The sequence below is a fragment of the Poecilia reticulata genome, chromosome 3, assembly GCF_904066995.2.
Source record: "Poecilia reticulata chromosome 3, P_reticulata-male-v2, whole genome shotgun sequence".
NCBI classification, from domain to species: Eukaryota; Metazoa; Chordata; class Actinopteri; order Cyprinodontiformes; family Poeciliidae; genus Poecilia; species Poecilia reticulata.
In genome coordinates, this window is record NC_088832.1 from 3,943,965 (window position 1) to 4,009,308 (window position 65,344).

At 43.2% G+C, this 65,344-nt stretch overlaps 2 long non-coding RNA genes across 5 annotated transcripts; one reads left to right on the plus strand and one right to left on the minus strand.

Moving 5' to 3' along the window:
- The first annotated feature begins 15,904 nt into the window (after positions 1 to 15,904).
- On the plus strand, positions 15,905 to 21,717 carry LOC103462335 (uncharacterized). 2 transcript variants are annotated; one of them, XR_014086821.1, is made up of 5 exons: positions 15,905 to 20,326; positions 20,424 to 20,507; positions 20,644 to 20,715; positions 20,821 to 20,873; positions 21,289 to 21,717. It is a non-coding gene; the product is annotated as an uncharacterized LOC103462335 (long non-coding RNA). The 2 variants fall into 2 exon arrangements; XR_014086820.1 differs by having other exon boundaries at positions 15,905 to 20,507.
- A 14,504-nt stretch (positions 21,718 to 36,221) lies between these two features.
- On the minus strand, positions 36,222 to 39,275 carry LOC145550990 (uncharacterized). Of its 3 annotated transcripts, XR_014086752.1 has the most exons (5): positions 38,972 to 39,275; positions 38,530 to 38,669; positions 36,822 to 36,959; positions 36,611 to 36,713; positions 36,222 to 36,520 (listed from the first exon to the last, which is right to left on the minus strand). It is a non-coding gene; the product is annotated as an uncharacterized LOC145550990 (long non-coding RNA). The 3 variants fall into 3 exon arrangements; XR_014086751.1 differs by having other exon boundaries at positions 38,530 to 39,265; XR_014086750.1 differs by lacking the exons at positions 38,530 to 38,669; positions 38,972 to 39,275 and having other exon boundaries at positions 36,822 to 37,969.
- Between the last annotated feature and the right edge of the window lie 26,069 nt (positions 39,276 to 65,344).

Sequence of the window (65,344 nt, forward strand, 5' to 3'; positions counted from 1 at the left end):
GGACAGGCAGGTGAAACTACTGCTTCCCTGGTCGGGTCCGAAGCCACTCTCCCGTTCCAAATTCCGGGGTTCCACGTACACGTAGTGAGAAGGTTTGTTCCACGCCCTTGGCAACAATTCCTCTGTTTCTTTCACCTCCTTCACACTTTGGAAGTCAGTTGGGCGGAGGTATGTTAAATGCTTGAAGTAATAGGCTTCTGACAAAGGGAATGACACCGTAAAATCTTCTCAAGGTTTATCTAATAAAATAGAGCCGTGTGGGAGTTTGAGAAACGGGCCCTTTGTAGAGGATCCAGACCAAACTTCTGGACCTACTTTAAACAACTTTTTTACAAAACACTTCTTTACTTTTTGTGCTTGGTTTCTCTGCTGTCTTCTGGATTTAACGACTTGGCTTGCTCTCTGCTGTGTATCCGTCAGTTATGCTTTTCTTTCTCCATCCTAATGTTGTAGCGAACAACTGCCATGGCTTTGTCTTGATCTTCTCTTCAGCCGGCTCTGTATGCGTTGCAGTAGCGAAGACACGGTCATCGGGAACCTGAGTGATCGATGCTCCGACCAAGTAGATTGCTTTATATGGGATGGCGACCATCCGCACCGATATCTGTACTCACCGGGTGGAGCTTGGGTCAGAGGGCATCTCCACTCTCTGAGCCATCCCTCCCGGCGCTTGCAACACTCCATCACGGAAATCTGATTCCGCCGTCACCAAATATATGGCCGACTTCTGCTTGGGTCTTGCTGCATGGCTCCCCCATCCATCCAACTCGGTGGTGCAAAAGTACAGATCCGTCGAGCGTATCCCATACTCTCGGGGAACGTCCGGTAGATCATTCGCTGGTATGGTGGAGTCATGTATAATTTCAAGAATCAAGTGCGCCCATGTGGTTAATTCCCACGAGCCTTTCCAGCCTCCCGTCTCGGCTCTCTCCCTTTCTGCATCCGAAAGCTCTTGTAGGGCTGCAGCCAGAGGGAAGCAACCTGCATCTCTATGCACTCGGAAGATCGGAGGGTGTTGTGCTGCATTCACTAGGGATGCCGGTGCATGAAGGTGTGCGGGGTTGTATGGCCATGCCGCGTGAACTGCCTTCCACAGGCTATCTTTTGGGCCTTCCTTGGTTATCCATGCCAGGGTACTGGTCTCCGAAGGATCCTCTTGTGGATCAGGTGGTGCTGATGGCATTGTAGACCAGTGCGTGGGAATGGGGCTGTCGTAGTTGGTCAGGTAGGCTCCAGACATCCTGAAAGAACGTAAGGGGCTGTAGAATCTCCGTATCTGCCAACCTTTCGCTTGACACACCGGACTGAGCTCTCGTCCCTTCATCCATCTCAAGCAGGGGACACAGTAGTCAATATCGTATCCATCCCAGATGCAACAACAGCCCGTCGATTCCACCTCTGAGAATTCCCACTGTGTCTCAAAGAAAAGCCTGGGTAGGACTTCTAGGCTGGTAGGACCTCAGCATGCGTTGGACCTGTCTTACTGGGATCCAAAGGTTTTGTTCCACCAGTTCCTCACGTGTAGGTCGTACGCCTGCATGACCTAAGGTCTCATGCACGCCTCACACGACCTCGTCCACGTGTTCCTCTGGGACCTCCCGTCCTCTGAGAGTACTGTCCCACTTCTCAATTCCGACAAAGACAACCTTCCTTTGCTGGACATAACTGTTCACCTCATCGTTCCCATGCCAATGAGCTCCCTCAAGCGTGTGAGCTCTCTGATATTCTACTTTGAGCTCCTGATGCATCCTCAATTCAGCAATCTTTTTTCACAAGTCCATGTGTGCAACTGGCTTGCCCTTAGCGGTGTCGAGGAATCTGGTATGGGTATGTGAGATCTGTCCAGGTATACGCAGAAAAATGGAATAAAGGCCTGAGAAATAACAGTATATCGAATAATGATTAAATGATGATTATAAGTGATAAGTGATTATAAAGTGAATACACAGGCCAATGAAGAGATGTCTGTAATGAATGATCAAAACATGTATTCTGTACTTCTGATTAAGTAAATGTTATATAATGTATACTCTGTACTCCTAATCAGTTGATGTTCTGTACTTATAATCAAGTGAATGAATGGATATGGTTGTACTTTTGAGTTAACCAACAAATAACATGATTATATAAAGTCACATGTATTATTAAAAATCATAAGAATACTTCTCACTGAGCAAAAGGCGAGGGGTGAGTCATCAAATGGGGAAGGAAAGCAAGGGTGCGGCAGAATTGGAAACAGATGGTCAATGGAAAAGGGAACTGCCCCGATGAAGCGAGGAGGTAGGGATGAGTCATTGGAAACTTGAGAAAGAGCCCGGTGCTTTCCACCGGCAGCCCTGCCTTGCATGATCTCAGGCAATGACATAATGCGATGGGCGGGTTCCATGGAAACACAGTGCATAAATACCGATGTACGGGACAGAACGGGTTCTTCGTCGCAGCGCAGAAGCGGATCATCAGGGAGCTGACTAAAGACAGCGGAGGATTACACCGAGGGACCAAGGGAAACTTATTCCACGACTTCACGCTGCCTAGAAGGGACGAGTTCCACCAGCCAACACACCTGGTTCCAGATCCGACCGAATCCTCTGCCTCTACTCAACGCTCTCAACCCCGGTGCAGCTGACTTGGAGAAGAGACAGAGGTCTTTCAAAGACAAAGAGTCTGCACGTTTAATGGAAAGCGTGAGCCTTCTCTCCGCTTCTCTTCAGTAAAGAGGACTTTGCTCCGGCTGGACAAAGACTCTGACCAAGGACACCTAAAGATTACAGCTGCCGAGATCAATCATCGGGTATGAGTTGACCAGCTTCCCCAAAGCCTCGCTCAGTGAATTTAGTGAAACAGGTTAGGAATGAGAACAAGGAAAGGAGGTGATTAATCCTAGTTGATTTCATTATATTTTTGCTTCTTTTATAACTCTTGGAAATTAATTTGTTGTTATATGCCCCTGCTAAAGCTTGCTTAATAAATTTAATTCTAAAATTCTAATGAGGATTGTGAACAGTGAGTTTAATTGTGTCAGTCTTAATTATTGTTGGTTCTCCTAAATATAGTAAAACATACATGATGCTAGAGACAGGGTGGCTTTGTGTTTTCCTTTGGTGAGTGTTAAAATAATGACCTTGGGACTTAACTCTAAGTCACTAAATTTAATCTAGCCGTTAACAAGTGCCGTTATTTTAGGAAAGGAGCTACCGTTAACAGGAGTGGTTGTAGGGGTTATGTCGCTGTGAGGGCTACTCAGCGGATTGCCCCTCAACTGTAAAAGGTCATAACTTCTGGATCGAAGGTAGTCAGAGCTAGACGAGTCCTTTCCGACCCCAGTTTAAACAGATAATTCTCCACAAACTATCGCTAGGGTAAGACCCGAGTTTCTGGGGGTTTTCCGGACCTGTTAGACAGAGAACTGGGCAGTAGTGAGTCCAAAGAGTTGTGAGGAGTGGGCGGGACTTACTATTGGGTAGTAACAGACATGGCGTCCCTGGGTGGGCCCCACCCTAATGAGTAGGAGGGCCCTACTTTGACCAAGTCAGTAAAAACAGACGAGAGGGTCTGAATAGCTCACTTGGGAGACCAGCTCTTAGGAAATAGAGTTGGGAGCGACTGATGAGGCTTATCAGTCGCGACCCTTGCAGTAACTGTACAGCGTGCAGGCGAGGGAAGCTTCCACTGAGGCTGAACTGCATCCAGGAGGGAAGCCAGTAGCCAACCTAGCCTAGACCCATCCCTGCTCTGAGGTACCCTGAGAGGCTTTGGGGGATAGGCGACTCGGAGACAAAGACAACCATGGATGCTGCAACTGAAGCAGCAGGGCTCCACCAACATCGGACATGGAGCTGGATACCAGCCCCGACAGAACCGAGAGGGAAGAACGACTTCGCCTCTCCCAAAGTGGGTTACGGCAACTTCCAGTGAGGCTGATACTGCTGGGCGACGGGTACAACACCTGGACGACAAACAGCAGATGCTCTGCGAGGCCCATCTTGCTGGAAACCCAAATGGATCACGAATCCTGATGGAAGTGACATTGGAGAATCAACAGATCTACTTATGCCCCAAGCTCCAGGACAACCACCGGCTGATGATCGCCCGGTGCCCGGTGAAAATCGTCAAAGGACGGAAGTTAAAGAATGGCTGGAGTGGTTCGCCGACCTCCTGGAAGAGTGGCCTGACGGCCAACTACGGATGGTGGATAGCCCGTCTGAGAAGTACGACGGCATAGTAAAGCTGGTGGCATTGGCTGCCGGTGTGGATGGGATCCTGGTGGACCATTTGGCCCGACAAACGTCCCGCTACACCGAGTGCAGAAGTCTTGGAGAAAATTGGATTATACAAAAAAGAGAAAGAGTACCAACCGGGACCTTGTGGACTCGGAGGTGGCGAACCTCCGTCTCGGCAGGATAGCCGAAACCCGTCCCCAGCCGGAACCCCCTGATAGATCTGACGGACGACGACGAGAACTTCAGGACACAACCCTGGGCCGTCAGACCAGGGAGTCCCTAGTGGATCACGGTCTGGCTCCGGCCAAGGAGCAGTGGGATAAAGTGATAAAGGAATGGTCCCTCTGGAGTGAACCGGAACAAGCCCCTGCCGCAAGCTCACAGCACGGAGAGAAAGGCACCAGCTTCTCCGCCGCCGCCATCGGGACAGCTCGGACGACGAGGAAGCGACAAGGCAAAAGAGGGACTTATAGCCCCAAGAAAAAGACTCAGAAATCAAACACCCGGAGGCCCGAGAACTGCCCCCGCTGCCAAAAAAGCATACAATCAACATCAGAGAGCTGGGCTCAAGGTGTATCAACTCATCGGAGACCTTGGGAATCGAAGGCGACGGGTTGATCGTATTCACGGATAAAAATACAAAGTCCACAACCGAAAGTTCAGGTCGGAACTTAAACTCCAGGCTGGGGACGATTACCAGAAGGATCTACACCGCTGAGAACTGCGGACAGTAATGACGGATAGGGAGTAGTCACATTGAATGGCTACAACCTGACCTATGGGGAGATTATCCTGGTCCCTATGACGCTTACAAGAAGGAGATAACCTCGAAGATTACCGGAAAAGATGTGGCACGGCTGGAGCGGGACTTATAACCGCCCACAACCGACGATGAAAGGGTTGTAGTGAGCGTGCAAGGACTAAGGTCACCGGATCTGCGGGGAGACACCGCTCAGTCGGTCGCGGAGAGAGGGGTGGTGTCCATAGTCACTAATGGCCACTTCTTCACTATCGTGAGGTGGTGGTAGTAGTTGACCCCTACCTACACCAACTTCAGACCGAGGGTGTGCGGAAGCTGCAGAGACGGAGAGGCAGTACCGCGCCGAACGCCAACCTCCAGAAACCAACGACCACCCCAGGGGATCCCGAGGAGCGACCCCCCGGATGATACTCAGGTCGGACCAGCTAAAGTCATCAAGACGGCGAAAGTAAGATTGAGAGCATATCCAGTCGAACCGGCAGACAGGGCGGCGGAATACATCCGGAAGCTCTCGATCGAACCGGAAGATGAAGGACAACAAAACCATGATGTGGACCGGCTAAAGAAGGGACCCCAGACGAACGCGGAAGACAGAGTTACAAGACCAGCAAAGATTCAGCCGTTGAATGCCCCCTGGATACCCCTTCGACAGGCCATAGCGACATCAGCGACCCAGAAGAGCAAGGGCGCAGGAGGGCGAGGACCGTGCGGAGGAGGGGGAGAAAGCGAGCATGAGAGCGCTTTTTCCGACCCAAGACTCCCCTGGCTAACTACAAACCACTCCGAACGGGCCAACATCGAGGAACAAAGAATGAAGTGGAGGTGTATGACATCGAGAACCTCCGAAAGACTGGCGAGAGACGTAACCTGGGGCCCGGTTCAAGCCAAAGATGGGAGACGGGCGTATGTACCGGAGGTCGGCCAAACCGACTATCAGGTACCACCAGAATGGTCCAGCCGCCTGGAAGACCGAGTTACCCTCGGGTCGAGGCGACCGTGGGAGAGTGGGCCAATATTCTGATGGCGCCCTCCCGTTCCACGCTGGGGGTACAATTCCCTGACTTCCAACTTCAGGATGAACTACATTGGAATCATGCACGACGTAATGCTGAGGCGTCTAAAGAAGCCGCCTTTAAGCATTCCCGAGAGACTCAGCAAAGGCTGGATGAGGTGTCCGCCGACGAGGAAGACCACCAGAAGCCTCAGCAAGGCCATCGCCACGGAGCCCTGTGGCTCCGGGAGGGAGCCGACTCCACCGGTTGCCACTGGTGCCGGCCAGGACGCCTATGCTGAGCTCAAGAACCTCAGACTGGTGATCAGAAGAAAGAATGGGAACGAAAGCAATGAGGAATATTTGAAGGACGTCTGGCCAACAGTATTGTCACCACCACCCATGAGGGGCTAAGAAGCTATGGCTGACTAGTGTGACTGCGGACCCGATGGTTGGATCAGAATCCGCCCAGAGTAACTACGAGCGGTTGGTGCTGGAAGACGCGGATGACGAAGAATCTCAAGTGAAAAGAGCCAGGGGCGGCTCGACAAAGGGAGTCGGTTGGAACCCCTCTGGCACACACTCAAGCACACCATCCCCCGGCAAAGTATGTGAAAGTGCTGCGTGATGTGACGAGAGGCCGAAGGGGAGAGATTGCGTTTGTAAAGATGCCGATTAGCGGTACCACAATCGCCCAGATGGATGGGGGCGTGAAAGGATTCAACCGCGAGCAGCAGTACTATGAGCAATAGAGGAAAAAGAGGGCGACTCAACCAGTGAAACCAACCAACAAAACCAACCAAAGCCCCCTCCAACTTCCAAGGAAGACCATCACCCAACTTCCAAGGAGGACCATCACCCAGTTACCAGGGCAGGCCACCGCCCAACTTCCAGAACAGGACGTTTCAGCCAAGACCACAAGGACCGCAAGGGAGACCAAGCGGCCAGCCAGCACCCCCACGCCAGCCGAGAGGAGGCCCCTACCTCTCGGATGAGGAATACAGAAAATTAAGCCCTGAGCAGAAAACGGCTCTCCGCGTTGCCCGTGAGAATGGGACCGGAGGGCCGCCACAGTAATGACGTCCAGGTCGCGGGTCACGCTAGAGAATGCCTACTGGGAGGGAGACGAGATCTACGCGAGAGTGGAAGGAGTACCCTACCTAGTGGACACCGGAGCAGAGGTGTCGATGACCCGCAAAGACCTAAAAACAACAGGACACCTAAAAGTTCAATTTGCCAACGGAAAAATAGAGAAAATGCCGTATGGAACCTGGAAAGGAGTGGTATGGATCAAAGGTCCATACAACCTCCTCACCGTCAGAGACTTGGAAGAAATAAGTAAGAAAAAGTGTAATTATCGTGCTCTCGAACGACGGTTGACAAGTCTAAAAGCCAGACTGGTGAAAGTCGGCCCGACACAGACAGGACCAGAAGCGCAAGGCTGGTACAAACCAGTGGATATACCAGCAGTGACGGAGCAGAAAATCGAAGAGAGTGACTTCTCCCCGGCTGGGAGAGAGAAGTTGCTTAAAATCATCGCCTCGGCGGAGGTGGCCAGATTCAAGAACGACTGCGGAGATTTGGGCCAAGGTTCGTGCACCAGATTGAAGGTGGGGTGCACCCCCCTGTTCGCAATACCCCTGAATCCAGGAGCAGTCGAAGAAATGGACAAAATAGTGAAGGAGCTGAGTTCCCTGGGAATCATCAGAGAGGAACTCAACCCTATCACAAACAGCCCCATTCAGGCGGTAAGAAACCCGAATCGGCAGGAGGGGGTTGGAGGCCAGTAATCAACTTTAAGGCTCTGAATCGGAGAACGGTGGCGAATAGAGCCAGCCTAATCAACCCACAAGGCACCCTAAGACCTACGGGTCAAGAAATTCAAGTCCTGCATCGATCTGGCTAATGGATTTTTCTCTCTCCGCCTCGCGAGACAGTCCCAGGGTAAGACAGCATTTACCCACAAAGGCAAGAGCTATGTTTGGCAGAGATTACCCCAAGGCTATAAAAATTCACCGAACGTTTTTCAGTCAGCCGTGATGGAAGTACTGGGAGACGTGGGGCAACTGTGTACATAGATGATGTTTTATTGCCGATGACACCGAAGAAGAACACTTGGTAAGGTTACGGACTGTGATCGAGAACCTCACCAAGGCAGGCCTAAAACTGAATTCAAGAAGTGCCATTCGGACAATTCCAAGTGAATTACTTGGGGTTCCAAGTCACGTCAGACTTGGGACTCTCGACGGGTACAGGGACAAATTATGGACATTCGGCCCCCTCAGTCAGAGAATGATCTGCAGAAGATATGGGACTATGTAACTATGTCAGGGACCACGTACCCAACTACAGAAGTATGCCAGACCATTGTACACTGCCTGAGGAAGAAGGTGGAGACGAAGACGCAGGGCAGAACAATGGGTTTGGACAGCAGCAACCAACAAGATCTGGAGGAATTAAGAAAGCATTCAAGCCGCCGTGAGACTGGAACCGAGAGTTTGTCAGAACGAATGGTGGCAGAAATCAGCTGTGAAAACGACGCTATGATCAAAGTGAGTAACGAGAACGGAGGCCTGGTTACTCTGTGGAGTATACCCTGACTTCGGTTGAGAAAAAGTACCCACAAGAAGAGAAGAACTGCGGTCTGGCTCGATACTGGAGTGTGCTAAAAGACTGGCACAAGGGCAACGATCAAAGTCATCACACGAGCCAGGTCCACAAGTACTTACGCAAAGGCACCGTCGAAAGTACTAAAGCAACAAACACACGATGGGGAAGATGGGAAGACATCTTGCTGGACCCAGAGCTTGAAATCGGGCCAGCACAGCCCCGAACAAAGACGACCGCAAGAGGCACCTGAGACATCGGAGCAGCCGAGTGGACACTCTACACCGATGGATCAAGAAAGGGTCGACCACGTGGCCTACTGGGGTTCATCCTGAAACAAGACGGTACAGAGAGGTACAGACAGAAAGGGAAAGCCCCCGGCAGCGCCCAAGTCGGAGAAGTCACGCAGTGTTGGAAGGATTACTGGAGTTGCCAAAGAAAATCAAGAGCGCCAGGTTAGTGACGGACAGTTACTACTGTGCTCAGGCCCTGAGAGAGGACCTAGCCATTTGGGAGAAAATGGTTTTGAAACAGCTAAGGGCAAGCCGGTGGCCCATAGAGACTTATGGAAGAAGATTGCTGAACTAAAGATGCAACTGGAGCTCCAAGTGGAGCACCAACGAGCCCACACGCATGAGGGAGCTCATTGGCGTGGAATGATGAAGTGGACTGTTATGTCCAACAGAGAAAATTGTCTTTGTCGGAGCCGAGAAGTGGGACACTACTCCAGAGGACGGAGGTCCAGAAGAATACGTGGATGAGGTCGTGCGGAGCGTGCATGAAGCCCTTGGACATGCAGGCGTACGGCCTACCCGTAAGGAGCTGGATGAGCATGAGCTTTGGATCCCAGTGAAACAAGTCCAACGCGTGCTACGGGGCTGTGAAGTATGGGACAATACAACGCAGGCCGCCGAGGCAGCGGTTGGAAGGATTGACCATCAAGAGCACGATTCCCTGGGGCTCAGTCTGCATGGATGTAGCAGGCCCCTGGGAATAACGGGAAGAAAGGTGAGAAGTACCTTTTAGTGCTGGTGGACTCAATGTCGGGATTTGTAACTGTAAAAGCAGCCAGGAAGGCTAATGGCAACAGTGTTGTCGGCATGCTGGAGCAAGTGTGCAGCGTCCTGGGAATCCCAAAGGAGCTACGTACGGACAATGGGACTATTTCCGTAACGCGCAGGTTGACCAATGGTGCCAGAAGTTTGGCGTGATAAGAGTTTATTCACCCCCTTACACCCCTCAAGCCAACGGGGTGGTGGAACGGACCATTGGATTAGTCAAAGGCTGGATAGCTAAGAATGCTAACGACAGCAGCTGGAGCACCGTGGCTGTGGAAATAGGGCGGGCCCTGAATGACAGGAACAGAGTCGACAGGCCCGCCCCATCCATGGAACTCAACAACGACCATTCACCACGAAGGAACGGGGCGGGGCTCCAGCGATAAAAAGGAGAAGCTGACGCCCAAAGTGCCATCAGAGTGGGACAGCGGGTGTGGATTAAGCAAGGAACAACCTGTGAAGCAGCAGTGAAACCAAGTTTGAAACAACAGACACCGTCAAGCAAGTACTGGACAGGAATACAGTACTGCTAGAGAAACGGGGGATCCAAGGAGTTGAGCAGCTCAAGCCAGTTCCTGACTAGAGAGAATAGAAGCCGGTGAAATGGCCAGTGCATCATGTATCGTTCCACCCTATCTCGGACTGGCCACCGTGAAGGGGTGGTTGTAATTAGGAGAACAACTTCAGGGATCTGGCAGGACGAGCCCTGAAGAAATTGGATTGGGCCAAAAATGGAGTCCTGTCAAACGAACCTGAAATGCTGAAGTGGAGTAGCACCAAAGACCGTTGCCCAGTATGTCTAACAGTCTCCAGCTCCCCCTCACCTGGGAAGGACCAGGCCGCGACAAACCTGGCGGCAGGAGTCAACGGCGGACGGGCTGCGAAGCCTCCCCGTCTCCCCGTTTCGGTTATAAGCATTACGTTTTGCGGAAAATGCCGAATAGGATACCTGCCACGAACCCGGTGATAAATCAATGGGATGGCGAGAAGAAGAACCAAAAAGATGCCTCTGCCAGTGGGACGGAGAAAAACTGATCTACTGTGCGACCTGCGAGGAACAAATCCGCAGGGACGAGGTGACAGCAGCGGGACAGGCTGATGGCTGGCAGGTGAGAAGATACTACAGCTCCCTAAGATTCTTCCAACCTTGCGTGGGGGCCCAACCCACTTATGGAGCCCATACCCTCAGTATATTGGCCTCCAGGACCTTCAGCTCCCCCTAACACCCAGAGGGACCCTCGGTCAGAGAAGACTGGATCTGGAGAAAAGCAGAAGGGCCGCATGACTTCTTTGGGAGTCTGTCCACGCCGCATGGCCCTATGATCCTGCGCGAGCAGCCTGGCCTTCCCCCCAGTGAATACTCGTATTCCCCAGTCATTTTCCGAGTGCTGCGGCCTCAGACAGGCCCCAATTCTGAGAAGAATTAAGTTGGCTCCGGATGACACCTTAGCACAAGCAGTGAACGGAGGCTGGACGGGCCCTGGGAACTGACTACCTGGGCACATCTGATTTTGGAAACCATCAATGACTGCACCATCCCGATAGTGGATTTGCCGACGTGCCAAGAGAGGGTGAGATACGCACGTCGGATCTGTACTATTGCACCACTGAGCTGGATGGGTGGGGCAGCAACGCAGCAAGACCCAAGGAGAAGTCGACCCTGTTCCGTGTAACAGCAGAATACAACTTTCGTGACGGAGTCCTGCAGGTCCCAGGAGGCGTGGCTCATAGAGTGAAGACGCCCTCTGATCCTGACACTACCCGTTCGGTTCAGCTGTCAGTGCAGATGCTCACCATCCCATATAAAGGAGTCTATTCGGTGGAGCAACAATCACCGTGGTCTCGGAAGACAAGTCTACCCCACTGTGTCCTGTGCTGAGCCAGAGAAGCCAAGAAGAAGACTCGGAGGCGGCGCTTGGCGGTCGCTCTCCTCCACTTTTGCACGAAGGAAGAAAATTAGAAACTGATGGATACACCGGCAGAAGGGGTCAGGTCGTCAAGTTACAAAAAGCGAAAAGATAAATATCAGAATGGAAAGAAGTATTTTATAAGTAAATTGTTTAAAGTGGGCACGGAAGTCTGGTCTGGACTCTCGGACAGAGGACCCTTTTTGAAGCTCCGAACGGTTCCATTTTACTGGACATGCTCGAGAGGATTATACTGTTTCCTACCCGCTCTCGGAGGCCTATTTCCTCAACCACCTCATCTATATTCGACCCACCGATGGCAGGAGGCGAAGGAGTAAGGAGAAGCGAGGAATCAACGCCACGGCCGTGGCATGATCCGTTTTACTTTCTCCCCGTGGAATACCCGATTTGGAAAGGGAAGATGTCACCGGATGCAGTCAGTCATTCGGGAGGTACGCCGACCTGCCCACAACGGCTCCCTTGGATTTTCAATGCAGTGTACCTGACCCTAGGAGGGACAGGGATACGGGTTCGTTGGGGGCCCCATTATCTAGAACCTCTACAAGGTCAGTACTGTGAGATATCAGTAAATGACATGGTCATCTGGACTACATCACCGGGAATGGCCAGAACAGTAGTGAGAGTGGAGATGGACCCCGATGAATATGTTTTCAACAACACCAGGCTTCCACTGAAATTGGAATTGGACCGAGTATATCCTAATCCGCCGCACCAAAAGATCTTTGCTCCACCACCCTGGGGGTACCGCACACGACTGACGCTACATGGGCAGTCGTTGTGTACGTACATTACGGTACCAGCGCCTATAGGCTACTCGCAGGTCGCCTGGAACGATCCGGTATTGAGACGAGGTGAGAGCCAAGGCCCACTTCCCCGACCGGACTGCTGGAGAGTATTCCTATGGAAATGGGTGTGGAGGGGGTTGGAACCTAAGTTGCCCTACCCCTCTCCAGTATATAGCTCACTACTGCGAGGACGAGCCATCAGACGAGCTGCTACAACCACTGTCTCTTGGCGGCGCCCCAAAGCCTTAGCAAAAGTCGGCACCGACATGGTACGCAGATCCCAGACTACCACTGACCTACACTTAAGAACCCAAAATGGAAGACACCCGCTTAAGACGAGTGGGGACAAGAGCCAGTTCGCTGGATGACTTCACGATTCGGATAACACCACAGACGACGAACCAGACACCCCTGAACGACCTTGCTACGGAAAGCGACCACGAGAAAGAGCATGCCATTGCATTAAGCTTGCTTACGCTCCTTGCGCTACTAGTTACTGCTACTATTCTGATCACCATCCTATACTTCGTAGGAGTAGGGCCATGGCACCTTACGCATACAAAAGTTACCTATGGTCGCTCCAAGTACTTCACCTTCAATTGTTGGAATACCACTACCACCTCTATTTTTGTGCCATGGGACAACGAGTCTTCTGTTCAGAACCAAAGTCGATTATTCAAGAAGGAAAACGGAAAAAAATATGTGGAAAGCAGAGCTTATAATCTAAATGACTCCATGATTGATGACCTCCTAAACCGTACCTGGGAGGTTTACAGCTACAGCTTCCTCAAAGATGGAGTAATTTGCTGGGTAAGGATCATGCATCAGAAAGAGCGACAGACGGCCCGATGCAACTGGATCCATCCAGACAACGGCGTGCCAGAATGGCATTGCAACAAAGCCTGCCGACCCCTAGCGCTGGCACCGTCCCAAGGATACTGGGACACCGAGGTGATTTATTCGGCCCCACACAGGTCCTCAGGCTGCAGGACTTGGCTCCCACGAAGGGAGTTCTGGGGAGATTATCACCTGAATTGTGAAGAAGACGAAATTGACACCGAGATCCTGTATCAGAACCGAACTGCTAGCAACAGCACTCGGATACGACCGACGGGGCAACCAGAACAGCCCGTCTGGGAAAACATCACAGCCTTCCTGATTAGACAAGGACCCAGACGGTTCATGTATCAGGCCGACCAGCAAGAATGTTATAAGACTAAATTTGGTATCCTAAATGCATGCCTATGGAACAAATATGTTAGTTGCACCGGACAAAATCACATAGTTTTGGCTCTGAAGGAAGATTGGTCATTCTCGTGGACCCGAGCCAGAACCGTGCAAACAGAAATGGAACCTTGGTTGAATGACTCGTTTCCCTGGACTGGTATAGCAACAGATCAAGTATTCTTCATAGGGGATTTCCCGGAGGGGGCAGTTCGCTCCCCTGCCGGGCTGAAAGGACCACACTTTGCTGACATGCGCACACAACCGCTTCCAACTCCAGATGACCTCCTGAATGCCCCTAAGGACCAGTTTGCACAAATTGATGAGTGTGTAGCCCGACGCATTTTTGATAGCCTTAACGACACAGAATGGGTGAAGACGATGTCCTCCCCGCGATGTGACCTTTGGCAAACCAGCAACACCTTCCACGCTGCATGGAAATATCACTGCCCGAGTCCTGACACCTTCAAAACAGCGAAACTCGTCCTCCGTGCCTGGTACGAGGACTACCATCGTGCCTGGGATTGGGAGTGGTGGGGACTTCAACAAGAAGAACTGCAAGCTTGGGTTCTGCCTTGCCTCAATGCGTCCCACAATTATTGGATTAAATACCAATACATCGCCACTGTCTACTCTAAAGATCGGATGATTTGGCCAGGTATTTTTTGGAGACCCGACAACTACGTCCTCCCAAGGCCCTGGCGCATGACTTGCAATGAAAACAAGACCCAATGTACCATTGGGCTGGCAAGAAAACCATGTCAGACAATCCCAGGTTGGGAAGATTACTGCAAGGAACATTATGCGGATGAGTATGACACCCATGCCTCCGAGGTAGTTTGGCGAAAGATTGCAGGGAAATGGCGAAGAGCGATTGTAAGGGCAAAAACCTGCACTGATGCAATTTTGGGATACCAGCTACAAAAGCGCAAGAAGATTGTAGGTCTCCCTGTCCCTGCCATCCCCGACACTCTCATATCCATCGCAGAAGGCCATGCATTCCGGAAAAGTCTTTGCGACGGAGAAGTGGACTCTGGTTTTGACTGGGTAGGCCCTAACCTTCTCTATTCTAATCTCACCTGCAACAGTTCCAAGGAAGTGTGGCAGAAATGTGGAACGGGTGAGCAACAGCATGCATGCTACTGGTACGAGACTTTGGGCTCCACCCTGACTACTACCGTTATGGATGTAGTTGAGGAGGTTGGAAATGTGGTTGGTGGAGGCCTCAGTATTATCGAACATTGGTTGCTAAATGCTTTGAGCATGTTATGGCCATATTTGCTGGGCTTCCTGGGCGGAGCCATTGCCCTAATCCTGGGAGTGGTTGTAGTGAAGGAGTGGCTAAAAATGATTTGCAATCGCGAGAGGAAGGACTACCGGCCCCTCCCCCCAGAGGAGGAGCCTGTTTCAGCATAAGAGGAGGCTGCCGGGAGCCAGCGAGCCATTCGCCGATCTTCACCACTACAATCAAGACTGGACCTAAACCAAGGGACAAGACAGGACGACATGGAATCCAATTCTTCAACCAACTTCTCTCTTCCTTCTACACTTTTCGCACCCATCCAAGTGAGTACCACTGAGCAGCTCGGGTTCATCCTGGCCTGGGTTGTCTACTGCCATACCGGGTCCTGGTCCACCGGACAGCTCCTGAGGGTGCTTGTCTCGGTTCAAGGGCTCATCAAGATCATCCTACGCCCAATCTTTTTGGGGCGATGGGATCTCGCACCTTCCCTCTTCGCCTGCTACCTAATGGGTAGGACCCGCATCAACTGGCGACGAGGCGCGGTGGCATGCCTTTGGCTTTCCATTGACACCGCGGCCTTCCTGATGGAATTACTCCTCGGGGGAACCCATGCTACCCGAGCGGCACCACTCAAGATCCTGGCCGCTATCGTCGAGGGCATTCTGGCCGTATCCATCCTCATTTACCTAGCCTACCAAGCCCTATCCATCAAAGGCAAGGGTAGGCTCCGCTGGCTTCGTAAGTGGGCCGCCCTGACCCTTTGGGCGGCAGGATGGGGAGTTTTTGTGCTTTTGTATTGGTTAGGGAAGTCGTCCCCGCTGCCCATTGCCGTATGGCTCATGACCCACGGGGCCATATTTCACGATCCAACCCCGATGTCTACTCCCGGGTCCCCGGAATATGAAGATCCTCCCCCTATCATTAATTCCCCTTGGCTCGCGGCTCAACGAGGCACATCAGCATAGAACCAGCCTTGGTCCCTGCTCCTGCTTATGCGCATTTAGCTTCTTTTTATCAAATTATAAATATTAATTAATCGATACCCGTTAATCATGAAAATTACCTGAGTTGCTGTTTCTCCTAGGCTCCAACTTGCTGTGTGGGATGCGGAGCGTCCGTAGAATCCTTGGGATTCATGTGGGTAGCATCGTCTACCCGATGGTGTAACGCTTGCGTGCACCTTGATAACGTTACGGCGATCCTCTGCCTCAATGAGCAACGGGACCTGCCGTACGTCTCGGCCTCTGCATCTCGATCCCTGGAACAAGTACATAAAGTCGTGTGGACCTCTGCGTTGAACCAAGACGACGACACTCTCCGAACATCGTACTTGGAAAACGACCGGATATTACCCATAGTCCAGAAGCTATGGGAGAATCAGATCACTCGTCAATGCCTACCCACTCTACACCTTTTGGATGGCCGAGTGTTGGCGGTGGGTGACCCCCGTCCATCTGTTTGCCCGGCGTCTCCTGACATGTACATCGACGTCGGGTGCCAAACCAGCATTGCAACTCACGTACAGAGTACTCAAACTGAGTCCCTCAGTTCATCTCAGCAAGCATGCCAGACCGACGATATACCTGTCCCATCACCCCAAGACCAAAGTAGCAATGTCAGCTCCTCTGTCGCCTGCATCTGCCAGGCACAGTCTCCTTCGTTTGCTATTGACTTCGAGAACCTGCTGAAGGAACTCGAGGAAAGTTGCAGTTTTCCAGCGGCCCCGCCACAGGATTTGGCGGCCGAAGTGCTTTCTCCAACCTCACCACCTCAGTTGGAGCGCCAAGACCCCTTTGGGCCGTCCAAGTCTACTGTAGACGTGGGACTAGAGGCTGAGATCTGGTCTTCTCCACCTTCCCACCTAACGGAATACGAGATCGTGGACACTTGGACGCCTTCATCTTCTCCTGCGACCTGCTACGAGAGAGACATTTTGACTCTCCATGGTGGTGATGAATTGGACTTTTGGTAGTCGGAATTTAGATTTTCTGCGAAGCCCCGTCCGATCTCACGGAGGGGGTGTCGAGGAATCTGGTATGGGTATGTGAGATCTGTCCAGGTATACGCAGAAAAATGGAATAAAGGCCTGAGAAATAACAGTATATCGAATAATGATTAAATGATGATTATAAGTGATAAGTGATTATAAAGTGACAATACACAGGCCAATGAAGAAGTGTCTGTAATGTAGGGTCAAAACATGTATTCTGTATTTCTGATTAAGTAAATGTTATAATAATGTATACTCTGTACTCCTAATCAGTTGATGTTTGTACTTATAATCAAGTGAATGATAATAGTTTATATTATGAAAGGCTGGAGGTTATACTTTTGAGTCAACTAACAAATAACATGATTATATAAAATCAGCATGTATTATTAAAACCATGGATACTGTGGTAAGGGGAAAGAATACTTCTCACTGAGCAAAAGGCGAGGGGTGAGTCATCAAATGGGGAAGGAAAGCAAGGGTGCGGCAGAATGGGAAACAGATGGTCAACGGAAAAGAAGGAACTGCCCCGATGAGAAAAGGAACTGCCCCGATGAAGCGAGTAGGTAGGGATGAGTCATTGGAAACTTGAGAAAGAGCCCGGTGCTTTCCACCGGCAGCCCTGCCTTGCATGATCTCAGGTAATGACATAATGCGATGGGCGGGTTCCATGGAAACACAGGGCATAAATACTGATGTACGGGACAGAACGGGGTTCTTCGTCGGCAGCGCAGAAGCGGAATCATCAGAGGGAGCTGACTAAAGACCAGCAGAGGATTACACCGAGGGACCAAGGGAAACTTATTCCACGACTTCACGCTGCCTAGAAGGGGCGAGTTCCACCAGCCAACACCCCTGGTTCCAGATCCGACCGAATCCTCTGCCTCTACCCAACGCTCTCAACCCCGGTGCGGCTGACTTGGAGAAGAGACGGAGGTCCTTTAAAGACAAGGAGTCTGCATGTTCAATGGAAAGCGTGAGCCTTCTCTCCGCTTCTCTTCAGTAAAGAGGACTTTGCTCCGGCTGGACAAAGACTCTGACCAAGGACCTCAAAAGATTACAGCTGCCGAGACCAATGACCATCGGGTATGAGTTAACCAGCTTCTCCCAAAGCCTCGCTCAGTGAATTTAGTGAAACAGGTTAGGAATGAGAACAAGGATAGGAGGTGATTAATCCTAGTTGATTTCATTATATATTTGCTTCTTTTATAACTCTTGGAAATTAATTTGTTGTTATATGCCCCTGCTAAAGCTTGCTTAATAAACTTGCAATTCTAAAATTCTAATGAGGATTGTGAACAGTGAGTTTAATTGTGTCAGTCTTAATTATTGTTGGTTCTCCTAAATATAGTAAAACAACATACATGATGCTAGAAACAGGGTGGCTTTGTGTTTTCCTCTGGTGAGTGTTAAAATAATGACCTTGGGACTTAAATCTAAGTCACTAAATTTAATCTAGCCGTTAACAAGTGCCGTTATTTTAGGAAAGGAGCTACCGTTAACAGGAGTGGTTGTAGGGGTTATGTCGCTGTGAGGGCTACTCAGCGGATTGCCCCCCAACTGTAAAAGGTCATAACTTCTGGATCGAAGGTAGTCAGAGCTAGACGAGTCCTTTCCGACCCCAGTTTAAACAGATAATTCTCCACAAACTATCGCTAGGGTAAGACCCGAGTTTCTGGGGGTTTTCCGGACCTGTTAGACAGAGAACTGGGCAGTAGTGAGTCCGAAGAGTTGTGAGGAGTGGGCGGGACTTACTATTGGGTAGTAACAGACAGCGGTTTCAAACCCATTTTCTTCCCAAATGGATAGATCCTCTCTAAGGGCCTGGGCACAATAGTAGCTGTCTGTTACCAACCTTGCTTTCTTGATTCTTCTTTTCACCAACTCCAACAATCCTTCCAGGATGGCAGTCACTTCTCCAGCCTGGGCACTACCAGGAGCTCTTCCTTTCTGTCGGCCTCTCTCTGTGCCATCTTGTTTCAGGATAAACCCCCAGTATGCCATGTGATCCAACCCTTTTCTTGATCCATCAGCTTTTATCAGTTCTTCCAAGTTTTGTTGATTTGCAGCTGTCCAAATCCAGGGTTTGTCAGCCCCTTGTCCTCCTTCTCCACTTTTCTTCAGGCAGGCATACAATGGTCTTGCATATCTTTGATAGTTTGGAACATGGTCTCTGACATTATTGCACAATCCTAGGATCTGTTGCAATTCATTCTCCGATCGTGGGGGTCGAATGATTCAGTGGGTATTGTCAAACCGGAGGGTGGACACCACCCTCGATGTGATGAACAAACTTTGGTCCTAAGTTCCCACAGTCGTTCTTGAACTGCGCCACATGTGCGGTCAGCTTCTGTTTCCCGGCCGGGGAGAAGTCGCTTTCTTCTAGCTTTTGTTCAGTCACTGCTGGCACATCGACAGGCTAATACCAGTTGTGTGTGTCTGGGTCCGATGATGTGGGTCTGACTCTCACTAGCCTGGCTTTTAGGTCGGTCAATCGTCGCTTCAGCGCACGGTTGCTCCTCTTCTTTTTGTTTAGATTTTCCAAATCTCTGACTGCAAGGAGGTTGTACAGGCCTTTTACCCATACTATTCCTTTCCAGGTTCCATATAGCATTTTTTCAACTTTTCCATTTGCCAATTTCACTGTTAGGTGTCCTACTGTTTCTAGGTCATTACGGGTCATAGACACCTTCGCCCCGGTGTCCACTAGGTAGGGTACTCCTTTCACCATCGCATAGATTTCATCTCCTTCCCAGTAGGCATTGTCCAGGATGACCCGCGACCTTGAAGCCATTACTTCAATGGCCCCCCGGTCCCGGTCTTGCAAGAGTCACGGAGGGCCCTATTCTGTTCTAGGGTTAACTTGTATTCTTCTGGTGGTAGGAACGTGTCCTTCTTCTGTTGGTTCCCGGCTGTCGGTCAAACGGGAAACTTCCCTTGCTGTTGTTGGACTTGTTGTTGCGGTGCTCTGCTCTGAAAGTTAGATGACGGTCTCACGGCGGCTCTTCTGCATTCTCATCGGCTGACCGACCTCCTTTTTTCTCTTTTCTTTGTAGAAATTTTGCTCCAGGTCGTACGCTTGTACTGCTTGGTCGATCTGGTCCCCAGGTCAAGTCTCTCGCCATCCTTTCGGACGCCCTCTCGATGTCGAAGATCTCGGTCTCCTTCTTCTGTCCCCGACGCTGTCCCATCCGCAGTGGCTTGTACTCCGCAACAGGTTGCGCAGGGCCGGAAAAGGCGCTGCCCTCTTCATCTTCTGGTTCGCTGATGTCCTCGTACTGCGGCTGTCGAAGAGGTTCCCCCTCCAGGGGGTTCCGCGGCTGCATCTTGAATGGTCTCATTTCTGCCGGTCCTCCTCCAGGCGACTCTTCCGCCCCTATTACCCCAAGACCCGGTCTTCCTTGCTCTATGTTATATGATATATAGGTTATATCTTTGATTTTTTCACACCTGAAAAAGGGCCGAGCCGTACCGGTGCCGAGGAGCTCTTACGGAGTCCACCAGGACGAACAGAAATTCAGTAAGTTATGATTTCACATTTAGTGAATAGTGAACACTCGCATATTTGTAAGGAAAACTGATCTTTCCGTTATTTTATTTATTTTGTTGTAACGCAGTACAGCAAGGCAGAGTGTGGAACGCAGTAAAGATCTACAAAATGGCGGACGGAGGACGGATCTGAGGACGAAGTCATGAAGCCGGTATGTATAATCACTGCGTTGATTCCCGACTGTACAATCGTTGGTTGAGAATAATTTTAACTTATTTACTTACGTTTTTTTGAGAAAGCAATATATTTGCTACAATATTTTTTTAATTTTACATTTATTTCCACAGACTCCACAGAATGAGTCACGTTTCTTCAGGAACGTTCTGACATCCGTGATGAGGACAGAGATGCAACTGTGTGTGAGTATCTACTATTTTAGAATGTTGATATTTTATGCTTCAACATTGTTTATGTACATAATGTAATCATGCTATGTATTGACAATCCACAAAAATGTTTTCCAGCTGCATCCAGGACCTACTGCCAGTCATCCAGATGTAGCTCAAGAAAGAAGCAGGTCAGATTTATTACTAGAGATGTCACAATTGCATCAAATGCATCAGTTTTGCATGCATGTTTGTATATATGTGTGGATGAATGCAATCAGCAGTGAAAAGAAAAATAACATAAAATTTTCTTAAGAAGCTGTAACATTTTGGGACAAGATGGTGTTTAATAATTTTAATGTAGCCTCAATGGTTAATGACAAATCACTTAAGTACTTTTATCAATGTTTTGTTAAATATCATGTTTATTCACATGATATTCAGGAGTTGATACTTTACCAAATAGCCATAGTTTTCAATGACAAATGGATTACACCTCCCCATATTTGGTGTTTCTAAACCAAGACACTTAAAATGTCAGTCTAGTTTCAACAATATGTTTTCATAAAGATTCTTTATGACTTAATGTCTGTTCTGTATCAACAGCTGCTGGAGGCGAGGGAGAGCGTCCTGGCAGCAGAGGAGATTTCCTTTTGGGAAGGTGTCACCATTGACCTCATGTCTGATGAAGAGGATGGCGTCTTCAAGGGTGAATCGGGCTGGATTGTGAGACCACCAAGTTTCCGCAGCCAGGAGCTCGACAACCTCTGCTCCAAACTACAAGAGAGACTTGAAGCTAACCCTAAATACAGCATGTTGCGTCATAAGCGTTTGTATGTTGGATTATGCTCAGAATGAAAGCCACCACCACACGGCCCAGAAGTAGACAAACATTTTGTGCTGTAATCTATTTTTTTTTTTTACTGAATTTTTTTTTTTTTAATAGGAGTGTTATTATTTTTTTTACATATATTTTTTATTCAAAAAAGTACAAAGCAAGGTACATAAAAATACAGTAACTTGAATTGAATTTGCTTTTTCTTTTAACAACCGGACCCCACCCACCCACCCACATTCAACAGAAAAAAAAAAAGAGGGGACAACGGGGGGCATTACATGTCAACAATACAACAACTGGACATTATCAATTATATAATATATATATCTCTTAGGGCTCTATAGGCTTATGGAGGTGATTCTAGATTTTTAAGATTTTTAAAGTACTCCATCATAGGGTCCCACACCCTGTGAAATTGTCTTGTTGAGCCTCTAATAAAGTATTTAATTTTTTCTAATTTCAAGAGAAATATTAAATCAGTGAGCCAAACCGAGACTTTAGGTGGTTCAGAGGATTTCCAGAGTAAGACTATAAGTCTACGGGTTACCAAGGAAGCAAAGGCGAACGCATTCATTTGATCAGTGGATAGCATGTGCTCCTCAAACAATACTCCAAAGATGGCCATTCCTGCAAACAGTTTGATTTTGGTATTAAATGCATCATTCAGTGTTTTACAGATGGATGACCAAAATTCGGTTAATTTCGGGCAATTCCAAAACATATGGTTCATATTTGCAGTAGCAGAATGACACCGCTCACACCTGTCATCAATGTCCTTATAAATTCTTGAGAGTTTAGATTTGGTATAGTAAGTTCTATGGAGGACTTTTAACTGTATAAGTCTAAGCCGTGCACAGGACGATGTTCCATTGATTCTTTCCAGAGCACGTTCCCAGAAATGTTCAGAAATAACAGAACCAAGTTCTTCAGACCATGCAATTCTAAGCTCATCTAGTGTTGTTTCCTGAAGAGATGTTATTATATTTGAGATGTTTGCAATGTGCCTCCTGAGATACAAAGGGTTACGCAAAATCCTCTCAAGCCCCGAGTCTGCTGGAGAGGCAGGAAATACTGGACTTTGACTTTGAATAAAATGACGGACCTGGAAATATCTGAAAAGATCAGTTTTTTGTAATTGGAATTTGGCCGAAAGGTCAGTGAAGTTGGCAAAAACACCATCTTTATAAAAATGGTCACAAGTTTCCAAACCATTCCTCCTCCATAGAGCGAAGGTGTGATCCATCCTGGCAGCCGGGAAAAGGTGATTTTTACAAATAGGGCTATATATAGAAAATTATTTTAGATTAAAATGTTGTCTGAATTGTATCCATATCCTAAGAGAGGAAGATACTACAGGATTATGGGTGAATTTAGAGGGTGAAAGTGGTAATCCGGTAGTGACCAAAGCAGAAAGTGAGGAAGAGGTGCAGGCGTTTGCTTCAATCCTACACCAATCCAGCTGCGGACTTTGATACCAATATATAATTTTTTGGATATTAGATGCCCAGTAATAGTTTCTCATATTAGGTAAAGCCAGACCACCTTTATCTCTGGGCCTTTCTAGAAACTCTCTGCGAACTCTAGCATTTTTATTTGCCCAGAGAAAAGAGGAGAATAATTTATTTAAAGACTGGAAAAAAGACTTAGACAGAAATATTGGGAGACACTGAAACAAATACAAAATACGGGGTAATACATTCATTTTTATAGTTAACTCTACCCGGAAGAGAGAAGCAGAGACCGGACCATCTCTAAAAATCAGCCTCCAGTTTAAGCAAGAGAGGTTTGAAATTCTTTCCATAGAGATCAGAGAAGGTACGGGTGATGTGTATGCCTAAATATTTAAATCTGGACTTTGATATATGAAAGGGGAGTGCATTGTCTGGTAGCTGAAAGGCAAAATAGTTAATTGGGAAGCATTCACTTTTAGAGAAGTTTAATTTGTAACCTGAAAAACTTCCAAAGTCATTAAGAATATTGACAATACTAGGAATACATGATACTGGGTCAGAAATATACAAAAGTAAGTCATCAGCGTATAAAGAAATTTTATGTTCGGTATCAAACCTACGAATACCAAAGAAATTGGGGGTTGTCCTTAATTTTATTGATAAAGGCTCAATAGCTAATGCAAATAAGAGTGGGCTAAGAGGGCAACCCTGGCGTGTGCTCCTTGAGAGAGAAAATAAATGGGAAGATATCTTATTTGTAAGAACAGATGCTTTGGGTGATTGTGACGGTCCGACCAGTAAAACAAAAGGACAAAGGCATATATAAAAAAATATTTTCTATTTATTTTTTCCAAAGAATATCTTAACAAAAAGGTTCAACAACAAATCTAAAAAATATAACAAAAATGGGCCCAAAAGAAATCAACTGAGGCAACATAACTCAAGATAACAAACCAAAGACTGACTTAACAATGAACACACAGGGGAATTTATACAAACAGGCTAGCCTACACAAACGAGGAGGGGTAGGGAAGGAGACAAAGACAAATAATGTATAAACATAAATGACTAATTTAAACTAAAACATTTTAACTTTATCACAACTATAAAAACCAAAATAACCTAATACCAAAAAGGTTTTAGCAATTATGCCATTAGTGGAGAAAGGCTATGCTATTAGTGGAGAGAGGCAGATTGTTTCACATCAAGTCCCCTGCTTCCAGCAGCCTGATGGATTGTTCCACTTCCTGGTTTTCTTTTGAGCCAACCCCCTTCTGCCAGCCAGTCCTTAAACTCAGCAAAACAAATTATTAATGATCTTAAATAACATAAGGTGTTTACTAACTGTGTGCACCCAAATTAGTAAACAACCTAATGCAATAACCACCACCATAGAAAAAGTGAAATTCTAAATATATTATATGAAACACTTAAATACTAACACTGAGGAAAAGATGGAGGATACTCCACAGTGATGTATATAACAAACGTATCCAGGTTATAAATTTTTCCAGTACAGCAAACAAATAATTAAATTCCACTCGGTCAAATGCTTTTTCCGCGTCCAGAGAGGCAACTACTTCAGGAATCTCCCCAGACGCAGGAGAATAAATGACATTTAAAAGTTTGCGAATATTTGTGAAAGACTGACGACCCTTTATAAAACCGGTTTGTTCTGTTGAGATGATGTTGGGTACAACATTCTCTAGCCTTGATGCTAGCAGTTTGGCTAAAACTTTGACATCAACATTAAGCAAAGATATAGGTCAATATGAGCCACAATCATTTGGGTCCTTGCCTGGCTTTAAAAGAAGTGAAATGGAAGCCTCTGTTAGGGTTTGTGGTAAATGGTTCTGATTAAAGGAGTGATTGAACATCTCAAGTAGCAGGGGAGCAAGTTGAAGAGAAATTTTTTTATAAAACTCAATGGTATAACCGTCAGGTCTAGGTGATTTGCCACTTTGCATTTTATGAATGGAATCAATAATCTCTTGTAGCTTTATGGCTTCCTCAAGGCTGTCTTTGGCTTGCGTATCTACTTGTGGTATATCAATATTATCTAAAAAGGTAATCATTTTGGATTTATCTTGCGGGGAACAAGATGTGTATAGTTTGGAATAGAAATCCTTAAAGATGTTGTTTATCTCTATTGGGTCTACAGTGAAGGATTGTGGAGTATTACGTATCTGAGGTATTAGACGGGATGCTGATTTACATTTAAGCTGATAAGCCAAAAGACGGCCTGCTTTATCCCCATGCTCATAATATTGTCCTTTTAACCAAAGTTGGTGTTTTTCAGTTATTTCTGTTGACAATAGGTCATATTGGGTCATCAATGTAACCCTTTCTTTATATAACTCAGGTGTTGGGGTGGTAGAATATTGTTGGTCAATTTGTCTTAATGATACCAAGAGATCGTTTGCTTTTTGCTTTCTTTCCTTACTCTGTGAAATAGAATAAGAAATTATCTTCCCTCTTATAACTACTTTAAGTGTTTCCCACAATATGGATGGGGATATGGAATCAGATCTGTTAAAGTATATAAACTCATCTATTTCTTTACCAATGAATTCACAGAAATGACTGTCTGATAGTAAGGATGTGTCTAAACTCCAAATTCTTGGTTGTGTGACATTTTGAGAGAACAAAATATCCAGGGAGACAGGCGCATGGTCAGATTCAACAATAGTATTGTATTCAATTCTCTTTGTAAAAGGGAGAAGTGTCTTGTCAATGAGGAAAAAATTGATACGACTGTACGTGTGGTGAACATGTGAGAAGTAGGAGAATTCTTTTTTGTTAGGATTAAAGAACCTCCATGGGTCAACCCAACCTGCCTTATCAGCAAACTCACCAAGAGCAAGAGACATTTTAGAGCAAGTTAAATTTCTAGGGCTAGAGCGGTCCATAGCTGGGTCCATAACCGTGTTGAAGTCCCCCGATAGAATAAGACTATGTCTATTTAAGTCTGGGAAAAGAGAAGTGAGTTTATGTATAAAGCCCACATCATCCCAGTTTGGGGCATAAATACTAGCTAGAATTACAGGAGAGTTAAACAGCGACCCAGATACCATCACAAATCGTCCCTGGGGGTCACCCGAGATGGTGTAAACAATATTTTTTTGTGGATCAGGATGACTGCCCCTCGTGCCTTATTATTAAAGTTAAGAGTGGAAACTCTGTCCAATCCAATTCCTCTTAAGCCTGATATGGTCTGCTATTTTCAAATGAGTTTCCTGTAAAAAATATTATTTCTGCGTTCAGTCTCTTTAAGTCAGTGTTTTTCAACCATTTTTGAGTCAAGGTACACTGTTTTAATTGAAAAAATCCAGAGGCACGCCACCAACTAAAAATGGAAATAAAGATACTCTGTAGCCGCCTATATATAGTCATTCTTATCAAAGTCTCTTGAATAGGAATCAAATAAACACAAAAATGTATTATCACATTTTACATTTCTTATTTCAAACTGCACCCAACATATTCGCCATAGATTTTTGCATTAGGGCTGCAGCATCTAGCTGGAACGACTCAGCTCTCAAAAGTGCTTATTTTCATGCCCTTAACAAGGCAATTAAGGACGAGCTTACCACATTAGATGAACCTGACAGTCTTGAGGAATTGATAAAGTTAACAGTCCGAATAGATAATAGAATTTGGTCAAGAAACAAAGAAAGATCTCAAAGATCCTTGCATACAAGAGCTGCTCCGATCGTTTCTCTACGTCCTCCTCAGCCAAACCTGCCAGAACCCAAGCCCATGCAGATAGGACACACCCGGTTATCACCGGAGGAGCGCCAGAAGCGCGTCATGGGCCGACTTTGTCTCTACTATGGAGTTTCAGGACATTTCATCGTCCAATGTCCTAAGAAGTTAAACCTCAGGACCCACCAGTAAAGGTCAGGCATCTGGTGGGTCAGAGTAATGAAAAGAATATACCTCGCCTGTTACTTACCACAGAATTGATTTATGGCACTCATAACACCCCTTTGTCTGTCATGGTCGACTCTGTTTGTGAACGCTCTTTAATTGACTCTCAGCTAGTTAAACAACTTGCCATTGAAACTGTCCCTTTACCTTTTCCCCTTCGGGTTTCCACCTTAATCGGAAGACGTCTGCGACAGGTCACACACATGACTAAACCTGTTCACCTTGTCATTTCTGGTAACCACAGAGAACAAATCTCATTTTTTGTTTTTCCTTCAGCTAATGCCCCTATCGTTCTGGGTTTTGACTTGTTAACGCTTCACAATCCACATATCTGTTGGTCTAAAAGAAACATTGAGTCTTGGTCAAATCACTGCCACTCCACCTGTCTTCATTCCGTTGTTCTCCCAGGTCCGTCGCCGGCAAGCTGCCAAGCGGCTGACCCTCCTGACCTGTCCTCCGTTCCAGCTGAATATCATGATCTTACACCCGTTTTCAGTAAGACCAAAGCCTGCTCTCTTCCACCACATCGCCCTTATGACTGCTTCTTTGACTTACTGCCCAGAGCTCTGTTACCATCTAGCCGGTTTTACAACATTTCTCGCCCTGAGCGAGACACAATGGAGAAATACATTAAAGAGTCAATGGCAGCAGGTATAATTCGATCTTCCTCGTCTCCAGTAGGAGCTGGATTTTTTTTTGTGGGAAAGAAGGATGGTTCTCTCAGGCCCTGCATCAATTTCCGTGGGTTAAACCAAATCATCGTTAAAAATAAATATCCGTTGCCTCTCTTGTCTTCCGCTTTTGAGCCAGTTCATGGTGCCACTATTTTCTCAAAACTTGATCTGCGCAATGCCTGTCACCTTCTCTGCATTAAAGAAGGAGATGAGTGGAAAACGACGTTGGTCATTATGAGTATTTGGTGATGCCATTTGGGCTAACTAATGCTCCAGCATGCTTTCAAGCTCTAGTTAACGACGTTCTCCGAGATTTCATCAACATCTTTGTTTTTGTCCATCTAGATGACATTCTGATTTACTCTAAGTCCCTGGCACAAGACACATGTCCGCCTTGTGCTACAAAGACTCCTGGAAAACAAGTTATACGTGAAAGCTGAAAAGTGTGAGTTTCACAAACCCTTTGTTTCTTTCCTGGGTACAGGTACGGCCAACCAAAGATCAAGGCAGTTCTAGACTGGCCAACTCCACAAACACGCAAACAGCTGCAGAGGTTCCTCGAGTTCGCCAATTTTTATTGTCGTTTCATCCGAAACTACAGTCAAACAGCCTTACCTCTAACAGCTCTCACATCCACCAAGACCACCTTCCACTGGACACCCGCTGCTGATGTAGCGTTCAAGAAACGTAAGTCATTGCTTTCTCAAGCTCCAGTCCTCGTCCAACCTGACCCCAGTCGCCAGTTTATTGTGGAGGTCGATGCCTCCGACTCTGGGGTTGGCGCAGTGCTGTCCATAAAACTCACCCATGTACCTTCTTTTCTCGCAGATTATCACCACCAGAACGCAACTACGATGTTGGAGACCGAGAGTAGCTGGCTATTAAATTGGCGCTGGAGGAATGGAGGCACTGGCTGGAGGGGGCTACACATCCCATTTTGGTTTGAACAGATCACAAAAATCTCTCACCTTTGCTCTGCCAGACAACTTAATCCACGCCAGTCCCGTTGGTCCCTGTTTTTCTCCCGGTTCAATATTTCCATTTTCTATCGCCCAAGTTCTCGCAATACAAAGCCCGACGCTCTATACCGTCTGTATGTTTCTGACGATGCGGACAAGGTCCCGGCCTGTATCCTTCCTCCGAGATGCACTGTGGCAGCTGTCACCTGGGAGATGGAGGACATTATTAAACAGGCCCACCAATCTGAACCTGCACCAGAAAGATCTACTTACCCTCTTCAGCTCGAGCCCGTTTCCTCCACTGGATCCATGCCTCAAAGTTCTCTGCACACCCAGGTACGAGTCGGAACTGTCGCCCTGATAAATCGCAGATTCTGGTGGCTGTCTGTCCATAAGGACGTCAAGGAGTTCGTTCTGGCCTGCACAATCGGTTCTCGCAATAAACCCACTCATCAAGCACCATCAGGTCTCTTCCAGTGACGTGCGGTCAGGGGAGGCAGGTGAGGCAGAGCCTCACCTGTCATCATGGAAAAATAATATATAATAATAAAATCATTTATAAAGATATTTTCACCCAGTGGTTTGTACTATAAAATACCTATTTTTCATTTAATTTAACCAAGTCTGATGTTATTTTTCTTCAAAATCGCTGAATTTTCGCATTTTCCCATTCAAATGCTCAGAAGCTAAGCTGGTGATGCAGCAGCGAGCTGAGCCTCACCTGGGATTGCGCAACCTCTCGCCAACTGCACCAGTTGCCATTCTATGAGAGCATGCTCCTCCTGTCTGTACGTCGCCAATAAAATGGTTAAAAACATTTAATGTATGAACAGATTTTCCATAATTTAGCTTATGTATTTAATGTACTGTGTTTTTATTGTCACCAACTGTGTGTGTAACGTGTTTTGTGTGCTGAGGAGCGATCAGAAACGGCAGAGAACAGATACGAGGTGAGGCAGGCAGTTCTCGTGCCTCATTGCTAGGGGCGCTCATGAACCCAGACATTGTGACTCCACAACTGCAGAGTAAGAGACAGTTACAGCGATCTAGCCATACAGAACCTGCGCTGATACAGAGAGCGAGAAAGACGTGGTTTTGAGTTGTACTTTAACGGTTTCTCCCTTTGCTGTTAAGCAAAGCACGAAATTAATAATATCTACATGTCTAAGTTTGATTGCGATAACAGAATTATTCTGCAGCGGTGACGCGGCTAAGCTTCACATGTTAAAGAATAGTCTTTTTGCCCTCCAGCATTGTACGTGTGACCAGCAGGTGGAGATCTTTTTAAAAGTGACAAGATGCACCCGAACACAGACTTATCAGTGCACAATATTTTATTAAACAATTCTTTAAAACATTTCTTCTTTTTAAAAACGTGGCTTCAGCCCCACTACTCAGTCCCTGGAACAAAATAAACACAAACAGAAAAAGGACAGACAAGTTCAATTATTCCAAAAGAAATAAAATAAAACATGTAATGCAAAAGAAATTAGTCAAACAAAAAGAAACCATGCAACGCAAAAAGAAATGAATAAAAATAAAAAAACAATTAATACTTCAATCACAAAACAAAACTATAAGAAAAAACAATTCAAACAACGCAATAAATTGTTGTCGTCATTAAGTTCCAAATGCCCTTTGATGGGGCCAGGGGAGTAATGCCCTGCCCTCACAGCCTGCCCAATCCACAACGGGTTCAGTTGAGAGCGGCTCAAACAAACAACGGGGAGACAAGACAGCAGAGCGTCTAAAGCGCTGCAGCTCCAAACAATCAGTTGCTTGAAACGGAAAACAAATTAACGGTGGATCCAGATAAAAGAAATCAAAAGCTAAATAGAAGGTAGCTTACCCAGGGGTGGAAACACAGCCTAACCCAGGAAAAAGCGGGTCAGCAAGTGAGGACCAGACGGAAGCCGCACGCCGCAGCAACCCCCAGCTGCAGCCGGCAACGCCATCAGAGCAACACTGCAGAAACGCACGACAGGTGTAGCACCCAAAATCCAACCATGATCTCAGCCACGGATAGAAAAACTGCCACTTACGATCGCAGACGAGTCGACCAAACCCACAAGCCGACATGTAGCCGCCGACCGTAGCAACAGTGGGAGAAACAAAGACGCACACACCCTGCAGCGGCCCGCCCACCAATCAACGGTGCACAGAGTGGAGGAGGGTGGAACACCATGCCACCACATACGCATGCGTGAAATTTCCTTATGTAAACAATAACATGCAGGGGTCTAGATTTGTAAATCCGATTACAATTAAGTCGGTGCCTCACCAGCTATGAACCTCACCGCACGTCACTGGTCTCTTCCAACCACTCCCTACCCCAGGCGTCCATGGTCCCACATCGCATTGGACTTTGTCACTGGTCTCCCGCCATCCAGAGGTATGACAACCATACTCACTGTTATTGACCGGTTCTCCAAGTCTTGTCATTTGGTTGCTCTTCAAAAACTGCCTACGGCTTTCCAGACTGCCCAGCTCCTGGTGAAACATGTTTTTCGTTTACACGGTGCTCCAGCAGAAATTCTTTCTGACAGAGGTCTTCAGTTTATTTCCCAAGTCTGGAAACAGTTCTGCTCAACTCTTGGTGCGAAGGTTTTGTTGACGTCCAGGTATCATCCCCAATCAAACGGTCAGGTACAGAGACTCAATCAGGAATTGGAGTCTACCCTCCATTGTTTCACGTCCTCCAATCCCTGTGATTGGGCTCAGTTTTTGCAGTGGGTGGAATATGCTCATAACTGTCACATCTCTGCAGCTACCAGTTTGTCCCCATTCGAGGTCTCCATAATTTAGCTTATGTATTTAATGTAACCACCGTTACTCTCCTCTGACAAATCTCTCATCTCGGTCACTTCAGTATAACATCACATCTGCCGCTGTAAGAACGTTTGAAGACTCACCTCAGAAGCCCTCAAAAACACCACCCTCAGCAATAAGAGGTTTGCCGACCGCAAACGGATGCCTGCCCCCACCTACACTCCTGGACAGAAGGTTTGGTTGTCCACACAGAATATTCCCTTGAAGTCTATGTCCAAAAAGCTTTCTCCCAGGTTTATTGGGCCATTTGAGATAGAAACCATCAATCAGTCCGTCCGCTGTCCGTCTTCGTCTTCCGGCCACCCTCCACATCCATCCCATCTTCCACGTCTCTCAGGTTAAACCAGTTCTGTCCAGCACCTTGAGACCTCCTTCCGAGCCCCCACCTCCTGCCCGAGACATTGCGGGTCATCCTGCCTACACTGTGCGCCGGATCGTGGACTCCTGTCGGTGAGGTAGAGGATAGCAATACTTCATTGATTGGGAGGGCTACGGTCCGGAGGACCGAATGTGGGTCCCTGGTTCTTTTATTGTAGACCCCGACATGATTTCTGCTTATCGGTCCTCCCTTCCCTCCTGCTCCTCTCGGCCACCAGGTGGCGAACGTTGAGGGGGAGGCACTGTTAGGTTCTGGGGTTTCTTGGGGCGGCTGTTCATTTTATTCCCCACTAGATGGAGTTCGAGAGGCGGCTGAGCGGTGGGCTCCTTCTAAGACGTCATCCTGACACCGGGGATCAATCATCTTGTTACCGGCAGCTTAAGAGAGGTGGAACGCCGGTATTTCGACGCCAGAGTGTCAACCCTTGATGGTCGATGCCCGAGCTCCAAGACTCACCTGTATCCGTTGTTTCTGCCTGCCATTTTGGAGTTCCAACCGGTCGTTCCACCGACTCACTGCAGCCTTCAAGTGTAAGCCTACCTGTCCGTCCTCCAATGCCGCTCACCATTCCTCTGCCAGCCGCTCCGCCTTGCTGGTCAAATCACCAAACCCCATGGAGAAAGAATCCCAGAGGCTTTAAAGAACCCTAGGACCAACACTGCTTCTCCCACGCCGTTGATACACACAGCTCAAGTAAATTAGTAAACTTACCGCCAACAAATCATCTGAATTCCGACAACCTTGAACTCACCATCTTCCCCATTGTCTCCTCAGTGTGCCGTGGTGCGGCCATTCAGTCCTATGGCCCGATCCACATCTGATTATTTATTCTTTGTAAATAAACGTTTTATTACTGTTAATTTGTCTCCGGTGGTGTTCTTGCATGTGGGCAAAATTAGTAAAGTCCATCATGACGGAATCAAAATAAAATCATGACAAATAAAACCTTGTGAAAACATTCTTGTTCCTGAATTTGGGTCAGGAAATAGAGGAGCAAACTCTTCCACAATTTCAATTTACAGATTTACAGGAAAGTTACATTTTCAACAACTATATAGTTTTAAAATAACAAAAAAAATGTAGTGACAGAGTGTAACATCAATGTTTGCAATAAGTTTTGCATCTTATATGAATCAATGGCAGGAAACTGAGGTTTCATCGTGGTGTTTTCATTTGAAGAATATCACTTTTATTCCTTAGATAAAAGCCTCAAAAGTTTATATATCTAGTGAATATGAATTCAATGTTTCAGGAAAATACCTAAAATTATTTCACCATGAAGGTAATATGAGTTTAACTGTATTCTGATAGGAGTGGTGAAAAATTACACAACGTTGTATTTACCCCCATTTTCCACCCTTGTTTGTTTATTTTACATCAATGGGATGTTAAAAGTCTTGTATGTAAACATCTTATGGAGAGGTTAATCAGGATTCTTGAATTCTTGAGGGTGTATTAATTAATAAATGACCGTTTTAGACATTGTCAAGGATTGAACTTTTGAAGACTGTTTCTGTGTTTGCTGCAAGGCAAAGCTTTATTCATGCCCACATGCTCTTTGTGTCCCCTGGATCTTAACTCTAGGTTTCTGTGAAGCTCCAATGGATCTGTTATCCTCTCTGATGTTTAAGATTATTTTTCTCTTTTATTGACTGCTGTATAGGAATAGGTGTAAATGCTTTGGTAGAACTTGTTTTCACCCTGATTTCAGCACTCTCCCATGGCCTCTTCTCCGTTTACAGTGCCAAGAGAAAAAACATGTCATTGTGAACATTGACCCCATCCTGATCCACATCCACTCTCCATCAGGAAGGCAAACACATGCCTTTACAATTAACTCCTGCACTGCCATCAATTTATCCCACAGAGAAGAAAAGACAGAGTCACCCAAGATCAAGCAAGGAAGAAAAAAGAAAAACATAAGTATAAAAAGGTTTTCTTGAGAATAGGAATGAAAAACATGTTTTTCAGTCCCTTTAAAGTAACTGTCACTGGAGTGACAAGGAGACACTATTGAGAGGCTTCGTTTATTCAGCCAGTTTGTCTGAACTGTTCAAGAGACAATTACAGGGAGTCATGAAGGTTATGTTTATCTTGAAACCAGGCCTGTGAGTAGCTGCCTTAAAAGCACTGGAAAATGATGCAAGTTACGTTTCTGATGGTGGGTCTTAGAATTGATCCGTGTTTAAAGCAGCAGCTGCTGGTCAGCATGAAGCTAACGGCAGTATGACCCACTGTCTATTCATATTACACTGAAGAAGCTCTATAAGGCAGACATAACACGTAAAGTTTTTCTATTGAAAGTAAGACATCATCCACAAACATTCTTCCTGTCTATCCCAGAATTATTATTATCTTACAATCAGGGGCGCCTCCAGGAATCATGGGCTCCCTGACAAAAAATGTGTTTGGGCCCCCATGCACAGCTGCTATTACAGTTTTTTGAGTCTATTTGACCCATAAAAAGCGTCACAATTTTAAAGGCTTGCATCTGCCTTGCTTTATTTGATTCAATTCTGATAATTAGCACAATATTTACTGTTCATGAATTTAACATCCAACAGTCCACATCCAGTATTGAAGTAGGTTGCTTAAATTTTTTCTATTAGTTTTAGATACTGAAATGTCTCCCCATGAGCAACAGTCAAAAGCAACGTGCAAAATACACATGAAGCAATCCAGACTTCTCAAAAATGCTATGTAGTAGCATTTTATTCAAGCTGCTGTATGTAACTTTAATAAAATATGTTTTCTCCATAATTGTTAAAGATGTCACGATGTTGTAGCAGTTTGTTATGAGACAGATAATCTGTGAAAAGATCAATCTCCTCCATCTCCTTCCTGAATTATTACTGGTTAAAGTAATGCAGCATTCCGACCAAAGCAACCAATCAGAACTAGTAGGACGCTCCTAGCACTGTCAATTAGCCTCATTGACTCACTGCTAAATGTGCTAATGGTGGAGAAACAACTTATCATTGCAAGAAACCGTTTATCTGCCATCATTGGTAGCTATGCTAACTAAACTGAGCATTCACAGTTTTGTGCTATGCTAGCTGCAGCACGACACAAATCGAGGTGCAGGAAGGATGAGCAGCACCACATGAGATGGTGATTGACAGCACTAAAACTTTCCTGCCACTCACTGGTTGTTTCTATCACTGGGAGAAAGCAGAGGAAATAGATTTTTCACAGATTACCTCTCATGCCATACTGTCACAACATAATGACAGTTTTAACAAATATGCAGAAAAAAAATATATTTATATCAAAGTTACGTACTGCAGCTTTAATTTCACTCATGAGTGGACGGGTCAGGAGGGACATGGGTCTGCTGCTGACTGACTCATCTGTTAAGTGGTAAACGGTACAAGGGACAAGTTAAATATATGAATATGTTGGTAATTTCTTTCCTTAACTCATTAAATGCTAATCAAATGGAGGCAAACAGCAGCCTGTAGCTAAACTAATTATGCTAAATGGTTGATCATCTCACACAGTCTACTCACCTCTCGGAGAAAAACTGGGTTATAAATTAACACTCTTGCCTTTTTCTCTTTCTCCCTCTCTCTTTTTTGAAAACCTGATTTTATAACGTTTCTTAGCAGCATAGTAACTGCCACAGTTGTTCATGTCTTCCACTGACTGCAGCTGAACAGCGTCACTCTGAAGCGCTCCAAGCAGGAATGAACCATTTAACACAGGGTGTTGGGGGGCTCAGGGCAAATATGGATGTGTGTTTTATGATATGGGAGTGGGAACATTAAATGTTTACTGCTAAAAACAATCTTTGAAAATACAATATGATTAATTTTGTAATTGACAGGGCCCCAATGTTTTTTATTTTTTATTTCTTTGAACAAAAAATAAATAATTAAATTGTGGAGGGCCCCCTGTTGGTCAGGACCCCTAGAATTGTCATCACTTTCCCCCCCTCTACCGCGCACCTGCTAACAATTACACATTGTACTCCATCAATCCATGTTCTTCTGCTTATCCGTGGTCAGGTTGCAGGGGTATCAGCCTAAGCACAGAAGCCCAGACTTCCCTCCCAGGTGAAAAAAAAGTATACTTTAGTATACTTTTATCAATGTACTTAAACTATACTATTTTGGAACAACAAATTTTGTGCTTAGTATACTTTAGTAGTGTTTAAATAGTATTAAATTACAACTAATAGTATTTTTTACTATACGTACCTTTTTGGAACAACTTCAAGTGTACTTGGTGTACTTAAAGTATACTTTTTAAATATCATATTTCAGAGCCTTATTATTATATTTTTGATATAATTATTATATTTTGAGTGTAATAATTCTGTCTCAGAATCATATTAAAAATATATATTTAATATACTTCAAATATATTTGAAATATACTATTAATATATTAGTAATGTATTTAAATTACACTTAATTTTTATTTTTGATTTCCTGCTATTGATAAACTACAATTTTAATTACTCATAATTCATCTTTATTCCTACGTACCTATTTTGTAAATGACATGCATAACTACACTACAGTACTTACGTTGTTTTAGGCTAAAATTACATGGAAAGATTAATTACACAAGATGTTCAAGGTAATTCAAATATTTTGTTTTATTACCAACATTTTAAAATTGTCCAATTTTACTCACAACTTTATGAACTTTACATAAATGATCAGTTTACACATCAAAAGTGAACACGTGAACATGAAAATTTAAGTGTGACAATAAAACATGAAAGTGAGGATCAACGACAGAACATTCCCGTTCACTGCACCTTACAGAATCCTACAAAAAAGAACAACAGAGCAATTAAACAGAGAAAGTATTTGTATTTGAAGAGAACAGAAAAATGGCAAATAAAAAAATAATACTTACAATTTTAAGACGTTGTGGACTCGCCATGTATGTGACATCATCAGAACTGATGATTGGGACCGGATGCCTGGAGTGGAAAAACATTTCTGGGTGTCTTCTTTGCCTGTTTATGTTAGAAGTAGAAAATAATAGTCAGCAATGTCATAGAATCAGTTGATTTTGGCATTAACTATGAAGCTGTTTTAAGTGTGGACTTAAGGAGACAAACTACCTTAAAATCTTTCCATCCATGATCTGAACACACTGATCCTTGCAGGGTGGTGAGGGGGGCTGGTGGTGCCCATCTCCAGCAGCCATCAGATGAGAGGCAGGGTTCACCATGGACAGGTCACCAGTCCATCACAGGGCCCTGAAAGCCAACAACAAATAAAATGTATGAAAGAGAAATGTTAGATTAACAAGGGGGAAAATTCTGTCCAGTTATCTTTAAATCAAATCATGTTTATTAAGCACTTGGTGTTGGTAACGCAGCAGTTTTTGTTGTTGAAAATGTAGCTAGTGTTGAGGAAAAATGACTATTTTTAGTGTTTAACACAGTTTAAACCTTTTAGAACGAATTTCTTAAGTTTGAACAGGTTTGTGTTAGTGATTTAAAATCCGAAGAACTATTGCTGGGTTAAGTATTTAAAGTACAAAGGAGAATAGAGGATCTGCAAGAGAATTTCGGCTCAGACCCCTGGGGTCTTATCATTAAAGACAGGAGGTCATAAATTAACATATGCAGGAAGGTGGAGGACAGTATCACTTGAATTACTCTGAGAAAGGGAACTTTGGTCGGTTCACGTAACCAGGATGAGAAGTCTTCCAAACTAACATCTGACATGGTGAAAAAAACTGAATATAACATAAAATGTTTTAAATCACTAACATTTAATTTGTAAGACATTTTTCTTAGTTAGTAATAACATGTTTTGACTGAAAATTATATTATCCTGTTTTAGAATTAATTTAGTTAATGATGAATGTATTTGAAATTGTATTATTTCTGACTATATTAGAATCAAATGAAAATGTTTTGTTTAGTATTAGAAAATACTTAGGTTTATGGTGAATGAATGTCTTAATTCTTATTTGTTTCTAATTCCTAATTGGAAACAGGGATTGTACTTCATTATTTTCTGTTGATATTATCTATTGCTTTTGGTTTGATATCAGGACTAAACTTTGGAGATGCTGAGTGCAGAAGAACAAATTGGGTTATTGGAGAACTTTTCATTGAATTAAAAGTACAGTATTAAAGATTTGTTCCTGGCAGAGCAGAAGAGAAACCAGAATTTCACAGCTACCTGTGAGGTTCATTCATCTGTTTCTCTTTGACCAGATGGCTGTAGAGCCACAGGAGGCCGGATAGTGTTAAGAAAATAAATTTAAAATAAGTTAGTTTTAGAATTTATTATGACTTGATTGAAATACCATAATTATAGTTTTAAAATTTATAACATAGTCTGACCTATTGATCTATATTTTACTGTAGTTAAAGCAGATGGTTTGTCAAGATCTCCGATCTGCTCTTTGTCTGGGAAAGAATCAGTAGGAAGTTCTAGCTTTTCACACTGATCTGTGAAAGCCATAAACCACCATGAATTCAGAGAGTCTGCTTCTACCTTATTTATTTTACTTCTGCACCAGCTCTTTCTCCAAGGAAGTCCTTGATATTTGTCTTCTTGTCTCAGGTAACAATGTTTGTATCTGTGTTTCTTCAGTTTCCTGTACTATCTTATACTTTCTTCTGATTGGATTAAATTCTGTAATGCTGTGATGTCAACACGCATTGTTGTGTTTCTGTCCCCACACGTGGCCACGCGAGAGAACCCGGGATCAAAAGGAAGAATCAGAGCCAGAGTTTTGATAATTTAATTGTAATATAAAAATTCTTCCTTAACACTAGCTCCTCATTAAAAAAATAAAAACAAACTTACATCATGAAGACGATGTGAAGGTTCATCCTCAGAGCTGGTTGGTGATCTGGTGGAGTTAGAGCCTCTTCTGAGACAGAAAAGTCTTTAGTTTCCTAACACCTGTTTTCTCTGGCTTCATATTTCATCTTCATTTGCTTAGACTGCAAACATATGTTGAAGATAAAACCATTGATGAACGAGTTAGAACAACAACCACCTCACAATATCAAAGTCTCTCTGTCTTATGAAGCTTAATTTAAACCAGGTTAGTTTATGAATTAAAGTATAAGTCGCAACAAACAGCCTCCATACAGTTATAACATGAAGCTGAATGATTACTATAGTAATAATCATACAAGTCACACTAAAATTGATAAAATAATTATTTAAGAAATCAACGTAAGTCATATATCTTTACTGCACTGTTTATAATTAAACAAAGATAATTAATAAGCAAACTTACCACCAGCTAGCAACACTTAGCAGCCTTCGTCCCTCTGGGCTCCTTTTGTGACACACATTTCATTTCCATTGGTTGTTGTCCCGTTGTGTTGGCGTCTAACTCGGACTAGGACGTCACCAGCTTGAATTGACCAAAATTAGTAACTATTGTCAAGGCCCTCTCTACTTTTAAGACAATATCATGCGAGTAAAATGGCGAATTTGAACAGCGTCTGTTATCTTCCCTGCGTTCAAGTTTTTTCTTCTCTTTGTGGCGTTTTTTAAATAAATGAAAATGTGCAATACCACCACCATCTGGTCTGTAGTGTGAACTGGAGCTAATGCCGTTGATTATAAGGTTTCACATCACACATCTGAAAATTGATTGGGTACTTTCTTAAAAATTACATCATGATTATCATTTTTTTATTGTATGCAATTTTAATAAATAGTAAAAGATTATTAAGACACTTAAAAATTCATACGTATTCATTCATATTTTGTTCACTTAAAGTATACTTTTATTTAACATATTAAAAGTGTATTTTGGTACAATTATGTTTAAGTGTGTTTAAAGTTCTAATTTCGAAATTGGTGCTAGTGTATTTTTAGTATACTTCAGATATATTTATAGGTAGTACACTTAATAATTAGTATACTTCAAGTATACTAATACTTTAAGTACACTTAAAGTATTAGTATTAGTATAGTATTCCTCTGCATCTCCTCCTAGCTATAGCTATCTCTGTCTGTCAGTCCTGTCTAAAACTGCCAACGTCATGTTTACAAATTGAAAACTGTAGCAGGTTCTGGTAATGTTAAATATCATCGAATAACATTCTTTGAGTGACGGTACTGAAATGGGAGCTTAGGAGTTATAATTTATATACACAACGAACCAGAATAACATCACATCCTTCATCACAATATCCTACCTGTTTAAGATGAAAAGCTATCGTAGATGTGTGCACTAATTATTTTATTAGAAAATCCTACGTTATAAAATCTAGCAGTATTGTACATGTTGTACTTAAATCCTTAATAGGCATATCAGTTGTATACAGGGTAGCACATTCTGTTGCATCAAATCACTTCATCTACCTTTAGCAGTAGCATTTGTTAATGCACTAAATTTCTTCACCGGAATATCCTACCTTCATAAAACTCAGAAGTAGCACATATTGATGCACTAAAAAGTCACAGCTGCTCCTGAACCTATCTGAGGTGAGCAGCCATGAATGAATGAAGACATTGCTGTAGCACCTCCACTGCTAACAGAAGGTTTTAGACCATAGCAACTGGAGCTTAGGTATGTTACACATGTTACACAAACGGAATCCTAAAATATTAATCAATGATTACAGAAGGTATGGAAAGCAACACATGCCACTATTCAATTATTTAAAAAGTACCTACATTGATATGCTTATGATTTTTTTATAAAGCTGGAGGCATGTGTCAGATAAGCTAATTTATATTTATCTCAAAGAAATAAATAGAGAACCATAAAGACAATCTTTTTAAGAACATTATCACTAAATGCATTTTACAGATTAATTACACGTCTACACAAAAATGATGATTTTTTCACTTAGTTAATAAAAACATGCCATTTTGAATTAGAATTTTACATCAGACCAATGAAAAAACAATTTTTAAAAACAGAAATGTGGACGTAATGAAGAGTATGTTTAATATTTGATTAAAGGTCGTTATTTTCAAAAGGTACTTTCAATCTAACAAATGGGCCTCATTTGAATACACATTCTAATATATTGAATATTACTGTATATTAATATCCTGTATTTAAATCTTTTGCCTAAGGATTTTGCAGAATTTAATTTATCTCTCCACCTTACAAATTAAATCAGTCAGTGGGGGGGGGAAGCATCATACAGGAAGGTGACTTATCTGCCACTGAGGTTCTGTGCAGGTTTACCAATCAGCTGTTAGGGTTTTTCTTTAGCAAGACAGTAGCAGTTAAAATTCATTCATGAAATGACTTTAGTACAGAAAGTAAAAAGTTGTTGTAAAAAATGACATTTTTATGTGATTTCACCCTCAGATTTATTCAAATTTTGATTAGATTCCACACTTGAATTTCAATTAATCAAATTACAACTTTTGAAATATATAAAAAATAATAGTGTTTTTATTATATACTTCCAATTTTGACATGATCACTTATAACAAGTATTTAATAAATGTCATATTTAACTTCTTGTGACAGGAATATCATACATATAAACATGTATTTTTACATAGAAAATAAATGTTCTAATTAGAAAAACAAAAGAATCTAAAAGTGTGCCTCTGCAAAAATTCCCCTTTCAAAAACAAGAAAAAAAAGTACAAAAATAGAGTATAATTTTCTTAAAATAAGAAAAAATTTCTTGTTCTGTTGGCAGATAATTTATCTTGTCAAGATTTTCTAAAGCAAGAAAAAATATCTAACCAAGATGAATCTACAAATGTCTTAAAATTAGTGTATTTTTACTTAAAACAAGTCAATTTTACTTGTACAAGTAAGATATATTATCTTATTTAAGAAAAATAATCTCAAGTAAAGAAAATGTTACTTGACACTTAATTTCTTGAAATCAGCATATACTGTATCATGCCTAAAACTAGTTTATTTTTATTGTTGCATAGGATTAAAATATATATATTGTCATTGCTTTACTTAAGGTTCTTATGCTAAGCCAAAAATTGATCCTGTGAATACTGGAACAAGAGATGTTATTGGCTTGCTGAGATGAAGACATGATTTCCATTACTTTTAACATCTTTATTATGTTTAAGTTTCACATAAACACAATAAACCATGACTGCTGGTCAGAATTTAAAGTCTGGATAGGCATCTGATTCTGAAACAATCCTGTATTTGACAGAAAAATTAAAATCTGACACCTCCAGGGCTTAAAGTAAAAAAAAATCCTGAGCCTGAAACTTATAGTTATGATAGAAATTAACTATCCCGTTGCTATTGCCACAGTTTAATAAAAAGTGTCTTTGAATAGTGCAAACAATTGCTTCTAACAATACAATTAAGCTAAACACTCAAACTTAAACAAGACTTCAGTACATTTCAACTCAAAACAAAATGTAAAATGTCTGTGACCTAAAGGTTTGCCTTACAGGCAAAAATCCCTCAACATTAAATAAGAGTCCTTTCAGTCAATGTTTTAGCAAGTAATGTAGAACATGTAACATTACCAACTAAATCAGTGTTTCTCAACCTTTTTCGGCCCAGTGCCCCCCCATCCCATATCCAGGTCCCTCACCGCCCCCCAACAAAGAATTTGTAGGCTACTTTGCACTGACCATTATTTTATTATTAATATCACTATCACTATTGTAGATGTTTTGATTTTTATGCTTGTTTCTGTATTTATCATCAAGATAATTTCCCAGAGAACAAAAAAGTCATGTGAATATAAATAATTTTCACAGGTGTAAAGAAAAATGCAATGAACATTCAGCTTAAAATCGGTAGGCCTAATAGCAGCCAGTCAGAGTGCAAAAAATATTCTTGTTCTTTGAATTTTTCTAGTTGTTAAATATTCCACAAAATGACCAGATAAAAGATGTTCAACATACCAGTTTAAACTTTGAACTATTTGCAAAACAACTGAGCTCTGCAACATTAAAACATGGATAGAACTGTAACTACATTAATCATAACTCTTCTTCTCTTCAGTGTTTGTCAGTTTCTGGTGGTGCAGCTCTGTGCTGCCTTCAGGAGAATGGGACATCAGAGTATCATCCATAAAACGTCACCCACATGGCATTTATTGTGCAAACCAGAGCTTTCAGTGGAAAAACAAAAGTTCCAGGTCCTTTTAATGCCATACAAATATGAGACAGAAACATGGATTATATCTTTATATAGACCTGTCTATTGATTTATAGATTAATAGTTTTGCTGAACAGAAATTACAAAGAACTAATCTGGTTCTTAATCAAATCCTAATGAGTCAAATTGAAAGTGTCATGGAGTCATCAGCCTCATGACATTAACACTGACATGAAAAATAGTATTGAAGAAATAAATATATCAAATCTAATTAAAACATAAATAATTGATCAGTTTTTTACTGTTATGGTCTGTAAGATATATTTATTCTCGGGACTAGATGTGGTCTCAACAAACCCATGCCACTTAATCATTATTTTACCTTTTATCTGGAAATAGTGTCTGTTTATTCTTGCCATACAGTCCTCTGTATTAATTATTGCTCAAAAGGTCTTGCCATACCAGTTTATTCCTCTGTTTTTACTTTAGTTTCTTAGTTTATTCTTGCATTTTGTTCTTAATTCATTTCCATTTAGTTTCTTTTGATTAGTATTATCCTCTCTTGGTTTATTGCTACGTCCACTTTAGTTTCTTTCCTGTTGCTACCTTTATTTTTGTCATGATCCGTGTTCCTGTGTGTTTATTTTTGAGTTTTTCTGTGTGATCCTGTCCCCTGTGAGTCCTGTCTCTGCGTCCTCCCGTTGATTGTCTCCCAGGTGTGTCTCGTTCCCTTGATTACCCCATGTGTATTTAGTCTTACCTGTTGTCAAACATATGTTGTCTGCGTCAGTCGTCTCAGTAGTACTGGGAAGTCCTGAGTCGACTTAGCTCACGTTTCAGTCTGTTTCTAGTCAGTTGCTACCAGTGTGAACCTTAGCTTTCCGTTCAGCTGTGCCGCCTGTACTTGGACTGTTGAGCTATCATCTTAAATAAATCATCATCATCATCTTTACCTGGGTCTCAGCGTCAATCCTCGCCACTACCAACCACCAAACCTGACAATTTTATCGTTTATTGACGCTCAGTAATCTTCACTCGTCACCTGCTACGCCGCCTCATCGTCATGTGTTTCACATCATGCGTTAATTTTTCACTGTTCAGCGTCGGATTCTCTGTTTTTATGCCATAATTCACATCTAGTTCGTTGCTCCGTTTTATGTCCCATTTCTCCTGTTTCAGAGTTTTGCGCGTATGGTGCGCCTCATGTTTTGTTTTGTTTTGTTTTGAACCCCGTATGGTGCAGGGCGGTCGGGAAGCGTATCGATGGGGAAAAGACCGACATAAACCTTTTAAAACAACGTAAACAATTTCGGTATTCTGATTGTTGAAATTTAAAAGTGCTGTGGTACCATTGTTCTATCACACCCGTTTCATACCGGACCACTTACAGCACCGGTGTTAACGCTACAAAATGAACGCTACAAAATACAGTTTTAGCAAGTTGCTCAGTCTAAACTGGTATTGTTGTGATTGTAAGGTGTAAAGTTTACTTTCGCCCCCTTTTGTAAAAATTTCCTCCAACTTCCCGTCTTGTCCTCCTTCCTCTAGCCATGCCCAGCGCAACTTGTTTTTAATTCCTTTCGCAAGTGTTTCTTTACCGGGTCAGACAAACTCCATCTTCTTTCATATCGCATTTGATTTAACCGCCGAACCGAACGCATGTGCTTCTTTTCTACAAACCGTTTTACAGTCATTGGTAAAGAACACGGGAGCTAGAATTCTGATTGGCAGACATCTTTGTAGACGGAGCTCTTTAAGCCCGGAGACTAGTGCCGTTTTTCCACCGGCCCGCCTGGCTCGGCTTCGCTCGCTTTCCTTGTGTTCCCACCGGCCTTTTCAACGGGGCTGGCGCTGCTTTTTTGGGTCCTGCTACAGAGCAGGGTCAGCAGGGCCAGCCCTGGTTTGGTAGGTGACGCGAACTTCGCTGCTGTTCACTGATTGGCCGAGGGCGTGGTCAGAAGAGCGAGTCGAAGAGAGCAGAAAAATGAAGGCGCAACGTTTGAAACTTGCTGCAACACGGAAGTGATGGAAGATACAAACAAGCCGTGACCTAAACGATGCCGGCTTTTTTCTTTGCTTCGGATTTCAATATTCAGCGGCAGCTCGATGGAGCTGTAAGGAATGAGTCGCTTTTGTCACTGTAGTGGAGAATGGAAAGCCTCGTTAGCCGCTTCGGAGCCCCACGGTGAACACCGACTCAGACGCAGCTAATGCCGCTGCTGCTCTCCAGCCAGGTGAGCAGTTTGTAAATATATCTGTCTGGTTGTTACTACATTTAAGGTTGTATAAATACAGCCATGGAAGACATTTAAAACACAGCCTGCTGTATTTTTATTGCTGAAACACAACATGCGCGTTTTCTGAAGACACTCAGTTGCACATTAGTTATAAATAACTCAATATTATACAGCATGTTACCGTCATTTGTTTATCTTTGTGTGAATCTACGAGCTTCGATTGTTTCTCATTTTGCATCTGAGTTTCCCCCATTGTGAGATATAAAACATGTCATATGACATCCTATTGTAAAATGACAAGATTTCAGTTCTCTAATCAAATTGTTATGAATTATTAATTGTAGAATGAACAATAAACCTGAAGAAAATGATAGTGGTATTTTATCCATGGCTGTATGGATAAAATACAGCCATGTATTGGCTGCATAGGTCTAAAACTTACAAGTAATTGCATTTTGTCTTTAATTTACACAACTACTCCAGTTATTTAATTCTGGCTGGATGGTAAAAAAAAAAAAAAGTGTTGTATGTGTATATATATATAAAAAAATAAAATAATTCCCTTCTCACCCTCCGCGGGTGGTCTGTTTCATCCTCTGAGCTCGGGTCCTCTACCAGAGGCCTGGGAGCTTGAGGGTTCTCCTCCAGTATCTTGCATATGCCTAGAACTGCACATTTCGACTGAGATGTCTGATGTTGTTCCTGGGATCTGTTTGAGCCACTGCTCCAGTTTGGGGGTGACTGCCCCGAGGGCCCCGATGACCACAGGCACCACTGTGGTCTTCACCTTCCAGGTCTTTTCCAGTTCCTCCCTGAGGCCCTGGTATTTCTCCAATTTCTCATGCTCCTTTTTCCTGATGTTGTAGTCACTTGGTATTGCTACATCCACCACAACGGCTTTCCTCTGTTCTTTATCCACCACCACAATGTCCGGTTGGTTTGCCATTACCATCTTGTCTGTCTGGATCTGGAAGTCCCGCAGGATCTTAGCTCGGTCATTCTCCACCACCTTTGGGGGTGTTCCCCACTTCGATCTCGGGGCTTCCAGTCCATATTCTGCACAGATGTTCCTGTACACTATGCCCGCCACTTGGTTATGTCGTTCCATGTATGCTTTCCCTGCCAGCATCTTGCACCCTGCTATTATGTGCTGGACTGTCTCAGGGGCCTCCTTGCACAACCTACACCTTGGGTCTTGTCTGATGTGGTAGATCTGAGCCTCTATTGCTCTGGTGTTTAGGGCCTGTTCCTGGGCGGCCAGGATGAGAGCCTCTGTGCTGTCCTTGAGTCCAGCTTTCTCCAGCCATTGGTAGGTTTTCCTGACATCAGCCACTTCAGTTATTTGCCAGTGGTACATCCCATGTAGGGGCTTGTCCTCCCATGATGGTACTTCCAGCAACTTGTCTTCTGTTCCCCATTGCCTGAGACATTCGCTGAGCACATCGTCCGTTGAGGCTTTGTCCTTGATGTATTTATGGATCTTGGATGTTTGATCCTGGACAGTGGCTCTCACACTCACTAGTCCTCTGCCTCCTTCCTTACGGCTCGTGTACAGTCTCAGGGTGCTGGATTTGGGGTGGAATCCTCCATGCATGGTTAGTAGCTTCCTAGTCTTAACATCCATGGCCTTCATCTCTTCCATTGGCCAGCTAATTATTCCGGCAGGGTATCTGATTACTGGTAAGGCATAGCTGTTTATTGCACGGATCTTGTTCTTGCCATTGAGCTGGCTTCTCAGGACTTGCCTTATTCGTTGGAGGTATTTGGCTGTGGCTCCTTTCCTTGTGACCTCATCGAGGTTGCCATTTGCTTGTGGTATTCCCAGGTACTTGTAACTGTCCTCAATGTCTGCTGTTGTTCCTCCTGGGACTGAGACCCCTTCTGTGTGGGCGACCTTCCCTCTCTTTGTAACCATCCGACCACACTTCTCTAGTCCGAATGACATCCCAATGTCAGTGCTGTAAGTCCTGGTGGTGTGGATCAGTGAGTCGATGTCTCGCTCGCTCTTGGCGTACAGCTTGATGTCATCCATGTAGAGGAGGTGACTGATCGTGGCCCCATTCTTGAGTCGGTATCCGTAGCCAGTCTTGTTGATGATTTGGCTGAGGGGGTTCAGGCCTATGCAGAACAGCAGTGGGGACAGAGCATCTCCTTGGTATATGCCACATTTGATGGACACTTGTGCAAGTGGTTTGCGGTTGGCTTCAAGGGTGGTTTTCCACAGCCCCATCAAATTTGCAATGAAGGTTCTTAGAGTCCTATTGATGTTGTACATCTCTAAGCATTCAATGATCAAAGTGTGTGGCATTGAGTCATAGGCTTTCTTGTAATCAATCCAAGCGGTGCACAGGTTGATGTGTCGGATTTTGCAGTCTCGGGCGACTGTGTGGTCTACAAGGAGTTGGTGTTTGGCTCCTCTGCTATTTATGCCTATGCCCTTCTGTGCCTTGCTCATGTATTTATCCATGTGCCCGCTTATCTTAGCCGCTATGATGCCTGACATGAGCTTCCATGTTGTAGAGAGACAGGTTATTGGCCGATAGTTGGATGGGACTGAACCCTTTGAGGGGTCCTTCTGTATCAGGATTGTGTGCCCTTCAGTTAACCATTCAGGGTGAGTCCCATTTTGTAGCAGCTGGTTCAGTTGAGCTGCCAGTCGCTCATGGAGGGCAGTGAGTTTCTTAAGCCAGTAGGCATGGATCATGTCAGGTCCTGGTGCTGTCCAGTTTTTCATACCCGAGACTCTGTCTTGGACATCTGCCACAGTGATGGTTACCGGGGCTTGTTCAGGGAGGTTGCTGTGGTCCTCTCGTAGAGAGGTTAGCCACTGTGCATTGCTGTTGTGGGACGCCTCCCTTTCCCATATGCCTTTCCAGTATTGTTCAGTCTCCAGCCTGGGTGGGTCTGCTCTGTTGTTATTACCCTGCCATTGAGAGTACACTTTAGCTGGTTGGGTGGCGAAGAGCCGGTTAATCCTCCTGGCTTCATTCTCTCTCGTGTATCTCTTTAGGCGGCTGGCCAAGGCTTGGAGCCTTTGTTTGGCAGTTTCGAGTGCTTCAGGTATGGGCATCTGGCTGTACTTGGGTACTGATCTTTTCATTGCACCCCTTTGGAGCTCTGACAGTTGACTCACTTCCCTCCTTGTTATCTTGATCTTAGCCTCTAACCGTCTTTTCCATGGTGGGTATTGGGTCTCATGGTTGCTCTTATAACCAAGCATCTCAAGGATCACTGATGCTGAGTTGTATATCAGCTCATTGGTTTCTGTTATGGTGTTGGTAGGGATCGTTATCAATGCTGCATTCACATCTTCAATGAGACTTTCTGATGGTACTTCACTCAGCCGTTGTAATTGGCGTCGGGGTCGTCTGGTGTTCATTCGGGCCATGATTCTCTCTCTCAGGTCAGTTGCTGCCTCGTTCAGCTCAGATGGTTCATTCATTACTGGGGCTACATACCCAGTCTCTGGGCGGGGAGTTGTAGTTGACTCCCTTCTGGCCTGGCATCCTGGCTCCTTCCCGTAGCACTTGTGTCGTACCTCGTCAATCTCAAGTTGTGACAGCAGTTGCCGTTTGTGGATGTTGGAACACTGAGCTACTAGTTGTTTGGCAGTTAGTGTTGACTGGGGATGTCGAGCTAACCATTCCTCCCACAGTCTTTGCATGTAGCCCCTCTGACTAGGATTACTTGAGTAGTAGCATTCCAACAGATCCATGTTTTCACCTCTCGCCCATTTCCGTCTTGTTCCAGTAGCCCACTTTTCATCAGGGTGCTCTGGTTCCCCAGCACCTGACGCAGACCTTGTTTGGCCGGGCGACGTCTGAGCCGGCATGTCGAGCTTATTTGTGTCTCTCATGGTATGAGGTAGGCTATATAGCTCCAAGGGTCTTGCCTAAGGACCCACACTGACAGCTCAATGTCACCGTTGTAACTTTTCGAACCCGGGTCTCCCGGGTGGAAGACTGGTGACTTATCTATTGAGCTATACAGTCAGCTATATATATATATATATATATATATATATATATATATATATATAGCAACATGTCTGTTTTTAATTATTCCTTATGTGTATGCAACGTCCACATTAGTATCTGTTATTTATCTACATTTAAGTGCTATAAGCTATATCATCTGATTACTAGGGAGCAGGAGAGCAACATGGCTGACATGATGGAGAACCGTCAGAACACCTGGATCTCCTTCAGCAGGAAGCAGCTACCAGCAGAGATGGCAGAGCAACAAGGACAGTTGAGACAAACAAAAGAAAAATAAATAAAAGTTGTTGTGTCTCAGTGAACAAAGTCAATTTATTTCTGCTCACTCCACACATTATTGTACTTACTGTAGTTTATATCAAGGTTCTAATACAATCCTCTCAAAATGTGAGGAGCTTTAGCCAGAGTGAAAATAACATTATATTATATACATATTTCATTGAACTTAACATTGTAGATTACCAATGAAGCATCCAAAACTGAATACATTATTCAGCAAACCAAACATTTAGACATTATCATCAGGGCAGCTATTAACAAGAACCCAAAATACAAATCATGTTTGTTAGTTTTTAGTTTATACATAATCATTCTATTATCTATTACGTTATCTGTCTTCCTGCAGAATCTTCAATGTAAGAAAGTGAGAAAATGTGTCCAAAACGTGTAACCTCATTTATAATTAAGACTGAGTTTAAACTTTTAACTCTTAGTGTCCAAAATGTGAAAACATGGAAGAAGAACCAGTCAGATTAGAAGGAATACATGTTTATGTGTTTCAGTATAACTTGGACATCAGGTGAATCATAATTAAACGTATTGAGAAGTTAAAAACAACAGATTGTTAATGCATTTAACTCTAAGAACATCAGACACATTTTTTTTATCAGATATGTTTCATCAGCATATTGAGCTCATGTGATTCCTGCTCCAGAAAGGTGAAGGTCTCTGGACATCCTGAGGGTAAACACCGACTGGCAGGAAGACGAACACTGATGAGATCTTACAACCCAAAGGCTGCAGGAAGAACCACGATGGTCTGCGGCGGCTGTTTGCCAACATGAAAACACATTGGAATACATTATGAATTAATTCTGACATTTTTAAATTATTTTCAACACCCTGACTAACATTAGCTCATGTATATTCGGCACTATTACAAGTTTTATCGTAGTTTAATACAAAAATCATCTTTAGCTTACCTGAACCGTCTGAGCCGCCTGCTTTCAGCTCCTCCTCACATCACAACATTCCTCCCACTGTCACATTTTCTTGAAGTCTCAGATAAATGCAATCAGTCTATAAAAAAATATAGCTCAGCTCTATCTTCTTCTGTTGTATCAGAAAAACAACAACTCGCGTTAGGTCGCATGTAACGAAGCACAGCTCAGAGCCTGGAGGCGGGGCGCTACACACGCCCCCCCCCCAATCTGCAATAATTAATACAGAGACTGTTTGAAGGCGGCTCGGAAAAACAAGTTACGACTTGTTAGCAACGGATTAAACTGTTTTAACTGCTGAAAAAGGTAACAGAGGACACGGATATGGGACGTGCGGGAACTCCTATTTTATCAAATTGATATAGGAATAACAGACTGTTGGCCATTCCAAGGTAAAAACAATAAACAGCTTCCAGTCCGGGCCGCTACAGACACCGTGAAAGCTCAAACAAGGTGTTTCAGCAAAGTTATCCCACTTTTTCCAACTGCATGCGCCCTAATCAGACGCACACAATGCATGTTTTCTCACGCAAATCCACATGCCTTCAAGTACAACTTTTTTTTAAACACATGCGCACTTTCAAAGTTTCAAAGAACCTAGCACCAACTAGGCACAGCGAGAGCATTACACGTTTTCGATGTGTACCGTTACTGTGTAAACACAGATCGTAATTAGAACGTTATCGTGTAAACGATCCAACAAAAACGGCACTTCCGTTTTTGTTGGATCGTTGTCGTGTAAACGTCCCCTCAGAAACATCGCACTCTGGAACCCGTTTTTAATCTTTCATTTCATTTCATTTATTTCATTTATTTATTTATTTCGAACAGACATTAAAAAGTCAAAAAAGAACAAGAAAACAAAATAGAATGAGACAAACTCAAGAAATAAAATGTAAAACAAATCATTCTGCCCATGTGACATGCAATTCCACATTCTCTGTTCGAAAAGGAGCAGGTAGAAGATACATCTTATAATATCCTGCCCCCCTCATACTTGTCGATGTATTATCAATTGACTTTCAGAACATCAACAAGAGACAACTTGTTTCCGCTTTTCACTATGTTTAACTATGTACAATTATTTTAAGTACTATCTATATAATCATCTACACCATAAACCATCAAACATGTTATATAGCATATTTTGAAATGAGTTCTGCTTTAATCAATTTTTTAAACTGGTTTACATTTGTAATTTTTTTAATCTCATTATTCAATCCATTCCAAACATTTACTCCACACACAGATAAATCTGTGCCGTTGTTGGAAAAAACATTCGGTGGTTTCGTGTAAATGCACACTACAAACGCAACAAAATCTTCCGTTTTCCCCCGAAATCGTTGTCGTGTAAACGGGGCCTTAGTTAGGCTGTTACAACTGAATAAACCGTTAATCAGGGCAGTTAAATGATCTCTGGCGTTGCCATTAGTGATGTGCAGATTGATAATGAAATATCGAATCTTCCGATACTAGAACTTAATTCTTTAAAATCTATTACCAGATCCAAGGATCAATACTTTGAACACTTTAGTAATTTGAGATAATGTAGATTAACAAGAGCACGTTAGAAAGTAACCTAATTATTGAGATCTTGCCTAAATTAAACGTTGTTAATGGGAACTACTTTTTCTTCCGCCTGGTAAGTGTGTAATGTGTAAGGACGTAATGCCCAAGCGCAGCGTGCTGCTGATGCTCACTCACTCAGAAATGAACATGTTGACAGTTTATTAAAGTAGTGACATGGAGCTATTTCAGCTGTCATTTTATAGTAGTTTTAATAATTAAACAAGGATGTATTTAGTAGGGTTATTACTTTACTAATTTTCTCTTTTTTTAGTTTGCAACTCCATTTTCACATATTTTGTATATTTCTGCTGAATTAAAATAGCTTATAGTAAACGAGATTCTTCTCAATGTACTTCTGAGTTTGAAATGAGTTTGAAATAGACATCAGTCTTCAGAGTAGTTAACCGATCAGTTCGCTTTCTCTCACCTACTCATCTCTTCCATCCTCAACCCATATGAGCCCATCTTCGCATTCAGATCAGAAATTCAGCAGCCATTTCTTCTCAAGGTCCATGCCTCACATCAGCATCCCGTAATGCAGTCACTTAAGTCCGGCCCAAGCTATTTTAGTCAAGTCCAGCATCTCTCTCAAACCTTATTCCGCCTATTCTTTCATGTAGGAGCTGCCTCTTCAACATCTACTCAGGCTATCTCCTACAAGACGGTTCAAGTTTTAGTTCGCCGATCATCACAGGCGTACCTTTCATGCATCCGTATAACCTCAGTGATTTTTCGCAACCCATTCCTTTCTCATCTCAATTCAAATCAGACACTTTTGGGGCTCCTATGTTGGCTCGGGAATAAATGAGAGGAACCGCCTCGCGAAGACATACCCCCACTCAGAGTGTCCACATCCCAAGCCCTCCGTCATTCTCCCAGACGACCGAATCAAGATCGGTCATCCCTTCATACTTTCATCCCTTCATTCATCCATCCCTTCATCCCCTCATTCCCTCACCCCTTAATCCCTCTCCCCTTCCTCCCTCTCCCCTTCATCCCTAAGGCATTCATAAATAAATCTTTAAACGTACAGGTTTGTGGCGTGGTCCTTGCTAGTGAAGTGGAGTTAAATACTTTAACTTAGTTTCGGGAGCAGACCTACGCCCAAACCACACCTCTAACTCTCCAAGTGGCCTATTTATACTCCGCTCACCCACTCTACTCAGTCTGTCGTGTTTCGTCAAACCCACCCTCCCTTACCCTTTACCCCTTTCATTTAACACTTCTTTATGCATAACCGTGCATTGTTCTTTTCCTTTCACTGCAGGTTTTGTCTGGGGGCTCCTATGTTGGCTCGGGAATAAATAAGAGGAACCGCCTCCCGAAGACATACCCCCACTCAGAGTGTCCACATCCCAAGCCCTCCGTCCGACAACCGAATCAAGATCGTCCATCCCTTCATCCCTCCATCCCTTCATCCCCTCATTCCATCACCCCTTAATCCCCCTCTCCTTTCTCCCTCTCCCTTTCATCCCTAATGCATTCATAAATAAATCTTTAAACGTACAGGTTTGTGGCGTGGTCCTTGCTAGTGAAGAGGTGCTTGTACTTCTGCACTACATGTAAACAGACATTCTTTGAAACACCTGTAAGCTGTATGGCCTCAAACAAGTATTCAATTTCTTCAGTGTTATAAATAATAAAATGCGCTGCAGAGGCTGTTGCTAACCTTGGTGCCCTAAAGAACTTTACTGGATATGGTAATCATACTTGTCATGCCTAAGTCTTTAACGTCTTCTATTCAATGTCAGAGTTTCATCCTTGACTCCCAAATCCCAGGGCTGTGGTTGACAATTCAAAAACTGAAGTAGGACGACTCCAGTTTTTGTCCTTGTCAATCACAAGGAGTCTGACTTTTCCTGCAGGCCACAGTCAAGACTGCAGGGAACGATTGTCAGGTGGCATTACTGTCCCACTACAGCAACTAAAAGCTAGCTTTTTTTAAATTACAAAAAAAAAAAATATTGATGCATTATTCAACAAAGAGATCAGGCCCGATTTTTTTTAGAAGGATTCTAAAACGGACGGCTGCTGCAAGATTCCCAGGTGACACCAAGAGGGCCATGAGGAAGTGGGCCTGAGCTTCTTTATCTTTTCTTTTACACAAACACACACCACAAGACCCCACCACCATCTCTCTCTGTCTGTTAATTTCTGCCTTTCTTTCTCTGTATTTCTTATTCTCTCCACAACCCCTCGGAACCCACCTTATTCCCCCACACACAGTCTGTGGGGGAAGGGTGTTTTGAGTAATTTAGTTGGGTTTAGGTATTGTCATGCGGTAGCAATTTTTGCCTTGGTGACTACATGTTTTATTGGAATTTTTAAAAAAAACGGTACTTTGAAACAAAAAACAAATTTTCAATATTATATAAATTCGAAAGAGTTTTGTAAAAGAAATCTAAATGAAGATATGTCTTGAGGGAAATATTTATTTCTGATGAGAAATTGGAGCAGTACACACTTTTGCATTGTTAAATGTAGCATTCACATAAAAAATATTAACATTCACTCCTGAACAAAGTCAGATAGAAACATTTGTGACTGCAGTGTCATCATTAGATGAAGAATAAAATACAGATTCACTTTCCCACAGCCTTTCAAAGCCAGATATTTGTAGGTATTAGTCAGAAAATTAGCTGGCTCATTAAAGAAAATCTAAACATTTTGATTTTGAAAATTTAATCTTGCTTAAGTAATATTTAATATAATACAAGCAAGCTATAGCTTGCTTATATTAAATATTTTATAAATGTAATCTGTGCAATATTAAAATAGTGTTAAAACAAACTCTCTGTTTTCCCAGTTCACTCTGCAGCCTGAAGTGACCCAAGACTGATTTTTCACTAAATGAAATAAATCCACACATCCATATTAGCAGTGGTGGGAAGTAACAAAGTACAAGTACTTCGTTACTGTACTTAAGTACAATTTTCGTGTATCTGTACTTTACTTAAATAGATTTAATAATGGATACTTTCTACTTTTACTCCACTACATTTTACAGTAAATATCTATACTTTCTACTTCACTACATTTCTACAAAACTGTCGCGTTACTCGTTACATCCAAGTCGCATTGTGTTTTTTTTTTGTTAAAATGTGAAGTTCAGGGACTTAAGGTGGCGCCGTAAAATCCGAGCAATAACGTGACTTAGTGTCTGTTGTCACCCATCGGCTCCCCCTTTACTCGCACGCGAAGCTCCAAGACATGCGCAGTGGTTTTCTCTGAGCGTCAGTAATATAATAGTACAGAAGCGCTACATAAATAATAATATATGGCGACATGTAAAATCAGCAGCGCTTCGCTTTCACAGACGGTGGGACTTTGTCCAATTTTTAACGTCACTTGGAAGGAAAGCTTAAAGAAAGGTAAGCTCCGTGGACGTGATGCTAGCAAAGCTAGCTTTATTGACTGAGACACATGTTGCATATATGGGAAACGCTGTGACCAAAGTGCAATATTGTAATATAACATTCATGGATGATCCGATTCTTCTGGACAGATCTTGACTAAGTCCTATAGTACTGAAGCCTCAGTGAGAGCTGTTCTTTGTTCTTGTAATGCTCTGCGTACACTGCAGTAGCTATTTTATTTCATTAAAATATCTTTATATTTAATTGGTGAATAAATAAAACAAGAACGTAGGAATGCAGAGCATGCTCATTGCTCTTTGTTTTCGTCACCTGTCATGGTGGCAGACGTTGCAGCAGGAGGGAGGATGAGAACAGTCACGATGCTCCTCCTGCTTGGTTACTTGTTGCTTATTGGGCCTTGGACAGTGTTCATAGTTGAGCGTTGTTAATTGCTACGTTTAATGGTGCAGACAATTATTATTTCTGACATTGGCAATATGGGCAACCGCACAGGGCGTTATTTCTTTAGGGATGGCAGGAGACCTCTGTGTATTGTGGCACAGAGATGAAAGCAAAACAGAATGAAGTGAGTTTGAATTGATACTGGTTAAATTTATTTCAGCTCTAAGTATTTAATATCTAGGTGGGAAAGTGAATCTTTCAGATCAATTTGAGAAGCAGTTTTGATAGGTGCACTGAATTTTATTGTCATGTAGCATGGGGTGCTGGTTTTGATTTGGTCTTGGGTTCAGTGGTCCAGACTACAACTCTGCTACGAGGCTCCTTGGTTCCATGTCCTCCTCTGCCAGTTGGATTTCTTTCAAAATAAATGTGTGGCAAAAAAAGTGAAGTTCATGTTATGTTAGGACAGGAGATGTTTCCATCCCTGAAATTATGATGCATAGAATCACATATCTAAGTCTAAACTATGTTACAGAGTAAACACAATAAAAACATGCTTTATCTGTGGCATATCAGTACACTTAATGATATTAGTGATTAGGCAATGCATTCAGCAAGTACTTTTACTTTTAATACTTAAGTATTTTTAAAAACCAGTACTTTTTTACTTTTACTTAAGTAAAATGTTAATGTGGTACTTTGACTTTTACTTGAGTACGTTATTGTCTGTGTAATGTACGTTATTGTACTTATTGTACTTTTACTTAAGTACATTTTTTGAGTACTTTCTCCACCACTGCATATTAGACCTGAAAGAATGTTGGGATCTGGAGTTGTTTGTTTCATCCACCAGAGGGCGCTGGAGGTTGTTTTCCACCTGAGGGCATCTGCGGATCTACGCACCTGAAACCATTCTGCCTTCAGGAACTGTATAATAGTGATGGGAAAATGAAGCCTCATGAAGCAATGAAGCTTTCTAACCATTTGCTTTGCAAAAAGGTTCATTACTCGATGCTTCATTCATTGCTCACTAGTGACATCTGCTGGTGAAACTAACAGCCTGGTCACTCAGTTGGATCATACTTCCAAAAATGACTAAATGCAATATTGTCACAAAGTTTTCATCAAACTCATATTTAGTAACAGGAGAATCAATGAAACCATATTTAATTGTCATATGTTTTAATTATTAAAATGATTTGTAGCCAATCTAATCCTGGTTTGTGTTGAACGTCAGTGGTTGTGTTGGGTTTTCTTTTATGTCCAAACTGATTTGACAATAAAGACATTTGATGTTTTAGTGTCTTGGGAGTGCAGTGCATGTTGGGGCGTTTGCTTTTTATTGGATTTATAATCGGCTCTGATCCCTTATATTTGGCTACATGTTGAATTTTAGTTCTGCAACACCATTAAATCTGTTTCTGCTGTGCAAGACTGATATATCTTTGCTAATCAGACTACAAATAATGGAACTTTGCAGAAGGTAAGAAATTGGGAGGTGGAGGGGTTAATTATTGTTATCTAAGAAGAATTTTATTGTGAGCAATCATCTCAAAGCATTCCAAGATGTCAGAGATTTTCCTCTTGCTGGCTCCATTTCAGACAATTAATCAAGTTTACTTGTGTAGCACATTTCAGCAACAATGCAGTTCATAAAATCACAAAAAATATAAAGTCATAAAAAAACATAATCTCCAATTGAGAAAAGCAGTAACAAACATTACATTTTGATGAGTACCATCATCAATACACATCAAATAAGTTGGTCAATGTTCATTTTACTTTGGCCACTGAAGACAAATATTCTCCCCTGATGCGAGACCAAATGAACACCAACCCATGATGCAGCACGGTTCATCGCGCTTTTATTTTGAAAACCGACACGCAAAATGAAGCAGTCACGTGACCCAGGCAATGCGAGGCCACAGTACCCTCCCTGGTAAGGTCTATTCAGGGGTCCTGGAGAGGAGGGTCCGTCGGATAGTCGAACCTCGGATTCAGGAAAAGCAGTGTGGTTTTCGTCCTGGTCGTGGAACACTGGACCAGCTCTACACCCTCAGCAGGGTCCTGGAGGGTGCATGGGAGTTCGCCCAACCGGTCTACATGTGTTTTGTGGACTTCGAGAAGGCGTTCGACCGTGTCCCTCGGGGGACTTTGTGGGGGGTTAACTTACTGAAGTCAGTAAACCTCCCCTTCAGTGAGGGTTTACTGACTTAATCCACAACTATGACATTACAATTAATAGAGGGACGAGTGAGGCTGTTTATTCATGAGCTAGCCTACTAAAAATTTAATAATTTATAACAAGAGGCATTTCAAATATTGAGAGCAAATACTATTGTTAAAACTTCAAACCTCTACACTACAACAGGAATGATCCCTGTTATGTGTGAAAAAATATAATATACTTAGTGAGTTGCTGATTATTTCTTAAAAGAGAATATCCATCCTCTAGACTTTATGATGGAAGACTCCAGTGTCTGTCATAGAATTTATCTTTTCATTTCAGTTCCATCAGCAAGTCCTGTTGCAAATACAATCCACAATATGTGTTTTATATGCTGATGATGGGCTGCTTTTTCTGGGAAATGCAAATCACACTTACAGAGACAATAACTCAAGTTTTCAACTATTTCAGATTTCAGATCTGTCTATTAGTTGGAACAAATCAAATGCCCTTCTTTTCTCTAATGTCATCTCTCTCCAACCATTTGTTGTTAAGGATGTGTGAAGTAGAGTGGGTGTGTTTGTGTGTTTCCTCCTACCGACAGGGATGCCGGGTAGGATTGGCTGCAGCTGGTTGGTTCTGAATAAGTCACAATCAAGAGCAGTTTAACAGGAGCAGTTCCATGAGGCCGATAACAGATGGTTTTCTCACAAAGAGTGGTAAACAGCGTAGTGCTCCAGTGTGCTTTTCTACCTGTGCCTTGTCCTTCCACAGCTCTCCATTCCCTGGTTCTTGACTGTTCATTTACTTTCACCTTCGTTGCCTCTTGCCTCATGTTCTCTTCTGGCTGTTCTCCTGTAGAAGAACTTACCTGCAAGCCAGGGGTGGGATGTAACAAAGAACAAGTTCTGCATTATTGGATTAAGTTAATTTTTCATATATCTGTACTTTATTTACATATAAAATAAAGTATGTAAATACTTTATTTTATATAAAGTATAAAATAAAGTACCTAATCGTAGGTACTTTCAACCCTTACTTCATTACATTTTACAGGAAGTATCTGTACTTTCTACTTCACTACATTTCTCTAAAGTGTTGCATTACACATTACAGCTAAGTCGCATGGCACTTTGGAAGTAATAATTCCCGTGTCACCTCTGCTTCCCCAGAAATCATTAACTTCTAGCTTTCAAAAACTTACCATCGAATCTGAAAAAACATATTGAGGCTTAGCTGCTAACCAGAACATTATTTTTTACAATTTAATTGTTGTTATCACTTTCCCTTCTTTTCACCATCCTGCAACTGTATCTTCACAACAGAACACTAGATGAATCAGGCTGTTAAGCTGAGCACTTGATGTTTCAGTAAACTTGTGGACTAGCAAGGAATGCATAGGGAAAAGATATGCAAAACTAATAAAGTGTTATTTCACAGAATGCAGAGAAAATGTAAGTGTTGAAATCTAAGACTTCAAAGGCCTCACGCAGGTAGTTTCATCTTTAATGTAAAATATTTTACTTTGATAATGGCCAACCCCTCTGTAACACTCCTTAATATAGCCAGGTGGTGCTAGTACTTCTGTTTTTATTTTTGATTACACATATTTGTTCTGGTGCAAAATGTTTTAATACACATCCATGTCTCTATCATATGTAAAGTTTTACATGACTACATTTTGACTTATTTCTGCTAAATTAATAATAATATATCAATGATAGTGTGAAACTGGCAAATAATGTACTTGTAACCTGGAGCTCAATGTATAGATTATGGGAAAAAAGCATTCCCACATCCTGAAAGAGCTACCAGAGCATTCTGCAGTGCTAAATAGCATAAGGCCCTTGACCTCAGCTGTGAATGTACACCGTGTTCCAAATTATTATGCAAGTGCTATTTTCTCAGATTTTCTTAAATGGTCACTGCAAATGTATAATTTTCAAGTCATGATCTATTACAGTATAAATGAAATTTTACTGAACAAAGCTCCCAATGAGAACAGTATTTTTTTCAAAAATAAACTCAAAATGCACTGTTCCAAATTAATATGCACAGCAGATTTTCTAAACACTTTCTGGATTATAAAAAACTGCAAATGGTCATTCTTTGAATGTGCAGCATTAAGTGGTCGCAGATACTAAAATCAAAATCTATTTCAATCAGAAACATCTTAACAGACTGAGTTACATGTTAACATAGGTCCCCTTCTTTGATATCACCTGCACAATTTTTGCATCCATTGAACTTGTGAGTATGTGGATAGTTTCTGCTTGAATTTCTTTGCAGGATGTCAGAATACCTTCCCAGAGCTGCTGTTTTGATATGAACTGCATCCCAACCTCAGATCTTCTGCTTGAGGAAACTCCAAAGGTTCTCAATAGGTCAGAGGAGGATGGAGGACCATGAGTTTCTCCCCTTTAATGCCCATAACAGCCAATGACACAGAGGTATTCCTTGCACTATGCATTGTCATGCATGAATATGATTTTGCTACTGAAGGTACGGCTCTTCTTTTTGAACCATAAAAGAAAGTGATCAGTCAGAAAGTCCACATTCTTTGCTGAGGTCACACATTCGGGGTCTCTGAACGGGCCGACCAGCTCCCTCCCCATGATTTCGGCCCAAAACATGACTCCACCACTTCCTTGCTGATGTCACAGCCATGTTGGGACGTGGTGACCATCCACCACCAATCCACTACTGTCTGGAGTCCAGATGGACACAGTAGTGGATGATCCACTACTGCGGTCCAGCCTTTCCAGTGAACAAGTCTGTTTGAAAATTAATCTTCATGTACGGCTGGGCCCACTGGGACAGTTTCTGCTTGTGAGCACTGGCTAGGGGTGGCCAAACAGTAGATTCATGCACCGCAAGCCTCTGGAGGATCCTCCACCTTGAGGTTCCACAGGCACCAGCAGCTTCAAACAACTGTTTGCTGCTTTGTAAGGGCATTTTAGCAGCTGCTCTCTTAATCCAATCAATGTCTAACAGAAACCTTCCTCATTATGCCTTTATCTGCATAAACTCATCTTTGTTCTGAATCAGCCACAAATCTCTTCAGTTTTCATTAAATATCTAATGTTTTCATATTTTGTCATATGTCACTACACTATCTGATGATTGTCGTCAGCAGAGAGATCCTTTCTCTTTCCCATATTGCTTGAAACCTGAGGCTGCTTAATAATGTGGAACATCCTTCTGAAGTAGGTTTCCTTTAATTGAGCTCACCAGACAAACTAATCAACCCAGCTCTCTCAAATTAATTACAGTGATTCAAAGAAACCTGAGACACAATACCATCTATGAATTTAATAGCACAACAAAAATATTTATCTTTATGACACTTAAATCCAATTTGCATAATAATCTGGATTATGGTGTATTTGGCTGCTACATCAGAGGTGTCTAGTAGTGGTTTTACTTATCAGTTATAGCATTCATTTCAGAATCCCATTTAGATGTCTTTTAGAATCTAAGCGATGAAATGCAGATTTAACATGATAGTCTCAGGACTTCTGTGAACATATGACCTCTTTGTCCCACAGATTACTGTCCACACTTACAACCAACTGCAGCTATGCCAGTGTGCAAAATGTAACATGCAGTTCTATAACGTATCACTGGTGTAGTGATGAGCTATTAAGGCAAGCGGCTTCATGGACAGACACCCATACCAGATGCTGTGTGTGCCTGGAGCTCAGAGGCATCACTGTATAGGGAAAAAGCCAGCACTGGGAAATAAGCACCTGTCATGTGCCAACTGAAGTGTTAAGTGCACAAATTGTGTAGGCGAGGGTGATGTTTCCGCAGGGGTGACAGCTCTGGGTCTGGGTGCCATGTCAGGGCCTGGCATATCATGCAGAGTCCCCCATTCCTCCTCTCTCCACCATTGCCTCCAGCCCTACCCCAACCTCTGCTTGCTGAGAGGCACAATGGCAACTATTATTTACTGGATGTCTGCCTCATTTCCTCATATTCATCGTGGCTGGCCTCCATGGGGCCGAAGGGGGGGATGTTGCCCCTCTAACCCCTCCCCTTATGTCAGTGCTGAGGGCAAGCAGTGGCAAAACAATCTCTGATGAGCGTTTAGATCATTTATTTAGAGCGCAGGGTGTCAGCCGCAAACCAAACAGTCCGCATTTGGGTGCCGGGGTTGTCTCTTTGCGCCTTTCTCATCAGGTTGGGCATGAATGCAAGCCATGGAAGGTGCATCAGGCTGAGTGTCAAAGGCTCTCTTCACAAAGCAACATTAATGCTCCACGAAGGGCTCTCTGTGAATGGGTGTGAAACTGCAAAATGTAAGATAAATTGAGCGTGCCGGGGGCCTTTATGACTATGAAGCATCGTGGCTGGTCGCAGGCATTGTTATGACTTTGGCTATTTAGGATCATGGAATTTGACAGTGCAGTACTGGCAGCCATGGAAGCCAGAGTTATCTGGGTTCAGTGCATCAATGAACAGCAGTCACATTGTGAGAGTAAACCATTGAGCTTGAGTACATTTAAAAGTAAAACAGAACTTCAAGGACAAGTGGAACACTGACCCTGGTTTTACCTAGTTGCTAAAACTGATTAAAAACTGGTCTCTTTTTTCACCTGATGTCAAACTCAGAAAAGCAGAGGAATTCGAAGGAGCAGCATAGTGCATAAGGATGGAGACAGTGGTCAGCTTAGATAAAAGGCAGGTAAATGGGACATGAGTTGAACCTGCTTTTCAATTGAATCCTTACTAATCATGTTTGCTGTAAACTGACACTATATAAATAAACTGACGTGAATTGAATTCAGATTACTTCCTGGGTTGTACAGAACTGGCTCAGCAGTGCACAACAGCCTGCTTTGCATGAATGCATTCAACTTAGAATGTTCAAGTGGAATGAATACTTTTTTTATGAACTATAAAATAAACTAGACTGCCAATTTAATTGTAGCAAATTGTTCACAATGCCAACAGTGACATTTTTTGACAGTAAACAGCTGTCAAAAAATACTCTTAAACCACAGCAGTGGTCTAAGAGTATTTTACAAAGACAATTTAGAAAGAGTAAATTGTCTTTTGGAAGACAATTTACAGATATTGTGAGTGTGTGTTTTTCATCTTGTTTAGCCATCTTTACCATGCTAGACCTTCCATTGCCTCCAGAAAGTTATGTTGCAACTATGGAAAGGGACATAATCTTGTCATTAAACACAGATGACAAAACAGAGTATTGAAATTTAAACTTTCCAGAACATGTGGTTCTTCTAAACTTCTAAAATGAAGCCCTAGGCGTAAATTCAATCTGTAAGACCCTTCCGGCATCACCTATCACCACGCCTTCACCCCAGCCAACCAGGATGCACCACCTCGATCCAATCACCGTCAAAAGGCGAAGCAACCTCAGATCCACCCTCTTCAGTTGTGCTTCAACCCACCTCCTCCCCGTTTCCACCACCAGCCTCTCGGACGCCTCCAGGTTCCCTCAAGACTCCTCTCTCCAAACTCCGCTCCACCACCAGTGACTGGGTCCGGGGGAAGACCTACCTAAGTTTCGTTCGAGCCGATCATTCAAGCTCGCTGCGATTCTCAGCACGCACGTCTTCTGCCAGTGTCCGAGCGCCAAATTCTCGGTCCAATAAAATAGTCTAACTGCTGTTTCTCTCTCTGTGTGAGTCTCTATAGATTGAAATGCTAATACATAAATGTATGTTAAATAATGTTTTAAGTAAACAAAAATTTAAAGTTGTAACTGGCAAAAAGGATTTTTTTAGGGGGTCGGAGGATGTTGATATCTGAAAACAGATACTGAAAAATATATGAGTCAGAGGAGATTCATAAGCTACAGCTCAGATGAGAAAGAAAGGAGGAGAAAGTCAAACAGATGCCACCTGCAGTACAAAGTTCAGGAGAAGCTTTCAATTCAATCTGGAGAGACATACAGAGAAAGAAAGCAATTAAAGAAAGTTTAATGACAAACATTAAAGTCCTTTGGCGTTCAGGCCCCAGCCAGGGATAACTAGCTGGAACTTCGATAAGCTCGATAAACATTCCTGATGCTGCATAGGAATATGCGGCATCAGTACTGGTCCCCCGGGGTACAGACCCCGGGGGACCAGTACAGTCCCCCCGGGGTCTGTACTGGTTTCGGCGGTCGAAGAAGGATGTGGCCTGAGAGCCAAGAGCAGAAGGTGGAGATGGGGTGGAGTTGGTTTGATTGCAGCGGGTAAGCGGAGGAGGCTGTGGGCAGGAGGTCCTTTTCAATTGGAGCTCAAATGATGATTGGTCGAAGCGAGGCTTGATCCAACGCTGATAGGTCCAGGGTGAAGAGAGGGAGGCACTGATTGATGAGGCAGGTGAGGCTAAAGAGTCTTCCAGATTAAACTTTTGCCAAGGCTTCATCAGTCAACAGTCCACTGTGGGCACCAAATAAAATTAAATAAAATATTGTCATACAACATCATATTGACACATCTCCTTCTGCCTGCATTTCTACAGGTTACATGTTACATACACACTGTGGACGTTACCTGCATTTGAGATTTAGGTATCGATCAGTTTTAGAAATTTCCTGTGTGATCACAAATCCTTACATTTCATATTTTAAACCTAACAACAAAAATTGACAAAGATCACAGAAATGTATACCCCCAACCCAAAATCAATTAAGCTTTACTTGATCTAATACAAAGCACACCACACAGAATCCAATAATGTGGGTCAAAGATGTTCTAGGTTTTTACTGCCTTCTTTTTTTTATGTTTATTTATGTCTGTTATATCTATTTTTACTGTATGCTGCAAGTGGAGAGATAAAACACTTCATTGTTCCTATTTTTGTTGAAAATTTAAAATATGACACTATGTAACAAGCTCTATAACTCAGTAGTTAATTTGATTTTATATTACTTAAAATTTAGACTTGTTATATAACATTTGCTATTTTTAAGCCTGGTAAGTGTGTATCGAGCACTTCCAACCGAATTATTGTGCTATTTAAACATACTGTGAAAATATTTACATTTGTGAGTGTATGTGTATGGACAGTTTCCCTTGGAGGTCTCCAAGTTTGTCCCTAAAAAACATAAGGATGTCCCTTTGTTCTCCACTGCGCCACGGGGGCAGATGTAATGTCTGCATTCAGTGCAGAGGCTTAGTGCAAAGAATGTGGTGCAATGTGTATAATAGTATTTTTTATCTACAGTAAATTACACACCTTTATTCACTGGTAAGCCATCCAAATGCTTGATCTTTGCTGCCACCTGCAGGAACTTGGAAATAACTTTTTTATTATGCCAAAAATCAGCAGCCTGGGTTTGAGCATACTTTTGGGTTTTACTATAAAAAATGGTGGTCTAGGCCTTGACCGGTCTATTGTTCACGTTTCTTTAACTAATAGAATACATTAATAAATATTTATACTTATTTTCCTCCCTATTTTAAAGAAATCAGTCAGTGGATGAGATGATTAACGCCCTGGAGGAATGAGCAGAGTGAGGTTGGATGTTGCTGTAGATCAGTGCTTCTCAACCTTTTTTGGGCCCTCCCCCCCACCCCCACTAGCCTTTATCCAGGTCCCTCACCGCCCCCCACCAAAGAATTTGCAGGCTACTTTGCACTGACTATTTTATCATTAATATTACTATCACTATTGTAGATGTTTTGATTTTTA